Here is a 72,089-nt window from a genome sequence, read left to right as displayed (position 1 = left end):
TTTCTGTTAAAGATTACGATCGTTACGGCCTTGAGAAAACGCCCCAAAGCTTCCCTCGACCGATGTTCTCCTGTAACTTTTTCGCACCATCAACCTCCATTTCAACAAGCTTTTGTAAATACAATAAAGCACCTGAATTCACCATCTGTTTACGACATTTCTTTGAATGGGTTAAGGATGTTAATATCGAAACAGGGTATTTCTTGTCCAAATTAGGTATAGAAGGATCTAATAACTGGACTGCACTCACTATCCCTTTTTGTTCCTTTCGATAAATCCTTCTATTCCCTGAACAAATCAACATCACTGATAAAGCTTTCGATGCGGCAAGTCTTTCATCAATCGCTTTACCATCCAACATTGCAATCAAAGGCGGTATACACCCGAATTCCCCTAATTCCTTTCTCACTTTTGCATTACTACATCCTAATCGATAAACCGCTTTTGCAGACTGAATCCTAACTGCCAAAACCCCACAACTTAACACATTAACAATCCGCTGTATAAAACCATCCGAAATTATGATATCCACTACTCGTTCATCGGAGGCTAGGGTTTTCAAAAACTCAACAGCTACTTCCAAACCCCTAAAATCGATATTCGAATCCCAAAACGTTTTCAAACAATTGATCACACCTCTTTTAACAATCAACAGCTTCAAATTATCATCATCCCTAACTAAATTACTCAAACACGAAATAGAATACTCTTGAGCCAACAAAGTACCCGAACTAGCTAGTGTCAAAAGTACCGAAATCGCGTCTTCTTCCATAAAATTCTCCCCGGTTTCAGCAAAACGAGCGAGATTCCGTAACACGCCGGCTGCAATTGCTTGCGAATTCGGCGTACCAGAATCGCAAATTTCCAGTAACGAACAAATTCCACCTCTAGATCCAATTGCCCTAGCATTTTCCTTAGTATGCGATAAACATAAAAGTGCAATACATGCTTTCTCTTTTGCAAATCCACTACCTGATTCGAGTATTCGAAGTAATTGATGTAACAACATAAGTCCTTCGGCTATTAATACATGTTTACTTGAATCAACATTTGAAACCCTAGCTAAAGCAGTTACCGTTTTCTCTTTAATTTCGGAAGTTGAGGTGGAATCCAGTAAGCGCACGAGCACCGGAACCACTCCCTGCGCCACAGCGATTAACACGTGTTTATCATCTTCTTGTAATAAACCTAATAACGAGTCAAGCGCTGAGTTTCTCGACTCAGTTGAACCGATCTGTAACCGAGTAATTAAATTCCGCGACTCAACTCGTATCGATTCTCTTTTCGAAACGATGTCGTTTTCATTTTCGTTATTTTTATCGAGCGCGCCGTTTTTAATTAAAATATCTAAATCGTGAATGTGAGTAGTTAGTTTAGATGAAATCGAATCGATGTCGTTTTGTGTTTTGAGTTTACCTGAAGGAAGATGAAGACTATGACAAATTAACGATAGAGTTAGGGCTTGTGAAAGCGTGTGTGAAAGTGAACGGAGTATTTCAACGGATAATGAGTTCGCCGGAAAGTCGGTGACGTCTGAAAGTTGTGATTTGAGATCGGAGAGTTTTGCTTCGATGAGTGACCATTTGCCTTTGAAGGAAATTGTGTGTGGAATTGAGGTTAATAGAGATTGAATGTACTGGAGATTTGATGCTTCGACGACGTCGGCTTCGTTTTCCGACAGCTTCATTGCAGGCCGGCGGTGTGAAATGACGGTGAATGTTTGTTGAAGGTGTGTAGGGAAAAAAAAAATATAGATATAGTTGAGTATATGTATATGAGTATGAACTTCAATCATAATGACGGCATTCACGTTAAATACCTTTTCAACATCTTTTTCTTTAGAAATTTTTTTCACTAGTACTCTAGTAGATAAAGCGTATCAAACTCCTGACCTCTCTAAGAATGATAAGTCATTACAGCTATTAATAGTCTCTTTTTCATTTTTAAATTTTTTCTTTACTAATTTTGATTTGAAAAGTCAAACATAAACTATTAAATTAAATTGAAACGAATAAAGTATTATATCATTATAATACTACGTAGTAAATCTAAAAGCATGTTTAATTACAAATATACCCATCTGAAAAGTAGCAATTTTAACTTTGTTCACATGACTATTTTTGTAATTGTACATTTATTATGCATTTCATTTTTTTAGACCACCAATACTTTACCACCACGATCTACCTCTCTAACCACCACCACCATTAATCTCCGGTCACCATCATCGTTGACCTCACCCCCATTAACAACTCCGGCGAAATCACCGGTCACTAACACCGTTAATGTCCGCCGATTTTCGGGCACCGCTGCCGGCAACCTTAACGCCACCAACTTCGTTCACCACCGCCAACTATACAAAAACTGCGGCAAGAATGACCGTCAATCTCCGTTCGACACCATCGCTACAATCGTTTGTATGTCCACCACCACTATCGACCTTCCCCATCAACCATCACCAACAACTGTCGTCAACCACCACCTTTAACATTCGTCCACGACCAAAATCAACCACAAATCGTGAAACTCGGCCAATGACAACAAACCTAAACACAAGCCAAACTACACATTTATCAACTAGAGTCGAAGTTTATAGTTGGAGCTATAACTCATTACTGAAGCTGGTAGCCAGAATTTATAGTTGTAAATTTAGAAAACAGAAAATAGAATTTATGGTATACTCCCTCCGTCCCATATTAATTGTCCAAGACAAAAAATACACAGTTTTGAAAATGTCATTATTACATTATACTGTTTGTTTACTTTTCAATTTTACCCCTTACTTTTTACCCATTTTTTATTTTAAAAGCATAAAGTAAAGGTATAAAAGAACTGTATCTTACTTTTCTTGTCTATTTATAAAAGTTGACAGCTAAGTTAAGACATCCCAAAATAGTATACTTGACAATTAAATAGGGACGGATGGAGTATAATTATATATGAAGAGTAATTATGTAATTTCTTATTTCAAAAGCTATAAGTTTATTTAAGTTTTACAATCAAAAGTTACTTGAAGTTTGTCACTTTAGAGCCTTGCCTTTAAAAAAAAATTACTCGAAGTTTGTTTGCGTGACAAACTTTTAGGAGCTTATGAAATCTTAAACTTATGATTATAATATATTTCAAGCCATAAACTTTGTTTGGCGTGGAATGAAAAGTTGAGCTTTTAGATTTCATACGTTCTAGAAAAATAAAGCGCATGAAACTCGCTTATCAAAATAATAAGCTTCTAGCTTATCAAAATAATAAGCTTCCTATCAAGTATAAAATTACCATGCTACCCTTTAAATAAAATATTTGTAAGTTGCATTCATATGGGCATAAATCAAATAAACTAATTAAAAAGTAAAATTCTAATTTCTAAAATTATACATACATTAATTAATAAAAATAAAACTCTATACTTGTAATATCTAAAAGTTTGAAACTTGCGACTAATTTCGTGCTCCGTCGTGTGTCATACACATGCTCGAAGGTTTGAGACGTAAGTTTTTCGGGGCGGGTTGGGCGATAATACAAAATATCTTGGGTAAAATGGAAAAACATCTTAGTTCCATATGTGGGCGGGGGGTTAAATATTGGTTCCCTTAAAGCCAAAAACTTGGCATTGTTAGGGAATGGTAGTGGAGGTTTCATATTGGAAAAATGCTTTTTGGGTCAAAATTATTACAACTATCTACGGGCGGAATGGATATTTAGGCTCTCAAAATCCAAATGCGGGAATGGGAATGGTGTGGAAAAACATATGTAAAGCTGGTTTTTTCATCAATAGCTTGAATATATCTTTTACTAACTCGTTCGTGAACATGCTTCCAAAGGAAATGACACTCGGTTTTGGCTAGATAAATGGTTGAACAATCAGGTGCTCGGAGAAAAGTTTAGCAGGTTATATTTGCTAGATTCTGAAAAGGAGATAATGTTGAAGGTCGTGCTAGTTAAAGATGGCGCGAGAACATCACTTTCTTAAAACTGGATTCGGCCCCCTACAGGAAGTACTCTTACAGAACTGAACGAGATTGAATCAATGCTAAATAACTTTGTTTTCAAGGAGGGTATTTCAGATACGTGGGCTTGGAACTTTCATACTAATGGTGCTTTCTCCACACAGGTGCTTACCAAATTAATTGATGATAAACTAGTACTGTCCAACACCTCACAATGTGAAACAGTTCGAATTTATGCATTACCTCAAAAAATTAGTGTTTTTGTTTGGTGAGCTAATCAACAAAGAATCTCAGTTCGTGTCGAGTTAGACAAACGTGGTGTAGATTTGGATTCAGTTCGTTGCCCCGTGTGTGACGATGACATTGAAACGATCGACCGTATTTTACTAAATTCTTCGTTTGCAAAAGATCTTTGGTCTCACGTCTTTCGTTGGTGGACTTCAAACAGTCCTATATACCCCTACATGGATGAAATGTTCAAAGCGATACACAACTATTCGCAACCTAATCATTCTTCAAATCTATGGCAAGCTATTAGAGGGGTTTGTGCGTACATCATTTGGATAAACCGTAATCTCACACTATTCCAAAAGAAGAAAAGCAACGGACCTATGGCTCTAATATGACCGAAAAAGATGGTTTTATTCTTGCGGTGTCCTTACAAGACGTCAGAATCAGATGATCAAAGTGGTAAACAAGGGTTTATTTTATTTATATTGTGCGGGGCCTAAATTTACTTTTATCTTTCTAATGTAGAAGGTGTAAGTTAACCTAGGGTCGTGTTTTTGAATGGTTTAATGAATTGAAGATCAAGTGGATAATTGTCTTTTATTTAAATTACCTGGGTAAAGATAGTAGTTAGTTTAAGCTAAAGATCCTAATTGCGAAAAAGTAAATAGGATGGAAGGATATCTGAAGTATGCAGATCAGAAAAATGTTGACAAATATATTAGTTCGAGCTAAGGAAAGGTAATTATGTTGATGTTAAAGCTATGATTGGAATGGTGTAGATATGGTTGGATGAGCCAATTACACATACCTACTTATCTCTAGACTCTCAGAGTTCTCGTTGAGTAGTGAAAAGTATGTCACTTGGTTGTATAATTGAAAGGTAACTATACCTCGGAGGTTATCTTTTAGTAAAGCACTAGGTTTATTAGTGAGTTGAGTTCTAATCCTAACCCTCGTTATCAGTTTAGTTAACTGAATAACAACGTGCCGTGTTGATTGAACACTGATCGCAAACGGAAGGAGCCTGTCGGGTTAATTTGCCAAAACCTTAAATGAAAACTAACAACCATTTCATCATACTAATGAGATCAAACCAAATCAAACATTATACATCATTACAGTTGATATACTGAAAGTAAAGCATATAGAAACCTAGCAGATACCTAAACAGTTGATATGACTTAATCCTAGGGCAACAATCAAACAAGAACATGCAATAGATTTGGATCATACAGTCAAGGCACTAGCTAGATCTTAACAGCTCCTAAGAAGTCTCCTTGGAATATTCAATAAGTATACTAGGTCATTCATGTCTCAATTCCTAAGTTCCGTGTCCTAAAAGCGCATTAGATGCCTCTCGGGAACTCCGGCCATACCGAGTTCATAGAATCTTCAGATACAGTATAACCAGGGGTTTTAATCCTATGAAGTAGCTAAGTTCATATAGGTGGACAAGTCCTAATCACAACCTAGGTTGGTCAATCCTTAAGATGCTAGCATACAAATCTATCAGACTCACTAGTTCAGCATAATAACTGTAACCGTACTAATTTAACATAACTACGCTAACCCAAACTTCTATCATGGCAACATACAGACTAATTAAGCTAACATGGTAATATCGGAACACATTATTAAACATAAAAGGTAAGAATACATGTTTAATACAAAAGACAAGCATTTCGAATAAAAACCTGAAACGGCTGAAGAAATCTGCCCGAGATTGCAGGGACTCGCCGGGATACCCTCCGGAAAATAAAACCTAAGCTAACTACTACTAAAAACTAACTAAAAACTTGAAAATATAAAATGAATTGTAAATTGAGTGTGTGTTGAAATGGATGGAAAGAGCCCTTTAAATAGACTTGAAATTTGCCAGCAAATGGCTGGCTGGCCGTTTGGCAAGCCGTTTGCTGTGCCCATTTGATCAGATCAGCCGTTTGTCCGAGCCTTGAACATCACCATTCATTCAAATCTCAATAGCCAGATCCGAGTAGCCCAAGATGAGGCTCTCAAGGGGGAGAATATATCTCATGAACACTTGAACATTCTCGTCTCTCGATTCAAGGTTAAGGAGACTGGACTCCGATACTTTGCCGGAAGAATTTGGGTGCCTAGTTATGGGGATTTACGAAGCCTCATTCTAGACGAAGCCCACAAGTCACGATATTCGATTCATCCAGGAGCTGGTAAAATGTACCGCGATCTTAAGGAACAGTATTGGTGGCCTAATCTTAAGAAGGATGTTGCAACTTATGTTGGAAAGTGTTTGACTTGCTCGAAGGTTAAGGCCGAACATCAGAGGCCCTCTGGGTTACTTCAGCAACCAAAAATCCCGCAATGGAAGTGGAAAAGGATAACGATGGACTTCATCACGAAACTACCAAAGACGGTGGGCGAATACGATACCATCTGGGTTATCGTTGACCGTCTTACCAAATCTGCACACTTCATAGCCATGAAGGAAACAGATACGATGGAAAAACTCGCTCAACTATACATAAAGGAAATTGTATCTCGTCATGGTGTGCCCTTGTCGATTATTTCAGACCAAGATGCCCATTTTGCTTCCAGATTTTGGCGTTCTTTGCAAGAAGCCTTAGGGACTCGTCTCAACATGAGTACTGTGTATCACCCACAGACCGACGGACAAAGCGAACGCATGATTCAGACTTTGGAGGACATGTTGCATGCTTGTGTTATTGATTTCGGAAAGGCTTGGGAAATGCATTTGCCGCTAGCCGAATTCTCTTACAACAACAGTTATCATTCGAGTATTAATGCTGCACCTTTTGAAGCGTTGTATGGCCGAAAATGCCGATCTCCTATTTGTTGGGCCGAAGTAGGCGAAAAGCAAATCACCAGACCCGAGTTAGTCCACGAAATAACTGAGAAGATTGTCCAAATTCAAGCGAGACTCAAGACGGCCCGTGATCGCCAAAAGAGTTATGCCTACCTTAAACGTAAAGACTTCGAATTCAACGTGGGTGACCGTGTAATGTTGAAGGTCGCGCCTTGGAAGGGTGTGATCCATTTTGGAAAACGTGAGAAGCTTAACCCGCGATACATTGGTCCTTTCAAAATCTTAGAGCGTGTTGGACCCGTTGCTTACCGTTTGGATCTTCCAACTCAATTGAGCTCAGTTCATCCTACTTTTCACGTATCGAATTTGAAGAAGTGTCTTGCTGAACCAGAACTTGTCATACCACTGGAAGAACTTACGATTGATGACAAACTCCACTTCGTGGAAGAACCTGTCAAGATTATGGACCGTGAGGTCAAAACTTTGAAACGCAACAAGATTTTGATCGTCCGAGTACGATGGAATGCCAAACGAGGACCTGAGTTTACCTGGGAACGAGAGGATCAAATGATGCAAAAGTATCCTCACCTTTTCCCAACTCCTCCATCTACCTCAGCTTAAAATTTCGGGACGAAATTTTCTTTAACAGGTGGGTAATGTAACGACCCTGGATTTTCCAACGTATAATTATTAATATTTATTATTAATACTTGCGCTTTATTAAATGTATGCTTATACATTTTACTTGTTACCGTATTTAACTTTCCATGTCCCGACTTGTCTTTGTGACACACGTACTTTTCACGAATAATATTTTGAATATTACTTACATTCATGATTAATTATTATTAATCATTTTCAATTAACTAATGTTAGTAGTTAATTACTTGGGCCTTTTATTTAATTTGTTACTTACTTGGACTTGGGCTATATTTTAATGGACTTGGAAGCCCACCCTACACCACTTAATGGACTAGTAAGCCCACTTTTATTACTAGTAACTTATTAATGTTAAGCATGTATTAATTAAGCTAAGTAGGAGACAAATTATTCAAGCATGATAGCACCTTTCTCCCATGCATTTAACTTGTTTCTTCTTCCTAGCATTCTACATATTCCCACACTTGAAAGTTGGCATTTGACCTCCCCCTTTGAGCACCCTATACCGTCGGCCTTTGTGTAAGTGGGAGGGGATTCAAACTTTTTTTTGTGTTACTTATTTACTTGTATTTTACTTCATTTTCTCACACACAAACTTACACCATCTTTTTCTCTCAACATTTTCTCTCAAACTTTGTAAGTAACAACATTACTTCTTCTTTCTTTTCTTTCTTAAAACCGAAAACTAGCACAAGTATTATCATCATTTGCTTGTTACTTGTTTGTTGTTGTTTGTTGTTGATAAAGATCAAGTTATCTAGCTTGTATCTTCATGTAATCTTGTTACTTTCATCTTTGTTTGATGAAGAAAAAAGAACAAAGATCTAAGTTCTATAACTTATGGTTCCATAATTAAGATGTTACAAAGATCTAAAACTCTTAAGCCTTGAGAGCTTACTTGTGTTCATGTTTTGTAGACTTGAAGTTTATTTCCTTAAGATCCAAACTTTGATTTGAATCTTCTCAAGTATGAAACAAACATGAACATAATACTTGTAACTTTAGTTTATTTCTTCATTTTATTTATTTAAAGTTGTGATGTTGTTAATTTGGTCAAGTATTACTAGTTAAACTTGATCTCATATTTCTTGAAACTAAAGTTAAACTTTGTAAGTTCAAGAACATGGAAGTTTAACTTTTAGTTATAACTTCATATACTTATGATAGATCTAAGTTTCTATAGCTTATGGTCTTCTAATTTTGTTTAAAACAAGAGCTTATAAGCTTACATACATATTACAAGATAAAAATCTAAGTTTCATGACTTATGGTTTCATTAAAGTGAAGATCCAAGTTCTATAACTTAGGATTTAACTTATGAACACTAGATCTAGACTTTTTAGTCTAGAATCTTCAAGATCTAACTAAGAACTAAGTTCTACAACTTAAGATCTTGTTTACTTAGTTTACTTTCAAGTTTGTAGCTTAATATTACTATTAGAACTCATGTATGTGTCGGATCTAAGATCTTGATGTAACTTTGGTTCATCAAACTACTTACAACCCTTAATTGAGTTGTGCTACATATCTTAGACTTACACTAGTGTTATGATGGTCAAAACTTGGTTAAGATGATGCAAACATATCAACGAGTTGTACACTTGAAGCTATAAGCATCAAGGATGAGAACCGTGATGAGCATCAAGCACCAAGAACCCACCGGAGCACCTTACCTACTGTTTTCCGGGTCTGATCAGACAACCTGGGCTACTGGAAAGTTGATTTTCAGTTAGTTCGGTTCGAGTAGATGATTTTCTGTTTAGACCTCGTCTTAATCCGAGTTACGATTTAGGATTTATGGCCTTCCGAAAGTCACTACACCCTTTAACATTGTGCTGAAATTTCTGACCTACTCGCACTTAAACCTTCGCCACGGTCAAACGAAGACGATTTTGGTTCTGGAAATTGGTCAGACTCTAGGGAACTCATATACGGAGCCATGTCCACTGGTCACACCTCATTTCAGTTTGTATAGAGGTCGTGGCGACTGAACGAAGTCAGCCTTTATTTCAAACTCTATTCTTGATTGAAACTTACTTTACACTTTTTGATTAATGATGAATGATGATGATACTTAAGACCTAATTTACATACTTTTAAACCTTTGGGAACGATTTACTGACTTAGTAATTTTTGACTTAGGTTGAGGACCTTTCGGACCAACTACTTGCTTACTTATCTCGTATCCACTTTACTACTTTTCACTGTGAGTTATAGCATCCCTTTTTACTTTAACTATTTTGGGAACTGAGAATACGTGCGCATTTTACGTTTTACATAATAGGCACGAGTACTTAAACTTTATATATGTGTGGGTTATACAACGGCATAAACTTTCCCCTTAGCTCGGTAACATTTAGTCATTGGTCTTTGAACCGGTGAACGCGAATTTAGATATGGATCCATAGGGTTTGACATCCCCATTCAGGCTAGTAGTGCTAGCATTTAACGGGTGTTTAATATTTCGTAAACTTACGCACTCGCCAAGTGTACTTTTAGGGGGTGATATTACGCTAAGTTAGTTACCAAGTGTCCACGGTTGAACATATACTTTTCATATTGTTTTGAAACACTGAAATCTCGTGGCCTACCTTACATTACTGTTATACTTAAACTATAGCTCACCAACATTCGTGTTGACGTTTTTAAGCATGTTTTCTCAGGTGCTTAGAGTTTGGTTGCTTCCGCTGTACTAGTCTTGCTGTAGACTCCCGCTGCTTTTAGAGATGTCTCTGCATGAAACATTTACTTTGCATTCAAACTATGTTACTTTTGAAACAATGAATTTGTAACGACCTTTGGGCCACGTACTATTATTATTGCCTTCTATTCGTAGAAGCACACTATCGTATGTTAAACATTTGATGTTGGTTAAGACATCACTCTTTTTATGAATGCAAACTTCTTTTAAAACAGCATATAGTGTTTGACCTTGTAATGATCATGTTGTTGATGATCCGTACACGTTAATTTTGTACGGGGCATCACACGTTTGGCTTGCCTGGTCAGCTGGAATCACTGGATCGTAATTTGATTTCTTGTCTTGCACCGTTTTCGCTCTAGATTCTTCGTTTTAGCTCCGTTTTACTTGATTTTTTTTGCATCGCCTTCGTAATTACTTAATCTACAAAATCAACCGACAAAGCGATTATTTTTGTGATCAAGTTTGGAACTTTATGAATTTAAGGCCTAATATCGGGGGTAAAAACGTGACTTTTTGGCCGATATCAGGCTCTAAACGAAGTTCAACTCAAGTCATACGAATGGATTTCAACATGAGCAAGTAATATCAATCTAGTATGGAATCAATGGCTCATAAATCCAAATGTTTTCAATGATCATGGATAAGTCGAGTGTATCTTCGAAGGTTGTGTTCGGTCATAGAGTAGGATGATGCTCATGTATGTAAAAAGGGATTGTTAGTTATATTTCCTCCCTGATAAGCATGATCTCAAATGCTTATGCTTGACATTGTACTGGTATTGCATAATCTGTAGTAATAAAATGTTGCTTGCTTTTCAAAAAAAAAAAAAAGAAAAAAAAAGAAAAAGAAAAAAAAAGAAATATTAGAACGCCTTTACACTTTTTTAATAAATCTAATAGATACTTTTTCAAAGAAACTTTATACGAAATAGTTATACGGAATTTTTGACCAAACTCATGTCTCTACAAAACATATTTACCAACTCCATGTCTCTTGTAAAATATATCCCTAACTAATGTATATACTATAAATCTCTAATTTTTTAAAGATAAAATAACAAAATAGTTAATTGCCCCGTCTTCATTATCGAGCACCGGAAAGAAAGTATGGCAAGCGGTTGAATGAGTTTGTGTTTATTTCATTTGGAAGAATCGAAACAACATGGTATTCTGAAACAAATGTTGGAATACAACGGTTGCTCTAACTGAAATACAACTCAAATCCTATGAGTGGATATCTCGAAGGTCGAAAGGAAGAAAGTTTTCTTGGCTAGCATGGTTAAACAATTCTAGCGAATATCTAAGAATTGTGTAATGTTCGTGTATTTGTTTTGTAGTTAATTGGGATTGCTTCCTCTGCAAACCCAATGGATTATCGTGTATTTGTGAACTCGTAATTTGGGATCCATCTCCCGATTAATCATTGTATTTTTGTGCTTTAATAAAATTTTACTTGCTTTTCAAAAAAAAATAAAAAATAAAAAAATACTTAAGATAATGATGGCGACTCTGACATCCTATCATCCCCGTTCTGATTTTCATTTAATTCCGTTCTTCTAGATCCTAGTCCAATGCAAGATATGAATTAAGAGTTCCTGTTTGATGCTATTAATTGTTCTTGTACTGAAACTATGCATTTAACCAGTATTTTCAATCACACAAACCTTGCACCGTAGCTGCCTTTACTCTCTATTTCTAAAATAGAAATAGCCAATAAGAAATGAACTTTTTTTTTTGCTTATACTTTTCTCTTTTATGTTCTCAAATGGAAAGTGATGAACTAACCGTTGCGGTGTGCAACTTCAATTTAATAAAACCATCCATGGATTTATGTAAATGTTCCAAACGAAAGGAAACTTTAATGTTACAGAAAACATACTCAACATTAGTTAACTCATAATTAGTCATGTGGGCATTTTAAGTTAAAAGGAAAAAAGGAACCTTAAAAAAAAAAAAAAAATAAAATAAAATAAAAAATAGAACATGATTGGTGTTGATGCGTTAAGTAAAATATACATACAATTGATTGTCAATTAACATAGATAAAATGGTTAATAATTATTAGTAAATTAAAATATCATCCTTTGGGATATATTTTCTAAAAGACATGGCTTTGGTAAATATGTTTGATAGATACATGGGTTTGGTTATAAACTCCGGAATAGTTATATGCATGATTACAATTTACACAAACAAGGTTAAACTTGCAAGGCAAATGGACTATTTATTTTTAAAAGTTATATGCATTGTAATAGATTACATTTTTCTTCATGGGTTGTCGCGTTACTTTTGTGTTGAAATTGATAATGGGATATTACAATGCCGGGCTATTAAATTAGATGGTGTAAGATGGTGAGAGTTGTTCGGCCTGTATCAATTTAGGTGCACACAAGATTTTTCATTGGTTTGCACATTTTTACATTTATAGCATCTCTTATACAAGGCCCAAACTAAATCATATGATCCAACCCAATTGACCGGTGGCATGGGCCACCAGTCTTCACAAAGGTGGCTCTGCTACTGTCTAGATGTATCGCTGTCTGAGCCTGTCTTATGACAGTTGTTCGGGGGTCCTCTGGAGGGTGACTACACATAAAATTTGTCTTATAACAGTTGTTCGGTGAAACATCTTTGACACGTGAAATTAATATGATCGGGGGGTGGGAACCTATTTGATGATCTCCCGTCAGATTCCAATCTCGATGTTAAAGAAAACTAGGAAGCTTATTTTCAATTGCTCCTGTATTCTAAAATTAAGTAGATAAGTATGTTTGACATGAGCACCATATATTAAGAAAGTTGTATCTTGAAAACACCAAGTTGAGCGCTCAGCATAGTTTCCAACCGACAAGGCCTGAAATACCGGGCCTCTGAAGCCTGAAAAAACTAGAAAATGTCCGGACGATAACTTAGGCCCAACATTAACAGAAAAATATTACGTTAAAAACCTACTACGCATTATTATACCGGCTTGACTATCTGAAGGCCTTAATAGTAAATTTTTTTTCAATAATCACGTTGCCTAACAACTGGAAACGGGTATAGGTAACTATCCTACTATTTTATTTACGTTTTTGTAAGTAAACGGATTTATAATATGTTTGCTTTTTACTTAAATAATTAATAAGTAACTTCAAAAAAAAAAAAAAAAAAAAAAAGGTAATTATCTTGATATTTAGATATATTTTCGGTTACGTCTTGATAAAAATGACATGTCCTATTTTAAGCATGAAAATGTGAATTTTCATATTAAGTCATGACCTTTTTTTTTTTTTTTTTTATTTATTTCAAAACCGGCCCATATACAGGTTTTGAATGAAATTCTAGTACACAAAATAAATATTATTATTTATTTACAAACCTATTCAGAACATAAATTATACATCATACATATGAATTCTCAATTGAGATTTAAGAACTTATCGAGAAAAAACAAACAAACCTTTATTTACAAGATTTTGGATCTTTATTATTCCATGGGAATGGAATTATCATGGAAATGGGGTCCCCAAACTTAATGCACTTTCTAACTCAAGAAGCTTCGAATAATTCTATATTGAACTTGTAAAGTTATTTAGGTCCGATTTTGCTCAGTTCAAATATCATCTTGTGGGTTACATTTATCTAGTTTTAGTATAAGTTTTTAATTTGAATACATTATCATAGCAAGGTTTATCAATTTAATCCTATAACTTGTAATAAACTTGTTTCTTACTTATAGTTGATGTACATATTCTTCACATCCAAAGCACTTTTATGATTTATATTTCTATGCATGATCCCTATACATGGTTATCACTGAAACTCTAGCCTGTAAAATAAAGAAGGAGAAATAGAATAAAAATTAGATATAAACGAATAAAATCTTATTAGTCAGGTCAAAATCACAAAGTCAATGTAGAACAATTTCACGAGGGTTGACTTCAAATAATGTATCGACACTTCACGATTTGAGGACCAATCACCATGTTAACTACTTCTTAAAATACCCTTTATGTGGTTTATTTTTGAACACATGGGAATAGATTAAAGAAATGCTTAAACGAATATGTTGAATTTGGAGGTCAATATTTGTCAATTTCGAATACTAAAAAGTCAACTTTATTAGGTACATAACAAACATAAAAGTAAATCTTTATAAATCACTTAGTATCTATTGGATAATTTTTTGAACATCAGGTGAATAGGTGTATCTAGATTGATGATTAGCATATATTCTTTTATGGGTAAGTTGAATGATTTGAAAAATGTTCTAGAACGAAAAAAAGAAGCTTTTTTTTTTTTTTTTTTCACAAGTAGGAACGATACTTGTTGCAACTTCACAACGCACCACTCTTTACTTCTTTATATATAGATGTCATTCAAGAACTTGAATTATGGCAATGAAGTGAATAGTCTAATTGGGTCATACAAAGAGTTGTCATTTAAGGAGAGTTTGTGTTGTAACTTGTGGTTTCACTTGATGGTTTTTTGTGTTCTTGAGATTTTCATGTTAAATGTTTGAGTGCAATGAGGTAAGGAAGATAGGTCTTATATGAAGATTGAAGAGTTGTTATTTGGATAGCCAAGGATGACTTGCCTAAATCCATGAAACTATAAAGTTGTAAATTGTACTTGTACAAGTAGGCAACTTTTTGTAATGGTTATCTAGGAAGTCGTCCATGGCTCGTCTGAAAAACTCTTATCTTTCATGTTAGACCTTTTCTTCCGTTCTAGTTATCATATATACAAATCCAAAGAACTACTTTATACCTTTTCTTCCGTTTGCAAGTGTAGGTACTTCACGCACTTCTTGATGCACTTACTACTTATATGTCATTGTTTTTCGTCATTTATGTATTATTATCTTCCTAATCTTTAGTGGTATAATGGTTTCACATTATCTAAGTTTTGAGACAGAGTCGGTCACTAGAATTTAAGTACAACGAGGTGAAAAAAAGCCCGTAGCCCTAACGAATTATATAAGCTATTTAAAAAATTTAGGCACTACCGAAAAAGACCCTTAGCTCTTGCTAGAATGCAAGTGGAATTTGATTCCTTTTATTTGAAGCCTTTGGTTGTTGTTTTTGAGTCTATTGGGTTCTCCCCCTTCATTGTGTGCCCATGTTTCTCAAATCTCCTATTGTATCTGTATACATAAAAAAAACTTGGTCCCCTCAAAACCATGGGCCCGAGTAGCCGATCAGGTTATCCCCCTTTGAGCCGACACTGTTTTGAGGTTAGCTAGCTACTCCATACATTAGTGGTGAGAAATCCATACTCGATCACTGAGTTATGACAATAACTGTTTTCTATAGTTGCGTGGATTATAGATGAAATTTATTAGATGGGAAACTGGTCAAAATATCTTATTTTTAAAAGTGTTTAACAATATACTCTCAAAAAATGTAACTGTAAGGAAAAATGTCTCCTGATCACGCTTCATGTTTGTAGCTTGATGCGCGATACGTGTTGCCGAGATAGACCGAGACAAATGGTTGTATCTGTCATTATCTCGGCAACACACATCACGCACCAAGCTACAAGCATGATGTGTGGTCCGTGATGCGGGGGAGTTTTATTGTTAAACACTTTTGAAAGTGGAGGCATTCTGACCAAATTCTCTTATTTGGTTCATAACTTTGAAATTGAAATCTTGCATAAAAAAAGCCAGCACGATTTTTGGATATAACAAGTGAAAGCAAGCTGGGCTGAAAACTTACAATGGGTCATTTATCAATAAGGGTAAAGTTGGCTAATTGGGCTAGACTTGGGCTTGACCTATAAACAACTCTGTAAATCCTTACAAATAATACAACTTTGATGTGTTCTACCGAATTTTTTTGTTCATTCTATGGAGTATAATTTAGTAATCTTGGGAAAATAATGTAACTATTTTTGTCGATTCTCTAACGAAGCTTTTTAGAGATGTTTGAAGAAGAATTGCTAACTGGATTAATATTGGTCTTCCTTTTTTTATTCATGGCAAAAATGAGTGATTGGTTTGATAATTGGAGTGGTCGCATGGGTTAAAAACTCGTCTTTATGTTATTGTTGTTGCATGTCTTTGGATTCTATGGCGATTTCGACATGGCGTGGTCTTCTCAAGCAACAATTGAAGAAAAGTGATTTATATGTTCTAATTCGGTCATATGCATTCTCTTGGTTGTATCATAGATGCAAGGATGTCATAAATTGGAATATGTGGCTTGTAAATCCTATGTAAATTGTTGTTTTCTCTAGTTACTTGCTAGAGGTTTTTAATTAATGAAATTCCACCGCCATTTAAAAAAAAAATGAAGCTTTTAGTTAATAAATGTAACAAGGCATACACATGAATATTATTGAAAAAAGACTTATATTCAATCATCGTTTTATGAATAATACTATTTTATGCATATCTTTTGTCATTCAACACCAATTATTATTTGAAGGTCACAAACAAACATTTTAAATACTAAACTGTTCAACATATAAGCTAATCAATTAAAAAGGCTTTATAAAATATAGAAGTATATGTCCAAGTATAGCTTTTTGGGCTATACTTCAAAAATTAAATTATGGAATTTATTGATGGTACGATAAGTTAGTTAGTGAACTGGTTAGTGGGCGGTTATAAGTAGTAGTATACGACTCTAAATTACATGTCCGAAAACTTTTTAATAATCGAATCCATCAATCCAATCCAATCCAATGCCAATGTAAAATTTCACTATGTCAAAAATAATATAATACGTAGTATTATTTTTAATACATCCAAACACGTCGGAGATCCGAGATTTGACCAGATCAGCGGGTGTTAAAACGGGTTGCAGAAACCCAAACCCGAACCCGGATACGATAAGGTAAGTGTTTTAGGAACCAACAGCAAACTGCAATCATACACAACAAAACAGATAAATTACAATTCAATAAATCTAAAATTCGATTCATTTTTGATCTGCGAACAACATAATAATAATGGCGACAAGATACTGGTTAGTTTCTCTTCCCGTTCAAAGCTCTCCCACTTCATTATGGAGCCGATTACAAGAATCAATCTCCAAAAATTCATTCGACACTCCTCTCTACAGAGTATGTATATATATATATATATATAATCACGATCACAATATATATATATATATATATATATATATATATATATATATATATATATATGATCTAAATCTATATATACACATCTATGTTTACATATTTAACCTATAATAACTTATCAATTTTGCAGTTCAATATCCCTAATTTACGTGTCGGTACTCTCGATTCGCTTTTATCTCTCAGCGATGATCTACTCAAGGTCATTAATTGTTATCATTTATTGCTATTGCTATCATTTTGCCCTAAGTGTGTTATAAATTAGGGATTTGTTGATTTGATATGATGTGTGTGAAATTATGCAGTCGAATGCGTTTATTGAAGGATGTTCGCATAAGATACGACGTCAGATCGAAGATTTGGAGAAGGTGTCTGGAATTATGGCGAGTTCATTGACGGTGGACGGAGTTCCAGTCGATTCATACCTAACGAAGTAATTGATCGTGTGTGTTTTTGTATGATTTGATGAAAGAGAGTGGTTTTGATTTGATTTGAATTTGTGATTTGCAGATTTGTGTGGGATGAAGCTAAGTATCCAACAATGTCTCCTCTTAAGGAGATTGTTGATGGCATTCATGTCCAAGTTGCCAAAATTGATGATGATCTGAAGGTATTGTGTAGTTCCTTTTATTCGGAGTATATGTTGTTAATGTGGCTAATGTTGTATTGGTTTACGATGTTACTAATTTGCGGATTTGAACATGATGAGTTCAGTTTTAGCTATCAAAGATGGCTGATTGTACTTATTATATCATTGAATCGTCTTTATATGATCATGTGTAAATACTCTAGCCATATTGACGAGTGTTGAAATAGACGAGAAATGTTTCGTAGGGAAAAACTGTGTCAGTAACTACTTTATTGTAGTTAGAAAGTAAGTAACGACTTGAATGATGACATCTGAATAATTTACAACCCTGTGCCTGAAAGCTTGGGATATTATGAAATTGTCATTTTTAATTTAAGTCATAAATGTGCTTCTTGATTTGGAAGTTTGTTTCTAGATAGATGAATTGAGTAGCTCTCCTCAAGAAAGAGAATAAGGACTGTGAATTATATTTAATCTTAGTTAACAATACCATTGTACTGATCTTAAGAAGGGAAGCAATGGATTAGGTTATTAATCAAAGCTTGAATAATGTAATAGTCTAATTTTGATGTACTGTAACTTGTTATATATTACAATTACAATGTGCGAGTGACTTCGACCAAAGAAATAAATTTTGGTTAAATGGTGTTTGGGTAAGCTTACCTAATTGCATACTCTAATAGCTGAAAAGTCAATTGAAGTGTTTGGATAGGGCATATGGAAACACTCTTACATTCATCAGTAAGTTTAGGTAGCGGAATAGCTGAAAATCTGATGCCGTTTGGACATAGATTTTGGGGAAGGTTTAGCTGATTTAAATAAGCTTAACCAAATAACCCCCAAAATAGTTTATATTATTAAACTAGTAGCAGTATTTTTGGTTACATTAGTAAATTAACCTACAAAAGTTTCGTTGGGATATGGGTTTGCAAACTATAGACGATACGGACGTGATGTGACACTAGACATGTAATCAATTTATACAAACTGAAGTTCTTAACAAGTGTTTACCCAGTCATATTATCTGGATGATTTTATTTAGTAATTGTTATATTGGATTGGGATGTAAGCATATTAGATCTTGAAATTTCCATCAGGATAGTACTACTTGTATCCCATGAAATTTGTAATACAGATACATATTCCTGTGAAAAACTTGATTTATTAGTCTAGTGCCTTAACATTATCAAATAAAGACCAGCTATGGACTAACTTTGTGGAACAAAGTCAGTAATCTCGGTGAGTTGTACTGACATCAGACAATTTAATATTCTGTCTTTGAAGTTTTCTGAAAACTGAAAAGGGTGTTATCTGAAAAGTTAAAAGGGAATCATAACAATTTTTATTAACATCCCAAACTTAAAGTTTTCGTTTTTTTTCTTTTTTTCATGGGGATGGAGGGAGACAGGAAGTATAGTTTTATTAAATATGAAATTTGATTTATGCAGATATCATTTCCCACTTTAAGGTGTTAGATCATTTATCTTTGTTTGCTGTACCTTTTCTGATGACTTAATAAAAAGATTATTTATGTTCTTGTTATCGTGGAATTCGTCATCAATTAGGTGTATCCTGGAATTATCGCCATATAAATAGTCTGCTTTTTGCTCCGTCTGTGCGTATGAATTTCTTGGAATTTAGATAGCGCACTCACTCTTCTCAAAATCTCATCCACGTTTTACTTAACTGAATTAAGAACGCTTCTGTGGACTGTGTCTAATTAAATTTTAGTTACTAAAAAACTAGAGTCTTCCATGTAAATTTGAATGTTTTGTCTTGACCATTTTTGTTGATTCTGTGTTTATGTTATTTAATACTGAATGCAGCATAAGTACCGTTGGTTACCAAGCTAATGCAGATGCTTGATTTTTTTCATTCTTCTTTCATGGCTATTGAAATTCATATAACTTTTTTCCATGTCTTTTTGAGTTTTTGGTACTTCACACATTATTTTCTTTAATGTTTAATTGCTATGTGTATTTTAGATCTTGACATGTTGAATGGCAGGTTCGTATTGCTGAGTATAACAATGTTCGCAGTCAACTCAATCAAATTAACAGAAAGCAGACTGGAAGGTAACGATATTTACTAATTATTACTTTTCCATACCAATCACTAATAGGGCTCAACTGGTCAACAATACAAGGGACTAAAGTTTAATGATTATATATTCAGCTTAGCTGTTCGTGATTTGTCCAACTTAGTAAAGCCTGATGACATCATCAGTTCAGAACATTTGGTTACACTCATTGCTGTTGTTCCCAAGTATTCCCAGAAGGATTGGCTGTCGTGTTATGAGACACTCACCACTTATGTGGTAATTTATATGATTCAGTACTGCATACGAGTTTCATGATTTATTGAGTACAATTTTTTTTTTCCTGCAAGTTCCTCCTTTTGATTTACTGTAATTCTTATAGGTCCCCAGATCCTCCAAGAATCTACACGAGGACAACGAGTATGCTCTCTATACTGTCACTTTATTTAACCGCGATGCTGATAATTTTCGAATTAAGGCACGCGAAAGAGGATTTCAGGTTAGTTTATTAATGTTTTTTTTTTTAACTTATTTTTATTTTTATTTTTTGTAAGGGAAGTGACTCCGATTCAAGGATGGCGAAGTTTTTGAATAGGATATTGATGCAGACTTTCATTTTAGCAATAGGATCATAACTATAATACATAAAAGCATTTTATATTTGTTAAGGTTGAGTAATGTGTTTTTATAATGTTGATTCAGATTCGCGATTTTGAATATAATTCGGAAACTCAAGAGAGTCGGAAGCAGGAGATTGAAAAACTGACGCAAGACCAGGAATCTCTGAGAAGTTCTCTTTTGCAATGGTGCTACACCAGTTATGGAGAGGTACTTCCATCTCTTTTAGATTACTTTATAAATGTATTACTAAGTATATAAGGGACTGAATTCACTGGATATTACATGCCATGGAATATCATTTCCCAAAACAGTTTAACTTTTAACTTTGAAAACGGTGTGCTTATCTCAAACTAATTAGAAATTTTATAAATCATAAAGTATCTATACATTTATATAGGATTATGGTCCTTAAAACCATAAGATGTAACTTAATGAATTGAGAACAATCCACATGCTTGATATTGATTTTGTTTTTGTTTAATTTAGAAAAGTCATAACGTACTTGAAAATCTACAGAGGCGTTAAATGAATGATCTTGGTTTTATTTTGTTTAACATCCTGGATTTATTTGAATAGTGATATTTCTTTTGCTTATTTTAAAGTTTTTATGTCTGTGAACTTCGTTAGCTAGAACATTTCATTCCTAGAACATCACTTGTGCTTATGGCTGTCTTAATAACCGAGAGGATAGTTCTTGTTAAAAGGATATATGGTTGTTCAGAACACCTTGGATAGGCCAGTTTGAAAATTTTTTTTAGTTCACTTTATTAGAATTTAAACAAGTTTGAATTTTATTGAAGCTAACATTTATTAAAGCTAATAATGTTTTGTACATCCGAATGCATGGAATGATGTATGAATTGTCCTGATCTGCAATGACAATTAAGAAGTGTTCAGTTTTGCTACGTATGTATGTTTTTCACACGTATATAGCGTGGTGAATTTGCCACTTATCATGCATGTTAAGATATCTGTGTCGTATTTATCAAATGGAAAAGTGGAATCCCGCTCACATGTTTATAGTTGCGTACAAAGACTTCCCTCTCCGGTTCATACCTAGATGAGGACCATTTGGTGGGCCCAATCATCTTTTTGTTTGAATTCTCCTAATAGTGTTTGTGGCAAAAAAGTAAAAAGGATATTATCTACACTACTTAGATTATGAGAGCATCTGTGTGCTCTTGCAGTTGAACGGAAGGTTAATTAGGAAAGATTGTTCATTTGAGCAATAAGATGTTATTTATGGAAGATTATGTCGTAGGTGGTAATGTAAACCCATCTGTAGGTAATGGGTTGAATTGGGTTATAGTTTATGTCAAATAGGTCAAATGTTTAGAAGTAAAAAGGCAATTGCCTCTAATTGTCAATCTTTGTTAATGGGTTGAAATAAAATTCAGCTAAAATTCGAACATATTGAACGTTCATTCTGGGTTATACTATATCTTAAAGGGTCAGTTTGGGCTAAGAGACTTGGGTAAAAGTAAAATTCAGCTAATTGGAAACGGGTCAAATAGGTCAAAAGGTTCGAAAAATTTCCCCAAGTGTATTCATTACGTATAAATCCTCTTAAGTTGATCAATTCATAATACCTGGAATATTTTTGTGATCTATGGTTTTGGTAATCATATTTAACATGTTATTATATAACTTTCAAAAATAAATAGATCAACCTGATCCGACCTGTACTATAATTATCTTTTTTCACCATAACCCATTTTAATTTTTATCTGACTCTTGCCCGATCCATTTGCAACATCTATTTTAATCTTTATCTTGTACTTGTATAGCATTTTCCAATATCAACTGTAGTACACTCGTCCTGCAGGTTTTCACTTCCTGGATGCACTTTTGTGCCGTTCGCTTATTTGCTGAGAGCATTTTGAGATACGGGTTACCGCCCTCCTTTTTGGTATTGAATTATTATACCATTAATATTACATGTTTTTTTAACTGTATATATAAATATAAATATAAATATAAAACGTTGGCTCAAAAATATATGCATAAATATCTACTACTCTGATTTGTTTCAGTCTGCTGTATTGTCACCATCTGTGAAAAGTGAGAAGAAAGTTCGTACGATCCTTGAAGGCCTCTGCGGCAGTTCTAACAAGTAATTTTTATACAGCTCTCTTATGCATTCTCATATTTTTCATTGATTGAATTTAGAAAGGTAAATTTTATAAATCATAATGAATATGATAAAAAATGCACAAAAATTACCCTTTTTAAGGTAATTTTGCTCAGCAAAAAAGATAGCCAGTTGCACAGTACAGAAAATGACATTCTATATAAAATGTACGAGACAACGGGTATATAAGTCTTTTTAAATAATCTTTCTAAAAAATTAGTGTTTTTTTCTTTCTTTTATGGGTTATAAATCGGTACCTCCTAATCTAGATTATAAATTGATTAACTATTAATGAACAAATACTGGATTTGGCACGTTGTACACACACCATAAGGATGACCAAGTGGTCCAAAAACCTTAAGAGGGCTACAAAAGCATGATAAGGAAGGCCGTACTCAATCATTTAATTGCTTATGAATATTGTGATAATAACGTAGGTTCTTCATAGGTTACTGTCTAGGACCACCTGATCAATATGTTTTTATCTCATGATAAATCTAATTAGGTAACAGTTTTATAGTCTAGGACCACATAATAACAGTTGGTTGTTACAATTTATGTTGAAAATATGGGTTCTGCTTACTATTAATTAATGCAGCACGTTCTGGAAAACTGAGGATGAAGGAAACATGGCCAGCTTGGGTGGTGAAGCCGATACCCACCCTTACGTCTCCTTTACCATTAACCTTATATGATGAACATAATGTTGCAGTGAGCGAGTGGTGGTATCAATTCTTGATTAGAACCCAATAATGTGATGTTTACGAATCCGTGTATTTATATATAGGGTTAATTTACCCATGTTTTAGCTGCGAGTCTATGTATTACTTATGTTTGATTCTGAAAACCTGTTCTTTTGTTTGATTCATTGTACTACAACCTTAAGATATGTATTCATCTACTTCGACGAACATGCTTTCATTACTTTGAGTAATGATGATGTTATACTAGGGTCGAACTCGAACCCAATATTTATTTATTATCGGATTTCGATTAAGTAAATTTTGTGACAGTTGTGTTTGATTCCTGTTCTGAAAAGGTAGTACTTTTCACCATGTGTTTTCTACAATAAATCCACAAAGTACAATGTTTTCCTTATTTGAAATGTGCTAGTCATATCAATCGAGCCAAATCTATAATCTTTGGTTCACATGTGTTATAATGAACTTATGATATAAGAACAAATCAGTGTGAAGTTTGAAATTTTTTGAGAAGCACAAAATTGTATTTGAAAAGAGATGGTACAAGTATATTCTATCACTACATAAAATGGTATACTTTGGAAAACTAATTAAAAAAGTATTATATAAATAAATCAACGTTTTTTAATCTGTGTATAGATAGACTGAAAGAGTTTAGTCTAGTAGATCAAAATAGCAACAATTTAATTCTAAAGCGAATCAGGTGGACCAGTGTCATCTATTCGTCTAATTTAGGGTAACAAACTGATACATACATATATGTATTAGTAGTCAAATGACCCGTGAAATTACGAGTTTGTTTAAACGAAACAGTTTAATGATATGTTTAAGTATTAATTGAATGTAAATGCTAGTCATTTAGTTTAATGATCCGTAGAACCACGGATTCCGACTAAAAAACTTGTCGTTGATTTTACAAATATATTAATGTACTTAACTTTGTGAGAATAAATGAAATACATTTATTCTCCAACCACTTTCTTCCAATTTTCACCACAATTACTATTTTTTTTTGTTATAAAAGCCTACATTACAATCTTTTATTGGGACATGTATTTCGCATACATATGTAATATGTAACGTAATTAATCTCGTAAAGAAACCCATATTTGAATAATAATACTAATAATATATAATAGTAATAATTATAGTTATAATTATAATTATAATAAATAATAATAATAAAATTTATTTAAAAATTGAGTATTTATATTTTTAATAATAATTATTAATAATAACAAATGTCTTTTTAACATTTTTTAAAAGTTAAAATACAAGTATTATATGAATCTTATACAATATGCTTTAAAGTTTATACATGTGTTCATGGGTGATTTGTAAAAGATTGTACAATTTGTTTTAAAGTTTGAACAAATAGTTATGGGGGTGTTTTATCATAACGTTATACATAATGCTTCAAATATTGTACATATGGTCATGAGAGTATTTTACCATAAGGTTGTACATAATGTATGTATGATCATGAGGGGTGTTTTATTATAAGGTTGTACATAATACTTCATATTATACAATTTTTTTTTTTTGAACAGCCAAGTAATTATTATATTAAACACGAATCATGTACAATAATCAGCCCATTTGTGAGCCAATGAAACACGAAATGGAATTTACATACTATCACAACTAACAGTTGCTTATGAACCTAGAAATACTGCACGAAAATAACACATTTATTCACGACATGTTGAGATAAATATTTGGACTTGTAATCCATGTTAGCCACTCGAAATTTCTTCCTTTTCCTCTAGACTTGATCCACTCGAACGTCAAAGCTTGTATCTCATTTAGTGCCATCAGAATGTTCCAAGACTTGCCTTGAAACACCAATTTGTTACGATTTTTCCAAATGATATACAACGTTGCCCATCTAATAGCTTGCCATAATACACAACCGAAATCCGACATCATATTGATACCTTTGTCACTCAGCAGGTCCGCTAGATTTGAGGTTGAGTAATTTCGAAACCATCCCCCCTCCCCCCAAGTTATGCACCCAACACCATAAATCTTTCGCTTGCTTACACGATACCAACGAGTGTTCAACCGACTAAAGATCCTCATCACATAAACTACACCTTACACTATGCAAATCAATTCTCCTTTTGTCTAATTCCAATTTAACTACCAATCGTTTTTTTTGAGCTTGCCATATAAAAATTTCAACTTTTTTTTTGGTATTAAACAGTTTCGCATAGTATGGCAAGGAGCAGAATACGATCCGAGGATCTTTGAATCAATTAAAACAGAAAGCTTCTTAACCGTAAACATACCATTTGGTGCAAGATTCCATTTCCATGTATCATTGCCGTTGACGCTTAGGCTGAATGTTGAGAGCAGATTCATTAACTCGGTCAATTCAGATTCTGTTCTCCCTCTTGGTAGCCGCAACCAGTCCCAAGTAAATACATGCTGCTGCCCGACGATCTTGACTCTGTCTTTAATACACACGTTTTCAACTCTATCTAACCTGTAAATACGCGGAAATATGTTGCATAGCTTGTCATTTCCAATCCAATGCTCTTGCCAAAACAATGTAGAACTGCCATCATCGATTGATTTGATAAAGGAGTGCTTGAAACCAATCTCTAATTCTTCGATTGCAGAACCTGTCAAAATAATATTATGCCAAACACTAGAAGTAGAATAATGATTTGCATCATTATCTACCAATAAACCGCCGTTAAGCCCATATAAACTTCGAATAATCTTGACCCATAGGGAGTCGGTTTCGGTTTTAAACCTCCACCACCATTTCCCTAATAGGGCAAGATTTTTGCTTTTAAGTGACCCAATATTTAACCCCCCCGTTCCCGAAAGTGTGTAAAACCGTTTCTCATTTACCCAAGAAATTTTGTGACCCGAACCCGACCCACCCCAAAAAAATTTCTCTTCACACTCTCAAGTAATTTAATGACACTCGTCGGAGCACTAAAGAGCGAGAAATAATACAACGGGAGACTATTTAGAACCGATTTAAGTAGAACCAATCTTCCCCCAAAAGACAACGAACGCATTTTTCAACTTGAAAGCCTTGAATTGAATTTATCAATGATCGGGTTCCAATCCTTCAATTTGTTCATTTTCGACCCGATAGGCAACCCGAGATAAATAAAAGGTAGGGTCCCAACTTGACAACCAATATACCGAGCCAAACACGTAGCATCCAACGAATCAACACCAATCCCATACAAGTAGCTTTTTTGAAAATTGACTTTCAAACCCGAAGCCCGTTCGAAACATCTAAGAATATTTCTCAAGTTAATAGCATTTATTCGATTCCATTCCCTGAAAAATATGGTATCATCCGCATATTGTAAATGTGATACCAATACCTTGTCTTCACAAACTTCAATACCCCTAAAGATTCCTTTTTCAATAGCCGATTTTGCAAGTATATTAAGACCTTCCGCCGTGATGATAAAAAGAAAGGGGGACAATGGATCACCTTGTCGAACCCCTCTTTTGATCCCAAATTCATTTGTAGGTGACCCGTTGACTAATATCGAAATTGAGGCCGATTTAAGACAAGCCTCAATCCAATTAATCCACTTCTCACCAAATCCCATGCTTTTCATAACCTCAAAAAGGAAGTTCCAATTGAGACTATCAAAAACTTTCTCAAAGTCAACTTTAAAAACAATACCTTTTTTTCTATTATTTTTAAAAAAATCAATTGTCTCCGTTCACAATTAGAGCACCGTCCCAAATAAACCCTCCTTTTAAAAACGCACTTTGTTCCGACCCCACTAAAGAAGGAAGAGTTATTCTTAACTGGTTAGAAAGGATTTTCGCGACAATCTTATAATAACTACCAATCAAACTAATTAGTCTAAAATCCCCGATTTCAACCGGATCCGATTTATTTCGGGATAAGAGTGACGAAAGATGCTACATCTTCTTGAAAATTCAGCCCGTTCCCAAAACCACGAAATAGCCGCCGCAAGGTCATTCTTGATCACATCCCAAATTTTTTTATAGAATCTCAAATTGAACTCATCGGAACCGGGCGCTTTTGTACTTCCACAATCTTTAATTGCTTCAAGTATTTCATCTTTAAGAATGGGTCTTTCAAGGTCATTTGCTTCTCTACTAGAAATTGATGGGTATACTAAATCTACCATTGAGGGCCGCATGACATCAGGTTCTTCTAAACGACATTTAAAGTGGTTAAAAGCTTCATTTTTTTTATTACTTCCGGTTGAATGTACTTTCCGATCAACGTTTACAGCATTTTCAGGAAGTTCTTCTTCACATTCAAGATTTAAAAATTCATCTTCATCACCCGAGTCTTCAAAAGTGTCATTAACACATTCATCATCAGAAACTTCTTTATCTGGGAACACGTAATCACCTTTTTCAGATGGATTATCAAAGACGAATTGAACCATTCTATTTGGATCTTCCTTTACACTAACATAAACCATCTCTTTATCGCCATCTAACCTGACCCACCCATCAATATGAGTTGTATTACTTCTAACACGGACCAACACATTCCCGATATTCAAATTCTGATTACCATCTTCAATGGAAGAGTTTTCCATTGCATGAATATTACCCCACCAACCAACAATTGATCTGAAAGTTTCTTCGTTCCAGTGAATTATAGGGACTCCGTTGACATTAACCCAAACCAATCTGCCTGATGCACGATAATAATTCATATTAAATATTTTTATAAAATATAATTAATTATTTTAATAACATGGGCTTATAATTTTTCTCTTTATTTTTGATTTTTTTAAGCTTTAATAATCCTTATTTATGAAATCATCATTTTAGAGATTTATTAGATAATATAGATAGATATGTATATATATGTGTAGGCAGACACATTTCACACCTTCAAACCACAACTTTTACCATTTGTCCCCCAGTGTCATATTTCATTTTAAAATCCTATGTTATTATACTTCACGTAAAATTGGTCATAAGTATGTACCCACCCCAATATCACCATACGTTTGGTCTAGCATGAATGACTCATTTATCTAACGCTCGTGGGTTAAACAATACTATAACTATAATAGTAGTTGCTGTCTTGGTAGTGTCTCAATGGGTAAACTAAGAGGTATCCACGTCACTACGTCAGTGTTGTAACCGGCAGTGATCTCAGCTGACTAGTTGCGGTAACTTGACAATCTCGTTTCACCAAAAATTGTATAATTATAGTGAGTCAATGTTAAAAAGTCATGTCAAAGTCCGTCAAAGCCGGTTAGAATCGGTCATAGTCAAATTTGATAAAATTTTTAATATTTCTACTTATATTTGAAATATTTACTTTAATATATTTATGTGTAACGTGTGTGTGTGTGTGTGTCTATATATATATATATATATATATATATATATATATATATATATATATATATATATTCGAAAAGCAAGCAAAATGATATATATAACAGAAAACTGTACAATACATATGTACACCCCTGAATAGGGCAGACCGAAATTTACATGCCCCGAAGAAAACATTACATGAAACGATAATCTAACTAAAACTACACTATGCAACAGAAAAATAGTAAGTTAGCCGACCCCCGTTCGATTATTTGTTCCTGAAATGAAGAATCCTGGGTTGAGGATCTATTGGTGACACTTCAAGGATAACTTCTTTTTTCGCTTTGATATCCATCCGAAACTTGTATTTTGAACCTCGGATATAACAGTAGAGGGGTTCCACTCCTTATTTTTTTAATACTTTAGCATTCCTCGACTTTCATATGATGTAACAACTTACTCATTTCACCCCTTCCCATATTGCCTTCCCATCTTTAGATATACTACTATTATTATTATTATTATTATTATTATTATTATTATTATTATTATTATTATTATTATTATTATTATTATTATTATTATTATATATATATATATATATATATATATATATATATATATATATATATATATATATATATATATATATATGCGTGTGTGTGTGTGTGTGTATGTATATATATATATAGCGCGTGAATTAAATCTTACGTGTCATTTTCTCACTTAATCTGATTAAATGATCCTACGTGTAAAATTATCAATTAAACTAATTGTACGTATAATTTTATTATTAAATCAAATTATATATTAAATATTAGATATATAATAATCATTATTATAAAAGAATAGAGATTGTATTTAATTATGCTTACTAGGAAAAAAAATAAATTATCCATGTATGGCAACACAAATCACAAATTATCTACGGATAAATTTTATTCTTCAAAATTTAATGGCTGTTTATTTCCACTATCTAATTTCATTAAATGTTTGATATCAACATTATACTCCGAAGAGATATGAGGAGAGAGAGTGTGAGGAGAGAGAGATTTTCAGGCAATGGTGGCACGAGTGGAATGCGAGATCGGTACAGCGGTGGGCTTCATGATTGGTTAACAAGGCTCTTCGGAATTCAACTAACGTCTTTCATGTTCTTCAACTTTCCTGAAAGCTGGGTGACTACGGATCTGTGGCGTGCGTTCAAACCCTATGGTGATATTAGGGATATCTATGTAGATGGTAAAAGGTTGAAAGGTGGAAACCGATTTACCTTTGCAAGATTTGCGAATGTAAGAAACACTGATTTACTGCTATCTGAATTGGAAAAAATCAGATTCAATGGGGGTACCAATTAAAATCTTCAAAGCAAAAGAGAGAGAAGGTCCGACCATGAACAAGCAATTTGGCTACAAATATTTTCAGGAGAAAACTCATCACCATTCCAATGCGTTCAGGGATGGACGTAATTTTTGGGATGTAGCCAAGGAGTCAGAGGAATATTTGAGAAGCAAACTCAACAAGATTAATGAGGAAAAGGAAGACTTAAGGGCCAAGTTAAATAAGTTAAGGGATAATAAGTTAATGGATGATAATCACTCACGTCCGGCTGCTAAGGAAGACGAGATGACCTACAATGACGGCAGAACCATCAACATCAAAGGGCAACAAAAAAAACTAGACCTCATGAGTAGGTCAATCATCTGTGAACTTAAAAGTAAAGAACTATTTTATCAGTTGCAGGGCCATCTCAACAATTTGATGGCCTTAGGCGAAAATAAAAATGGGCCCTCATACTCGTTAAATTTTTTAACTCGAATAAATTTTTTAATACTTAACATTTTCTATTTATTACTTACAATGTATTTAACTATTTAAAATTACAGTATTATAACTTTGATTGACAATTTTTATTAAATATAATTGAAAATTTTGAGAAATGTATACACATATTCTAAATTTTGGGCCCTCAAAATTTTTGGGCCCTAGGCGATTGCCTACCTTGCCTTTTATCCAAAGACGCCTCTGATCAGTTGGATGAATTATGCAAAGCTGAAGGCATGTTTAACTTCTCCCTTAAGTATACAACAACAACAACAACAACAACAACAACAAACCCAATCCCATTTTGTGGGGTATGGGGGAGGTGAGACGTAGACAATCCTTCCTCTACCCTAGAATAAAGAGAAGTCATTTCTCCACTCCGAGTGAAACACTCCAAGAGTAGAGAAAGTCATCCCTCTCTATGTTCGACGAATAGAGAGATTGCTTCTAAGAGGACCTCCGGCCAATAGGTAAAAAAAAAAAAAAAAAGACGTCATGAAAATGGTAGGATCAAATTTTCATGGGTTTTAAATAATGGCTGGTATTCAATCTAGGCTCTAAAGATAAGTCAAGTCGCCAATAAATTGACGCTTGCTGATAAATCACTTAATAGAGCCGGATGCATATATATATATATATATATATATATATATATATATATATATATATATATATATATATATATATATATATATAAAACAAACGTACATTGAAAAAAAAAATAGAAAGGAAATAAAAACGTACCTTAGAGTGTAGTGCGGGGCGCAAGGCATATGATAGCTAAAATGTCAAAGAACATGAAAATCCACAAACAAACAAACAAGCAACCATACAAAAATGACAAACATACATGACATACACCCAAAAAGCATACATACATAACAACATACCAACAAGGTACATACCTACGAAAAAACATACAAACAAATATACATACATAAAAACGCACCTAAACATACGAAAACAAATCAACAAGGGACAAACCTACAAACAAACATATCTACAAACTAACAAACCTACACACACATACGTACATAAAAACAAAACATACCTAACCATACACACATACAAACAAAACACAGATACCTAAATCCAAAACAAGCATACCATAGGAACAGAGCAGGGCAAAGAAAGAACTAACAACATATACATACAAACCAGCATAAAACAACTCAAGTCAAACACAGACCTAAAAACCTACACAAACCTACCAAAAAAAAAAAAAAAGCACCCATGCCAACAACCATACCAACGCGAGCAAACAAACAAAAACAAACAAAACCAAAACCAAACACAGACACCAAAAACCTACTCGTCTATTCTAATTCTAGTCCTCTACGCAATCCTATCAGAAGTCATGTCCTCGGTCAATAAAAGCTCCTTCAAGTCCACCTTTATTCTATACTCCCATCTACGAGTAGGTCTACCCTTTCTCCTTACACCGTCGACCGTAAGTGCCTCGACTCTCCTAACAGGGGCAGTAAGAGGTCGCCTCCTCACATGCCTAAACCAACGAAGCTGTTCTTCCCTTAGCTTATCTGAGATGCTTCTAACTTCCAGGTTCTCCCTGAAAGCACTATTTGAAATCATATCCAACCTGGTTTTACCGCAAGTCCACCTAAGCATCCTCATCTCTGCCACCTCCATCCTTCTCTCTTGCGCCTTCGTCATGGGCCAACACTCTGATCCATATAACATGGCCGGTCTAATTGCCACCTTGAAGAATTTCCCTTTCAACTTAAGGGGGATTGTAACAACCCAAACCAATAACCAACCAAATACGCGAAACAAATTTTTTTTATATATAATAGTGGAGTGCGCCACGCGCACAGGTCAGTTTTCAGTTCTGTCCGGTTTTGCAATTTTTCAAATAAATATCTCCCACTTCCCGACATATTTAGACGAAACGCTTTTCACAACATGTTATAATAGTTAAAACTCACACGATTCAATAATAAAATGAGTTTTACAAAACGGGGCCCACATCGGCCGTTTTTACGAGTTTCATACAAAACATGAGTTTCGACCACATTAGTTTAACTTCCAAACGACACTACGAGCATGGTGTTTGGGGGTTAAACTACCCGAATCTCGGTCAAACTCCAAAAGCTATCACATCCCAAAAGCGTCCCCTATCAAACAAGCGGGATCTCTAATCCAATCGCACGCACTTACCCAGGTCAACGCCCGAGCCTATAAAAAGGTAAACAACGAAAGGGTAAGCTAACGCTTAGTGAATGCAATAATTATACATATACATATATAACTTACCTACTTGCAAACACTTACAACAAACCGCATACATACGCAACATAATTAGCATACATTTATAATGTATAACGCTAAAATCCTCGATAACATAAGCTAGTGTACAATATCATATAACGCAAACAATACAATATGTTTCAACACAATACATACGCATTGATGTTCACAACATCCATTAGTATTCAAATCCCAAGGCTAGCCCAACGAATGGTATCGTCAACATCGGACTTAATTCCCATTCGTCCCAATAAATGTGGTATCGTCAACATCGAACTTAAACCCACATATGAGGTATCGTCAACATCGAACTTAAACCCTCATCGAATTTCACTACAATAGCGGTATGGCTTCGTCAACATCGAACTTTAAATCCATACATGAGGTATCGTCAACATCGAACTTAACCCTCATCAAAACGAACCAACAATACATTCTAGGATATGGTATCGTCAACATCGAACTTTAACCCATACCCCACAAGTAAATAAATCATATACATACATATATAATTATTCCACTCACCTTGGTGCCTTGAACAATGCAATACCAAAATCCATAATCGTCAATGGAAAGTACATATTCCATAAATCACACAACAACAATACAATTAGGGTGGATTTACAAACCAACCCAATTTAACACTTAGTGCCATTTCGACCCATTAGCACTTACTTCCAATTTGACCAAGTCAAATCTCGCCCAAAACACCCATAATCCAATCAACTAGTGATTATGTTCTAACACCACATTTTACTCAAAACAAATTACTTGCATCATTTGACACAAAACCCAATTTTGACCTAATCTCAAGTCAAAACACCAATTTGCAAGTTTACACCTCTAATCACTTATAACCTAACCTAAGTTAACTAGTGATTTTAACACCCGAACATGATTATCAACTAATCAAATTCAAAACCCACCAACAATGGTCATCAACACCATTTACTAGCTTATTTACCCATTTATCAACTAGTGGGTTTTACAATTAAATCAAACTCAAACCCTAACTTGAATATCAAATCTAACAATTGAAATTCAGAGTTTGAACTTACCAATACTACCAAAAAGTAGCTAGGAGCGAAATGAACAACTTTAACACTCGAGCTTTTGATCGATTCAAGCTCCTTCTTCCCCAAATAACCAAATCTCTCACTAGAAATCTCTCTCTCTAGGAATGAAATGAGAGAGTTTGTGGACTTGAAATATGATCCAAAATTGGATCCCAAACTGATAATATGGCCACACATCCGGACTCAAGTGAAAAGACCAAAATACCCTTCATTTAACTCAAATTAGAAAAAAAAAACAGAAATCTGTCGCCAGGTCAAGTGCGCGGCGCGCACACTTGACCGTGCGCGGCGCGCACACAGGTCTGATCAGTTTCCAAGCTTTTCTTTTGCACCACAGTTCACACACCTTATGTACATCATATATACTCCATGTACAATAAATAATCGGGTCTTACAACTCTCATCCACTTAGATTGGATCACGTCCTCGTGATCCGCACCAAATACTAGAAGTTAAGCACTTCTACCTTTAACATTTCCGTCTCCAATGCGGAATTACACATGTAGCAATCACCCGTCCGGGTTCTCACTTCGAACACCAACGCATCATATTACAACATCCGTAGTTCACACTTCTATTCGATCAAAATTTCCACTACTCACACGGAAGTGTACCGTGAAAACTTCATAATATTTTTCCAAAAGCCATATCATTCCATCATTTCAATGATATCGGGTAATCAACCCACGAGACAAAACAACCACAACCGTTTGCTCCTACGCCGAGTATCCAAACTCGTACCATACACCCCACAATCGTCCTAAAAGTAGCACAATTCACCGACAATCATCGTCGTTACGCCTTTCAATCGTGGAATATTCGGGAATCATCCAGACACTTTCTGAGAATCTCTCGTATCCCTCTATCGGGAACCTCGCCATTCCGACTCACGTCGCTAACTACCTTCGCAATTCATTCCAAAGTCCAACTTGGGACTTTTTTGAAGATCACCAAAGCTTTCCTTTCCTAAATAAGCAACACCCGTTCGCTCATCACGTCTATTAAATAGGAACTTTTCCCACATTCTCCGGTACTTAACTCCCCCATTTAGGGTTTTAACCCCTTACTTTCACCGTCGAGATAATAACACCCCGCGAAATTTCGACTTTCCACAACGCACATTACCCTTCCGGCGTTGGTCATACTCAATAGTCCTTCCAAGGACTCGCTATAAGATATTCGAACCTCGTGATCCTCGTCACTTAACCACCCAGAACCGCACTCTATGGTCCTCAACAAACGTTACGATCCGATTTCCACCACATTACACATTAACCCGAAGATTAATCCAAAAACTAAATACACATTTGCACGCATTCCGAAACGTGCAATACACACAATATTCGAAGTCTATAACGATCACTCAGAATAGGCGAGACCGCCATGTACTCTTCCAACTCCTCTAGGCAATCCTTCTCTAAGAGTCACCATTAATAACCAAATCGTCACCCGCGATTTATTAAAATCCCCCGCACAAGAACTTGCTCAATCCCCTACATCGAGAAAAACTCAACTGATCTCGTACCGAGATATCAATCCCTTAGCGTACCCTTACCAAGTACAATGCTAAAAACAACCAAGTCTCAACGTAAAGTCAACAACCCAAATGATGAAGACCGGACAAAAGCGAATCCTTACGGATAACACTTATTACCTAACATCTTTAGTAGTGCGCAACCACGGCTAGTACGCAACTATCGTAACATCGTAAGCAAGCGACCTAAAACCGCTAACGTCCAAATTGACTATGACGACGCTAAACCCAAGGGGTACAAAATGGCTATTGTCATACTTTCAAAATCATGTGAGCGAAACACGGCTAACGCATCACTAATCACGGAACATGGTCCTCCCGAACCCACCATTGGCGTATAAAACAACCGATAGTTCTCAATACTAAACGCATGAAGGTTATTTCACACAAAACTCAGGGTGTACAAAAATGGCTATTGTCACACCCTCGAGTACACGAAAAACGGCTAACGTGATATATCCTTAGTGTGCAGAAAAGGCTATTGCAACACTATTACCAATATGTGAGTAAATAAAAAAAATCGGCTATTACTCACCATCATGTGCACAAAATGGCTATGTGCACAATTCAAACGGGCAATTAACATCATAATCCTACAAGTAATGGTTCTTTTCGAAAACCGCTCACCATCAATCACAACCAAGAGTGGTTAATCGAAGAGCTATTCCTTTCGGATATCACTCATCACCTATCACTAGTCAAACGCAGTCAACCTAGAGATAACCCCAAATAAACACACACGTAATCACCTCGTAGTACACAAAATGGCTATTGTGTAACTACCACCCAAAGTATACGACAATGAGGCATCATACCCTTCCTCAAAGTCCCATTAATCTATTCCCAAAGGTAACTAAATGGCTACCACAATCGAGCCAAGAACCACCCATTTTGCGCATAGACACAACAATAATTCCCTAGAAGAGAATCTGGCACGCACATCCCTTAACCGAGGGATCTTACTTCGCTCGTCGAACACGTCCATTATCTCACAATGAGACTTACCACATTACCACCTCGGTGATAATTTAAATCCAAAAACCACAAGTACAATTTATTCCAAACCGTACTTTTACCAAAATCGACCAACGTAGGTCTCAACACTAGCTTCGAATCCATATGAGCATCGTCCAAATATCACCACACTAGAACACCTTCGTGCGAGAGTACAACTCCCCCACTTAGAACTCCGTTCCGTAACACGTCGTCGAATACTAGCATCCCGTAGAATGACCACTTATCAACATACACAACCAATATCCTCATTGGTCATAGTCCTCGAATTCTTACGAATTCGTCTTCAACAATAAATCCCGACGATAAACACATGCTCACTCTCACGAAAGAGTGACAACTAAATCAACAATTAATGCGCCAAGTCGCATTATCCTAACTCCTACAAGAGGGACGAGGTTCACCCGTCTTGCATTTCTTAATATGCACGTCACCCAACCTTGTTCATACTAAGGATTTTAGCCTATACTTAAACACTTCGAACGAAGAGTTTACCACGATTACCCAAACTTAAAACTTGCAATTCTCTGATTGCTCTAGCTTGTCGAATTTCATCTAATCACTCATGTACATAAGGGTTTCTCCCCGGTACCCTAAGTACAATGTAACCGCAACACCATCGGAGTCGAATACCACGCTAGTAGGTATGAAAGAGGCACCTAACGTTGCATCCCATAGACTCTATTACCAACATTCATCTAGGCCAAACGCTTGATCTCAAGGGTTTCATTCACTCGACGAACCTCATGGCTCATCAACTTCAACACAACAGCAACACGCGCTCCCAACCTAACACCAAAGTCCGTTCTCATGGCTTAGTAGAATCATTTACCCCATCGCTAAGAAATGCTTGGTTGCACCAAGTCCTACGCCCTCGTCCGTAAATACAACGTCATCATAGGGTGTTTCCATTAGGAATGTCACCCATATCAATACTACGTATTACCGGCATGCATTTGAAATGTCCCGTTCTTATTGATTAAAAACGTTCCATATTAATTGATTTCGTTGCGAGGTTTTGACCTCTATATGAGACGTTTTTCAAAGACTGCATTCATTTTAAAACAAACCATAACCTTTATTTCATCAATAAAGGTTTAAAAAGCTTTACGTAGATTATCAAATAATGATAATCTAAAATATCCTGTTTACACACGACCATTACATAATGGTTTACAATACAAATATGTTACAACAAAATAAGTTTCTTGAATGCAGTTTTTACACAATATCATACAAGCATGGACTCCAAATCTCGTCCTTATTTAAGTATGCGATAGCGGAAGCTCTTAATAATCACCTGAGAATAAACATGCTTAAAACGTCAACAAAAATGTTGGTGAGTTATAGGTTTAACCTATATATATCAAATCATAATAATAGATCACAAGATTTCATATTTCAATACACATCCCATACATAGAGATAAAAATCATTCATATGGTGAACACCTGGTAACCGACATTAACAAGATGCATATATAAGAATATCCCCATCATTCCGGGACACCCTTCGGATATGATATAAATTTCGAAGTACTAAAGCATCCGGTACTTTGGATGGGGTTTGTTAGGCCCAATAGATCTATCTTTAGGATTCGCGTCAATTAGGGTGTCTGTTCCCTAATTCTTAGATTACCAGACTTAATAAAAAGGGGCATATTCGATTTCGATAATTCAACCATAGAATGTAGTTTCACGTACTTGTGTCTATTTTGTAAATCATTTATAAAACCTGCATGTATTCTCATCCCAAAAATATTAGATTTTAAAAGTGGGACTATAACTCACTTTCACAGATTTTTACTTCGTCGGGAAGTAAGACTTGGCCACTGGTTGATTCACGAACCTATAACAATATATACATATATATCAAAGTATGTTCAAAATATATTTACAACACTTTTAATATATTTTGATGTTTTAAGTTTATTAAGTCAGCTATCCTCGTTAGTAACCTACAACTAGTTGTCCACAGTTAGATGTACAGAAATAAATCGATAAATATTATCTTGAATCAATCCACGACCCAGTGTATATGTATCTCAGTATTGATCACAACTCAAACTATATATATTTTGGAATCAACCTCAACCCTGTATAGCTAACTCCAACATTCACATATAGAGTGTCTATGGTTGTTCCGAAATATATATAGATGTGTCGACATGATAGGTCGAAACATTATATACGTGTCTATAGTATCTCAAGATTACATAATATACAATACAAGTTGATTAAGTTATGGTTGGAATAGATTTGTTACCAATTTTCACGTAGCTAAAATGAGAAAAATTATCCAATCTTGTTTTACCCATAACTTCTTCATTTTAAATCCGTTTTGAGTGAATCAAATTGCTATGGTTTCATATTGAACTATATTTTATGAATCTAAACAGAAAAAGTATAGGTTTATAGTCGGAAAGATAAGTTACAAGTCGTTTTTGTAAAGGTAGTCATTTCAGTCGAAAGAACGACGTCTAGATGACCATTTTAGAAAACATACTTCCACTTTGAGTTTAACCATAATTTTTGGATATAATTTCATGTTCATAATAAAAATTATTTTCTCAGAATAACAACTTTTAAATCAAAGTTTATCATAGTTTTTAATTAACTAACCCAAAACAGCCCGCGGTGTTACTACGACGGCGTAAATCCGGTTTTACGGTGTTTTTCGTGTCTCCAGGTTTTAAATCATTAAGTTAGCATATAATATAGATATAGAACATGTGTTTAGTTGATTTTAAAAGTCAAGTTAGAAGGATTAACTTTTGTTTGCGAATAAGTTTAGAATTAACTAAACTATGTTCTAGTGATTACAAGTTTAAACCTTCGAATAAGATAGCTTTATATGTATGAATCGAATGATGTTATGAAAATCATTACTACCTTAAGTTCCTTGGATAAACCTACTGGAAAAGAGAAAAATGGATCTAGCTTCAACGGATCCTTGGATGGCTCGAAGTTCTTGAAGCAGAATCATGACACGAAAACAAGTTCAAGTAAGATCATCACTTGAAATAAGATTGTTATAGTTATAGAAATTGAATCAAAGTTTGAATATGATTATTACCTTCTATTAGAATTATAACCTACTGTAAGAAACAAAGATTTCTTGAGGTTGGATGATCACCTTACAAGATTGGAAGTGAGCTAGCAAACTTGAAAGTATTCTTGATTTTATGTAACTAGAACTTGTAGAATATATGAAGAACACTTAGAACTTGAAGATAGAACTTGAGAGAGATCAATTAGATGAAGAAAATTGAAGAATGAAAGTGTTTGTAGGTGTTTTTGGTCGTTGGTGTATGGATTAGATATAAAGGATATGTAATTTTGTTTTCATGTAAATAAGTCATGAATGATTACTCATATTTTTATAATTTTATGAGATATTTCATGCTAGTTGCCAAATGATGGTTCCCACATGTGTTAGGTGACTCACATGGGCTGCTAAGAGCTGATCATTGGAGTGTATATACCAATAGTACATACATCTAAAAGCTGTGTATTGTACGAGTACGAATACGGGTGCATACGAGTAGAATTGTTGATGAAACTGAACGAGGATGTAATTGTAAGCATTTTTGTTAAGTAGAAGTATTTTGATAAGTGTATTGAAGTCTTTCAAAAGTGTATAAATACATATTAAAACACTACATGTATATACATTTTAACTGAGTCGTTAAGTCATCGTTAGTCGTTACATGTAAGTGTTGTTTTGAAACCTTTAGGTTAACGATCTTGTTAAATGTTGTTAACCCAATGTTTATAATGTCAAATGAGATTTTAAATTATTATATTATCATGATATTATCATGTATGAATATCTCTTAATATGATATATATACATTAAATGTCTTTACAACGATAATCGTTACATATATGTCTCGTTTAAAAATCATTAAGTTAGTAGTCTTGTTTTTACATATGTAGTTCATTGTTAATATACTTAATGATATGTTTACTTATCATAATATCATGTTAACTATATATATATATATATCCATATATATGTCATCATATAGTTTTTACAAGTTTTAACGTTCGTGAATCACCGGTCAACTTGGGTGGTCAATTGTCTATATGAAACATATTTCAATTAATCAAGTCTTAACAAGTTTGATTGCTTAACATGTTGGAAACACTTAATCATGTAAATAACAATTTCATTTAATATATATATAAATATGGAAAAGTTCGGGTCACTACAGCATTCGTCCCCAGGGCGCATTTCCACGAGTCAACGATTCAAGCGCTACCCCGGTGCACTATCATCAAAACCACCAACAAACCGAATCTTCACCGAGTTCACTAACCCCGCACACTTGTGAGTACCTTCGAAAAATACGTTCCCTTGAGACTAATTAGATCTCGAAACAAAGTCTAAGTCTCTAATACATACACGAATCCATCAGCACACAGTAAACAATAATAAGGCATATTCGTACCAAAGACGAAAAATACCTGAAACATCATCGTTGGACCCTTGCACTTCATTGATCATCAGGTAGTCACTTTCTAACCTCCTAACCCGATCGACAAATGATTCGGAACACTCCGACTTTCGGTGTTCCTTCTTTTGGTAAATAAAGCACTTAATCGTGCTTAAAGGTACACTGGTATAATCCCGTGCCAAATGACCTCGTCCTCCACACCTAAAGCACGTAGGCCCATAACCTCCCTTACTCCTCTTCTTTACTTTTTCAACACCTTCGGGCGTACTTCTCGCCCTTTTACTAGGAGCACCTCTTGATTCGAACTTTTTCTTACCCAAAGAGTGATCAGCAAATTTTGGAGCACGAGATTCAATCCCCATAGTTGCTCCTTGTCACCGTCACCTTGAGGTTTAGGAAACCTCTTTTCTAACTCTTCCTTCACGACCTTAGGCACTTGGTCTCGGACCATCTCGGTCACTATTCCCTAGAATGACTCTTGGAGAACTTGCTTAACCTTGTCGGCGAAAACCAAGATATAGCGTTCGAACTCCGCCTCAATCCTTAATGTTAACTCATCCTTCCTCTCATGAATAGGCGCGCCCATTCCGGTTCCATCTTCCGTCTTCATTCTAAAGAATGCATATAGATTAAACAACGAAATGAAATGGAACGACATACATATACCACACCGTCCCATCTTGCTTGATACTCGTCGTACATTGCTTGTTTGACACGACTTGAACCCGTAACAATGGTAGCTAATCATTGTTACGCGAGCACGTCGCATTAACTTGCTAGTACAATGTCTATCTCGCTTGATGATTGCTAAAACAACACAAAGCAATTAGTGCAAGGTTAGTTCACATAAACCTAAGCGCTAATCAAATCCCCGGTCTGACCCGTCTCCTACAAGTCCCACATAAAGCGTATACACAATAAGGTCTAAGTCTAGGCACCTATCTCAAGTCGCCTAAATCCCTTAGACCATGCTCTGATACCACTTGTAACAACCCAAACCAATAACCAACCGAATACGCGAAACAATTTTTTTTATATAACAGTGGAGTGCGCTACGCGCACCTCCTCATGGTGCGCGGCGCGCACAGGTCAGTTTTCAGTTCTGTCCGGTTTTGCAATTTTTCAAATAAATATCTCCCACTTCCCGACATATTTAGACGAAACGCTTTTCACAACATGTTATAATAGTTAAAACTCACACGATTCAATAATAAAATAAGTTTTACAAAATGGGGCCCACATCGGCTGTTTTTACGAGTTTCATACAAAACATGAGTTTCGACCACATTAGTTTAATTTCCAAACGACACTATGAGCATGGTGTTTGGGGGTTAAACTACCCGAATCTCGGTCAAACTCCAAAAGCTATCACATCCCAAAAGCGTCCCCTATCAAACAAGTGGAATCTCTAATCCAATCGCACGCCCTTACCCTTGTCAACGCCCGAGCCTATAAAAAGGTAAACAACGAGAGGGTAAGCTAACGCTTAGTGAATACAATAATTATACATATACATATATAACTTACCTACTTGCAAACAATTACAACAAACCGCATACATACGCAACATAATTAGCATACCTTTATAATGTATAACGCTAAAATCCTCGATAACATAAGCTAGTGTACAATATCATATAACGCAAACAATACAATATGTTTCAACACAATACATACGCATTGATGTTCACAACATCCATTAGTATTCAAATCCCAAGGCTAGCCCAACGAATGGTATCGTCAACATCGAACTTAATTCCCATTCGTCCCAATAAATGTGGTATCGTCAACATCGAACTTAAACCCACATATGAGGTATCGTCAACATCGAACTTAAACCCTCATCGAATTTCACTACAATAGCGGTACTTTAAATCCATACATGAGGTATCATCAACATCGAACTTAACCCTCATCAAAACGAACCAACAATACATTCTAGGATATGGTATCGTCAACATCGAACTTTAACCCATACCCCACAAGTAAATAAATCATATACATACATATATAATTATTCCACTCACCTTGGTGCCTTGAACAATGCAATACCAAAATCCGCAATCGTTAATGGAAAGTACCTATTCCATAAATCACACAACAACAATACAATTAGGGTGGATTTACAAACCAATCCAATTTAACACTTAGTGCCATTTCGACCCATTAGCACTTACTTCCAATTTGACCAAGTCAAATCTCGCCCAAAACACCCATAATCGCTCTAACACCCGCGTTTTGGGCCTAGATGAAATGACCATTGTACCCTTGGGTATGGTGTAATTAGTGATTTTAATAATTATATGTTTATAATTATTTGGTTGTTTAGTTGAGACCAGTTTGTGACAAGGGTCACAGAACAGGTTTGTTTGTTGAATTTGGACTCCGTTAGGGCCTTCTAACGATGTACGAAAGATATTAGATAACTGATAAATACCCGTGTGTCATGGGGTATGGGTTTTAAACCCCTTAAGTGTATGTATCTGCTTCTTTCACCCATTTTCTAGACTTTTCCTAATTAAGAACGTACCTAACTCCTTCATCCTCTCAAACCCTAAAGATCAAAGCTTGTTAGTTTGTTAAATTCGAGCTAGTAATATGTTACTTGTGTGTTGGTGATTATCACAAGGTAAGTGCTTCGTCGATTCATGCTTTGATTCTTGTTGAAATTGGGTTTTTTTGTGTTCTTGACTAAAAGTGTGAAATTGGGCTTGGATCTTCATGTTTGATGTTTGTTATGCTTAATTGATGTTAGAAATAGTTGTTATATAGTTTATATGATGTTTTTCAAGTGGTTTTGATGTTAGAACTTGCAAAAATCATGATTTTGGGTCAAAAAACGCGAAAACAGCGTGCTGAAACTGATTTTCAGCACCCACACTTTTGACAGATCAACCGTACGTGTGACCACACTTTTGATGGTCAACCACGCGGTTGAGGAGTCACTCGTACATGTGATGTCTCAGCCACACGTGTGACAGCTGGTCAGATTTTGTGGAAACTTGTTTTGGTCATAACTTTCAAACCGTAGCTCCATTTTTGATGAATCAAGTATCGTTGGAATCGTAATGAAAAATCCTTTCCAATGTTAAACTTTTAAGAAACTGGATCAAAATTTATTTTGGTCATAAAAAGGGGTTTTAGGGTTTATGCCTTGTTTTGCACGCATTTGAGTGTCGTTATGGGTTGAAGTTATGATGTAGACTTATCCTATAGTGATTACATGTTTGTAGGTGTTGATTTAGTGTATGTATTGATGTTTGATGTTGTGATTTTGGGTTGAAACCCATATAAATAGCTGTTGCTACTGTTCTTCATCACTCGCACGAGTGAGCTTTCACTCGTACGGTTGAGGTAGTCAACCGTGTGGTGAACCGTGCGAGTGAGTGGTGATGGGAACTTATGTTTTGATTGTGATGATATGTACGATTGAGATGTGACTCGTACGAGTCACTGGTCACTTGTGTAGTGAACCGTACGGATCAGGTGAGTCATTGTTGGATGTTTGGTCATAGACCAAACGTACGAGTGAGTTGTCAACCGCACGGTTGAGTGTTCTCAAACGTGCGTGTGATGGTGTTACTCGTACGGTTGACAGACCAATTGTAAAGTGATTAAGTGTTAGTTTTAGTATTGGTGTTGTTGTCATGTTGTTGAGTTGTTATCAAGACATGATTACTGACTGTGTTATGTCTATTCTCAGGTGATAAGGACGAAGAGAAGGCTCAGTAAGATTAGAATTCTGAGTGCCTTCTGTTGCTGGTAATCGGTGAGTGGGATTATCTCCGGGTGCAGTATAGAGTAGCAAGTTGTGCTACTATGTTATACTGTTTTAGTTGCTATGCTTAGTAGATTTGTTGTAATAATGATCATTGTAGAGTTGCCATGCTAGTCGTAGGGACAGTTGTTCATAGTGGTAGTTGCTTAACGGTTGTGTGCACAAATTGTAGTTGCCTGTTGGAACCTATTGTTGTTAGGTTCAGCTTAGGGAGGTCAACCTTGTTGTGGTTGGGTCCAGTTGGCTACTGTTTTTTGAGTATAGTGCTGAATGACGCATCACCTGTGTGTGGAATTACTATACTGGGGATTCGGTAGTAAGGACTTTCGGTAGATGCTAGACTGATCAGCTAGTGGTCGTGTGCTCGTACAAGCCACCGAGTCTCTAGTTGGAGCATAGTTGCTAGTTGCTAGTTGATAGTTGCCAGTTGATAGTTGCCAGTTGTTAGTTGCCGGTTGCCTGTTATTGATTGTTGTAGCTGCTGTAGTTGTACAAGTTGGTACTGTATGCTAGATCTGTTAGATGATTCCATTCACTTAGCCTTGTGCTAACCCCCCTCACCTCCTCCCTTGCAGGTTTTGGATGTTAGCGGGTTTCGGGATAGAAGTGGTTGTTTGAAGATATGTTTGACAAGGCGAACTCTGATGTCTTAACTTTTTTAAATATGTAACTAGTTGTTTAACGTAACACCGGTGGTTTTCAATAAGTAACTAGCTAATGATTTGTGATAATCATGTTTGTAATTAACTAAGGGTATTTATGCTAATTAAGACTTCCGCTGTGATTTAAAAAAAAAAATCAGGGTGTTACAATCGCAATCAACTAGTGATTATGTTCTAACACCACATTTTACTCAAAGTATCATCATCAAAACACATTACTTGCATCATTTGACACAAAACCCAATTTTGACCTAATCTCAAGTCAAAACACCAATTTGCAAGTTTACACCTCTAATCACTTATAACCTAACCTATGTTAACTAGTGATTTTAACATCCGAACATGATTATCAACTAATCAAATTCAAAACCCACCAACAATGGTCATCAACACCATTTACTAGCTTATTTACCCATTTATCAACTAGTGGGTTTTACAATTAAATCAAACTCAAACCCTAACTTGAATATCAAACCTAACAATTGAAATTCGGAGTTTGAACTTACCAATACTACCAAAAAGTAGCTAGGAGCGAAATGAATAACTTTAACACTCGAGCTTTTGTTCGATTCAAGCTCCTTCTTCCCCAAATAACCAAATCTCTCACTAGAAATCTCTCTCTCTAGGAATGAAATGAGAGAGTTTGTGGACTTGAAATATGATCCAAAATTGGATCCCAAACCGATAATATGGCCACAAATCTGGCCTCAAGTGAAAAGACCAAAATACCCTTCATTTAACTCAAATTAGAAAAAAAAAGAAATCTGTCGCCAGGTCAAGTGCGCGGCGCGCACACTTGACCGTGCGCAGCGCCCACACAGGTCTGATCAGTTTCCAAGCTTTTCTTTTGCACCACAAGTTCACACACCTTATGTACATCATATATACTCCATGTACAATAAATAATCGGGTCTTACAGGGATCTTCTTGTCGCATAAGACCCCAGTCGCTGCTCTCCACTTCAGCCACCATACCTTAATACGGTGCGAAACGTCTTCGTCAATCCTCCCTGATTTGTGGAGCACCGAGCCTAGGTATCTAAACGAAGTTTGTGGATGCAAGATCTGGTCTCCAATGCAGATGTTCACTCCATCATCTTGTACATCGTCGTTCCTATCAAAAACACACCTAAGATATTCCGTGTTTTGTCTACTAATTTTTAGACCATTACTTTCTAAGGCCACCCTCCATTGCTCTAATCTTCTTTTAAGCTCCTCCTTAGATTCTGAAACAAGCACAATATCATCGGCAAAAATCAAGCACCAAGGGATGCACTATTGTATCCCTCGAGAAAGCTCGTCAAGGATCAAAGCAAAAAGAAAAGGGCTAAGGGCCGATCCCTGGTGAAGACCCACTTCTATTGGGAAAACTTCAGTATTTGCCACAGGCATTCGAACACAGGATTTAGCCCCTTCGTACATATCCCTAATAACATAGATATATCTACTCGGGATACTTCTACCATTAAGGGTCTTCCAAATCAAGTTTCGTGGAACGAAATCATATGCCTTTTCCAAGTCTAAGAAAATCATCTCTAGGTTCTTTTGTTTTTCTCTATACTTCTCCATAAGGCTCCTAATAATATGAATTGCCTCTATCGAAGAGCGCCCATGCATGAAACCAAATTGGTTCTCCGACACATTCATTACGCGTCAAAGTCTAGTCTCAATCACTCTCTCCCAAAGCTTCATAGTATGACTAAGTAATTTTATGCCTATATAGTTACTGCAAATTTGAGCATCCCCTTTATTCTTATAGATGGGGATAGTCTCGCTCAGTCTCCATTCCATAGACATTTTAGAGCTTCGAAACGTCTTGTTGAAAAGGCAAGTCAGCCACCTAATACCATCATCGTCAAGGCACCGCCACGCCTCGATAGGGATCTGGTCTGGTCCCACAGCTTTATTTCTCCCCATCTTACGTAGTGCCAATCTTACTTCCTCTTGATTGATTTCCTCACAATCCCTATTGATCTGGAATTGTTCTATATCTGCGTCTTGCAGATCTTCGTGACGCTCGGGTCTGCCCCCAACGAAGAGAGATGAGAAATACCCTTCCCATCTTTTCCTAATTCCGTGTTCCTTTACTAAAGTTTGACTAGCTTCATTTTTGATAAACTTGATGTTATCAAGATCCCTGCGCCTTCGCTCCCTAGCTTTGGCTATCCTGTATATATCATTTGCTCCCTCTTTGGAGTCAAGCTTCCTATACAGATCTTCATATGCCTTTTCTTTTGCCCAGGCTACAGCCTTCTTAGCTTCTCTTTTTGCTTCTTAATATCTCTCTTCAACCCTAGTTCTGTCCGTCGAAGTCCCTTCCTGGCAAGTGATGAGCTCCCTGAACCTTAGTTGCTTAAGCGCGACTTTGCTTTGAACCTCATCACTAAACCACCATGATTCTCTATCAGTCTTATGTACCCTCGATGTTCCTACTACCACACCTAAGGCTTCCTTGGCTACCTCTCTAATGGTGGACGCCAGACAAATCCACATCTGATCCGCATCATCGTTAGGTGCCATTTCTACTGATGCACCAATTCTTTCTACAACCGATGTTTTAAAAGTCTCCGCCTTCTCTCCGTTTAGCTTTTTCCACATGATCTTAGGGTGGATGGGCCTCACACTCTCGGTAACTCGTCTCTGAAGAGCCAAATCCATGACCAACAATCTGTGCTGGGAGGAGCATGTCAAGTCAGTCAGGACCTTACAGTCTCTACAAGTCCTAAGAGCCCCTTTGCGAAGTAGCAAGTAGTCAATCTGGGTACTATGACCCCCGCTTTGGAAAGTCGCTAACTGAGCATCCGTCTTCTTGAAAAATGAATTTGCAACAACCAAATCGTGTGCAACAGCAAATTCAAGAATAGAGATCCCTTCCTCATTTCTAATTCCGAACCCAAAGCCCCCATGGGCTCTCGCATATCCCTCGACATCCGTTCCTATATGACCATTGAGGTCTCCACCAATAAGTAATCGATGTTCCTGAGGGTACATCCTCACAACCTCGTCTAGCGATTCCCAGAAGTGTCTCTTTTCAGCTTCTCCAAGGCCCGCATGAGGCGCGTAAGCACTAATGACAGTGTAGGTCACCTCCTGGATAACTAACCTAACCGACATAATCCTATCGCTCCGTCGGTCTATATCCACAACATTCTCATTATAGGGTGGTCCTATAATGATTCCTACTCCGTTTCTAGCTACTCTTGATCTCGAGAACCATAACTTGTAGCCATTGGTCTTGACCGCCCCTCGACCCTTCCATCTAGTCTCTTGGACACACAAAATGTCCACTTTACGTTTACGTAAAGTCTCAACAAGTTCATATCATTTTCCGGTCAAAGTACCCACATTCCAACTACCCACTCTAATTCTAACCGACTTCGCTAGCCTATTGCCACTTCTAGGCCCTATAAACCTACCCGCCCCAAAACTAGGAGGACATGACCTCAAGTAACCATGATACTGTCTAGTGTCAATCTTATCTAAAAAACAAAAATAAATAAATACACTATAGATAATACAAAAAAAAATATATAAATATAAAGCCCCGTAAAAAGGATAGGATTAAGCTAAAAAACAAGTAGAAAAAGAAGATACAGACATAAAGTAGCAAGTAGAATCCAAAGGGCGGCTACGGGGTCTAGCCTCGAAGAAGCACGACACAAAGATAAAAATGAAAATAAATAACAGTAACCAAAGCAACTCAAAATATAAGCACAAAAAAGGGACAGACCCGTTACAACAGTAGAAATAAGTATAAGATAATAATAGAAGGAAAAAACTAAAAAAATAAATAAAAAGATATAGAACCAAAAGAAATATGGGTCGTATATATGAGAAACAAATAAAGTAGTAAATAAAGAGCAGGTCACCAGAAAGCAGATAACCCAAAGAGAAAAAGGGTGGGGTACAGTTCTAATAAAAGTTCAATAATAAAGATAATTAATACTCCGTATTAATTAATATATAATAATACACAATAGGTTATAATATAGTTGAAGTAATAATAAAAAAAGGCAGTTGAAACAACAAAACACGGTAAGTTAGATGAAATGTCCCGTTCATATTGATTATAAACGTTCCATATTAATTGATTTCGTCGCGAGGTTTTGACCTCTATATGAGACATTTATAATCAATATGAACGGGACATTTCAGTTCGTATCAGAGCGTTGGTCTTAGAGAGCCAGAAATTTGCATTTGTGTGTCTTATCGAGTTTGTTAGGATACATTAGTGAGTCTGGACTTCGGCCGTTTTTCTTTAAAAACGATTGCTTAACACTTTTGTTGAAAATTATATATTATTAACATGTAAATATTATGTGATATATTAACCTCTTAATGTGTTTGATATTGTGTGATAGATGTCTATCACTAGTACAAATCCCATCGACTCACCTAATAATAATGAAGAGTCGAATATAATTTAGGAAGATTCACAAATTCCCGAAGAGGAACCGGAAGAAGAGGAACCGGAAGAAGAGGAATCAAAAGAGGAGGAATCGGAAGAAGAAGAAGAGGTTCCGGAAGAAGAAATATTGATACCTATAGTAAATCGATTAAATAAAAGAAAATCCTCAACCAACGGACCAAAGTTAATAATGGTCAATAGTGTTTCCACCGAGGAAGCAAAATATTGGGAAGATTATCAATTTTCCGATGAATCGGAGCCCGATGAGGATTCCGATGATGTTATAGAAATTACCTCGACCCAATTTAATAAAGCGAAAGAAAATAATAAGGGAAAAGGTATAAAAATAGAGAAACCCGATTCCAACCCCGATGAACTTTATATGTATCGGCAACATTCGTATTTCCTAAAATGTAACAATGACCCGGGAACCTCTAAACCACCAGGTTTTTCTAAACTATTGTGGAAAACGACAGCTCGTATTAGGGGAGCATCATATATCCCTAGGAAATTAGCAAAACGAACCAAGTCCGAAGAAGAAGAAACGAGTGAGTCTGATTAAAGAGTTGTAATCATGTTGTGTAATATATGTAATATAGTGTGCTTGTACTTTTATGTTCTATGTAAAAATTGCTTGTATTGTTTGTTAATTATCTTTTACGAATCTAATCCTTGTCAATTTTACAGTATAAAAACAAAATGGACGTTAAGGGTAGACAACCGAATATTTTAAAAGACCTACCAGAGGATATGATTGAGGAAATCTTGTCTAAAGTCGGTCAGAATTCATCAGCATATTTAGTTATGGCAAAATTAACTTGTCAAACATTTGAAAAACTTTCCAGAAATGCCTTAGTTTATAAAAGACTTTCCTTTGATAGGTGGGGTATATCACATTGGGGAGACCGTAAGTTACGCCGTGTTTTCTTTAAAGTGTTAAATGCGAGGAACCCAAATGCAATTTTACGCTACGGGTTAAGAACCAATTTTGACTCAACATATCCCAACATAGGATTTCGTGAGTTAGAAAGAGCTTCTAACATGCAACATAAAGAAGCATGTTATGCTTACGGGTTAATAATGTTCGCTTCTCATCAAATTGAGAAAAAGAACATTGGGTTGCAACTTTTAAATAAAACATTCCCACAAGTGATGGACTCTGTAGTTGAGATGAGAAACAAGGTTTTTAGATTATTACGGGGCTGTTGGACATTACAAAACCCTCGTCCTTTTGACGACATTACAACATGCTGTCTTGTCAACGGTCACAACGATTATGTTTCACAAGACCAAGGATGGGAAGTAGTCATAGTAAAACCAGAATGCATGACTTGTTTCTGGACGTATGAATTACATGTCTTTATTGCCTTTGTTGAACGACTTGCGTATTAACTAGAATTGTCTTCGCAAATGTTTTGTATCAGAGTTTTTATGTGCTATATTTCATGCTATATGTAAAATAGCGGTATTGTAAGTTTGCAAAATATTGAATAAAAGTTTGAATGTGAAATATTATTATAATCAATTTTCATATAGAATTGTAGTAGTTGAATTGTATGTTAGCTACTAAGTATGAACTTAACAGGTAGGTATTACCCGAATTAAAACTTATAAAACGCTAATATGAAGAAAAAGCTTTTATAAATGAGTTCATATTATGCTACGGAATACTATTGACTACTCTTAATATTCTATATGATTAACTTAATTCTTTTGGCTATTTTTGAAGGAAATGGCACCGACTACTCGTCAGAACTTGAACATGAGTGAGGAGGACTTCCGTGTTTTCCTTGCAGCAAATATAGCCACAGTACAGGCTGCAATGCAAAACAACAATAACTCAGGGTCTAGCAGTGGATTTAACTCCACAGGAAACCGTGTAGGATGCTCCTACAAGGCTTTCACTGCCTGTAAACCTCTGGAATTCGATGGAACTGAAGGACCAGTCAGACTGAAACGATGGACCAAAAAGGTCGAATCTGTGTTTGCTATAAGCAAATGTGCTGAGGAAGATAAGGTAAAGTATGCCACGCATACCTTCACAGGTACTGCGTTAACATGGTGGAATACCTATCTCGAACAAGTGGGACAAGATGCTGCTTACGCACTACCGTGGTCAGCATTCAAACACTTAATGAATGAGCAATACCGTCCCAGAAACGAGGTCAATAAGCTCAAGGTAGAGCTTAGAGGGTTACGAACACAAGGGTTTGATATTACCACGTACGAACGACGATTCACAGAGTTGTGCCTATTGTGTCCGGGAGCGTTCGAAGATGAAGAAGAGAAAATCGACGCATTTGTAAAAGGGTTACCGGAAAGGATCCAAGAGGATATAAGTTCACACGAGCCCGCCTCCATACAAAAGTCAAGTCAAATGACTCATAAACTTATAAATCAAATTGAGGAAAGGATTAAAGAACAGGCGGCCGAAGAAGCCAATACGAAACAAGTTAAGAGGAAATGGGAAGAAACCAGTGACAAGGGTCACAATTTCAATAATCAACCCAACAATCATAACTACAATCGCACCAATTTTCGCAACAACAAACGCAACAACAACAACCACCCCAGCAACAACTGCAACAACCGTTTCAACAACAATAACAACCGCAGCAACAACAATCCCAACAATAACAACAAGAGGCAGAAATTCTACCAGAGATGTGAAGGATACCATCCAACTGGGCTCTGTACAGCTATGTGTACTAAGTGTAATAGAAAGGGCCATGGTGCGACAAAGTGCGAAATCTACGGATCAATGGCTAAGGGAACAAATAATGCCGGAACAAGTTATGCAGACATTACCTGTTTCGGATGCGGAAAGAAGGACCATTACAAAAATATGTGTCCAAATCAGGGGGATAATAATGAGCAAGGCCGAGGAAGAGTCTTCGACATTAATGTGGTTGAAGCGCAGGAAGACCCGGAGCTTGTTTCGGGTACGTTTCTTATTAACAATACATCTGCTTATGTTTTATTTGATTCGGGTGCGGATAGAAGCTATATGAGTAAGGATTTCTGTGCTAAATTAAGTTGTCCATTGACGCCTTTAGATAATAAGTTTATACTAGAATTAGCAAACGGTAAATTAATTGCAGCAGATAATATATGTCGGAATCGAGAAATTAAACTGGTTAGCGAAACATTTAAGATTGATTTGATACCAGTAGAGTTAGGGAGTTTTGATGTGATAATCGGCATGGACTGGTTGAAAGAGGTGAAAGCAGAGATCGTATGTTACAAAAATGCAATTTGCATTGTACGAGAAGAAGGAAAACCCTTAATGGTGTACGGAGAAAAGAGCAACGCGAAGCTAAATCTTATTAGTAATTTGAAGGCGCAAAAGTTAATAAGAAAGGGTTTTTATGCTGTTCTAGCACACGTCGAGAAAGTACAAACTGAAGAAAAGAGCATCAATGATGTTCCCGTCGCAAAAGAATTTCCCGATGTATTTTCGAAAGAATTACCAGGATTACCTCCACACCGATCCGTTGAATTTCAAATAGATCTTGTACCAGGAGCTGCACCAATAGCTCGTGCTCTATACGGACTCGCACCCAGTGAAATGAAGGAACTACAAAGCCAATTACAAGAACTTCTAGAGCTTGGTTTCATACGACCAAGTACATCACCATGGGGAGCTCCTGTTTTGTTTGTCAAAAAGAAGGATGGTACATTCAGGTTGTGTATCGACTACCAAGAGTTGAACAAACTTACCATCAAGAACCGTTACCCACTACCGAGAATCGACGACTTATTCGATCAATTACAAGGCTCGTCAGTTTATTCGAAGATTGATTTACGTTCTGGGTATCATCAAATGCGGGTGAAGGAGGACGATATTCCGAAGACTGCTTTCAGAATGCGTTACGGTCATTACGAGTTTATGGTGATGCCGTTTGGATTGACTAACGCACCAGCTGTATTCATGGACCTCATGAACCGTGTGTGTGGGCCATATCTCGACAAGTTTGTCATTGTTTTCATTGATGACATACTTATCTACTCAAAGAATGATCAAGAGCACGAAGAACATTTGAGAAAAGTGCTAGAGTTGTTGAGGAAAGAAAAACTGTACGCTAAGTTTTCAAAGTGTGCATTTTGGTTGGAAGAAGTTCAATTCCTCGGTCACATAGTGACCAAAGAAGGTATTCAGGTGGATCCGGCAAAGATTGAGACAGTTGAAAAGTCAAAAACCCCTAAAACTCCGAAGCATATACGTCAATTTTTAGGACTGGCTGGTTACTACAGAAGATTCATCCAAGATTTTTCCAAAATAGCAAAACCCTTGACTGCATTAGCGCATAAAGGGAAGAAATTTGAATGGAAGGATGAACAAGAAAAAGCGTTTCGTTGTTAAAGAAAAAGTTAACTACGGCACCTATATTGTCATTGCCTGAAGGAAATGATGATTTTGTGATATATTGTGACGCCTCAAAGCAAGGCCTCGGTTGTGTATTAATGCAACGAACGAAGGTAATTGCTTATGCGTCTAGACAATTGAAGATTTACGAGCAAAATTATACGACACACGATTTGGAATTAGGCGCTGTTGTTTTTGCATTAAAGACTTGGAGGCACTACTTATATGGGGTCAAAAGTATTATATTTACCGACCACAAAAGTCTTCAACATATATTTAATCAGAAACAACTGAACATGAGGCAGCGCAGGTGGATTGAATTGTTGAATGATTACGACTTTGAGATTCGTTACCACCCGGGGAAGGCGAATGTGGTAGCCGATGCTTTGAGTAGAAAGGATAGAGAACCCATTCGAGTAAAAGCTATGAATATAATGATTCACAATAACCTTAATACTCAAATAAAGGAGGCGCAACAAGGAGTTTTAAAAGAGGAAAATTTAAAGGATGAAATACCCAAAGGATCGGAGAAGCATCTTAATATTCGGGAAGACCGAACCCGGTATAGGGCTGAAAGAATTTGGGTACCAAAATTTGGAGATATGAGAGAAATGGTACTTAGAGAAGCTCATAAAACCAGATACTCAATACATCTTGGAACGGGGAAGATGTACAAAGATCTCAAGAAACATTTTTGGTGGCCAGGTATGAAAGCTGATGTTGCTAAATACGTAGGGGAATGTTTGACTTGTTCTAAGGTCAAAGCTGAGCATCAGAAACCATCAGGTCTACTTCAACAACCCGAAATCCCGGAATGGAAATGGGAAAACATTACCATGGATTTCATCACTAAATTGCCAAGGACTGCAAGTGGTTTTGATACTATTTGGGTAATAGTTGATCATCTCACCAAATCAGCACACTTCCTGCCAATAAGAAAAGATGACAAGATGGAGAAGTTAGCACGACTGTATTTGAAGAAAGTCGTCTCCAGACATGGAATACCAATCTCTATTATCTCTGATAGAGATGGCAGATTTGTTTCAAGGTTTTGGCAGACATTACAACAAGCATTGGGAACTCGTCTAGACATGAGTACTGCCTATCATCCACAAACCGATGGGCAGAGCGAAAGGATGATACAGACTCTTGAAGACATGCTACGAACATGTGTTATTGATTTTGGAAACGGTTGGGATCGACATCTACCATTAGCAGAATTTTCCTACAACGACAGTTACCACTCGAGTATCGAAATGGCACCGTTCGAAGCACTTTATGGTAGAAAGTGCAGATCTCCAATTTGTTGGAATGAATTGGGGGATAGATAGATTACGGGTCCGGAGATAATCCAATAAACTACAGAGAAAATCATCCAAATTCAACAACGGTTGAAAACCGCTCAGAGTCGACAAAAGAGCTACGCGGACCTTAAAAGGAAAGATATATAATTTGAAATTGGAGAGATGGTCATGCTTAAGGTTTCGCCTTGGAAAGGCGTTGTTCAATTTGGTAAAAGGGGGAAACTAAATCCAAGATACATTGGACCATTCAAGATTTTAGATCGTGTCGGACCAGTAGCCTACTGACTTGAATTACCTCAACAACTCACCAATGCACATAATACCTTTCACGTCTCGAATCTGAAGAAGTGCTTAGCTAAAGAAGATCTCACTATTCCTTTAGACGAAATTAAAATCAATGAAAAACTACAATTCATTGAAGAACCCGTCGAGATAATGGATCGTGAGGTTAAAAGGCTCAAGCAAAACAAGATACCAATTGTTAAGGTTCGATGGAATGCTCGTAGAGGACCCGAGTTCACCTGGGAACGAGAAGATCAGATGAAGAAGAAATACCCGCATTTATTTCCAGAAGATACGTCAACACCTCCAACTGCTTAAAATTTCAGGACGAAATTTATTTAACGGGTAGGTACTGTAGTGACCCGAACTTTTCCATGTTTATATATATTAAATGAAATTGATATTTATATGATTAAGTGTTTCCAACATGTTAAGCAATAAAACTTGTTAAGACTTGACTAATTGAAATAGGTTTTATATAGACAATTGACCACCCAAGTTGACCGGTGATTCACGAACGTTAAAACTTGTAAAAACTATATGATGTCATATATATATGGATATATATATATATAGTTAACATGGTATAATGATAAGTTAACATATCATTAAGTATAATAACAATGAACTACATATGTAAAAACAAGACTACTAACTTAATGATTTCGAAACGAGACATATATGTAACGATTATCGTTGTAACGGCATTTAATTGTATATATATCATATTAAGATATATTAATATATCATAATATCATGATAATGTAATAATTTAACATATCATTTGATATAATAAACAATGGGTTAACAACACTTAACAGGATCGTTAACCTAAAGGCTTCAAAACAACATTTACATGTAACAACTAACGATGACTTAACGACACAGTTAAAATGTATATACATGTAGTGTTTTAATGTGTATTTATACACTTTTGAAAGACTTCAAGACACTTATCAAAATACTTCTACTTAACAAAAATTCTTACAATTACATCCTAATTCAGTTTCATCAACAATTCTACTCGTATGCACCCGTATTCGTACTCGTACAATACACAGCTTTTAGATGTATGTACTATTGGTATATATACTCCAATGATCAGCTCTTAGCAGCCCATGTGAGTCACCTAACACATGTGGGAACCATCATTTGGCAACTAGCATGAAATATCTCATAAAATTACAAAAATATTAGTAATCATTCATGACTTATTTACATGTAAACAAAATTACACATCCTTTATATCTAATCCATATACCAACGACCAAAATGTAACGTCCTCCTAATAGGGTCTGGAAGGAACGTCACTAATATCAAAACATACCAACATATTATAAATAACGAGAACAATACTAAATGATGAATTTAACTTTAATGAGTACGCAGCGGAAAATGAAATGTCGTTACAATGACAGGAATAACAATAACGTAAATGTTCACATGCAGAAGTAATAAATGCGATATCTCTTGACCCTATGTCCAAGTAGCATCACATAAGTAGTAAGTATAAGAGCTTGAATCAAACAGCACCTGAGACAAAACATGCTAAAGTGTCAACCAAAAAGGTTGAGTGAAGTTCATAGGTTTAACAAAAAGTTTGACCGTTGTTTTAGACCACAAGATTTAATTTGTAAAGTTGATCTCCTGCAGGATTAAAAAGTTATGCCAATGCGTGATATTTAGACTAAACGTTCAAGTTTGTCCCATGACAAGTTGTGCCTGTCCTTGTCGGTTTAATTTCATTATCAAGTAATACAAAGACTTAGTCAAATGTATCGAGGACGTTACTCCCGATAGGCCTACCCCCAATAATTAAGCATGCAGCAGCAATTAAAAATATCACTGTAGGGACTTAGTCGGACATAGCCGGGTATAGCATAGTTTAACAGTTTGGTACTTGTGTCTAAATTGTAAAAAGTAAAAACAGCATGTGTCTCACCCCAAGTAAAGTAAGTAAGTTTGCTAGCAATAAAGAGGGGCTATGAATTCACCTTAGTAAGTAGAGAGAGAGTTATTCTTCGGAATAAAGAGTTGAACGAGTGAGCAGGAAAGTCAACCTATTGACATTTAAGAGTAGTTAAGTGTTTTGCCCATGTTTAAGTTTAAGTATGTGTTTAAGTATAGTTTGTTTTACTAAGTTTCTATTCCTAGTAAGTTACTATTTTTATAAAGTTTCCATTTTTAGAAAGTTTCTTATTTTACTAAGTTTCTATGACTAGAGAGTTTTTACTTTTATCAGTGTTTTTCATTTTAGGATACTTGCCGTATTAGATAAGCTTCCAATCACCCCTTTCCCTTCGAATGGCTAATTTAGATCTAGGGGCTTGAGCCATAGGACCCTTTAAATCGGAAATCCAAACCCTCTGCCTAGAATCTCATAGAAACCATTCGTCAAGAAAGTTCGAAGATCTATACATCTCTAATACATATCCCAAAATTTTTTTATGTTCCAATATAAGTAGTAGGTTTTAGGTGCTAGTAATAGTAATAGTAATAGTGTATACATGTTATTTATTTTATTTTTAATTGCATATAATTTATAACATTATTTACATGTTTCGGTAAAAATAATAACCGAAGTAAAAAGTAAAAAGTAAAAAGTAAAAAGTAAAAAAAAATAAAAAGTAAGAAAAGAATACTTACTAGTAGTAATTCTTCAAAGAGAGAATGAGAGAAATTTTGGTGTGAGTTTGAATGAGAAATGAGGGGTATTTATACTTGAAAAAATTAGGTAAAAAGAATAAAATAATTAAAAGAAAAAGAAATATTTTAATTCTTAATGGGATTTTAAAATTAAAAAGTATTAAATGTTAGGTCATGGGATAATGCATAAAATAAAATAATAAAAGTAGCTTTTTCATTACAATTTTTAATTAAAAAGTAATTTATTTATTTATTTATTTTTTTCATTTATTTTAAGGATTTTTTTATATAAATAAACAAATTGATTTAATGCTTTTCCAAGAATATTTGTCAATAATATTTTATTTTATTTTTTTATTTTATTTTATTTAATTAATAAATACAAATTTTGCATAAAAATAATAAATAATTCGGTATTTTGCATTTTTAATAATAATTATGATTTTAATTATTAAACTATAGTTTTAGTAAGTTTGTAAATATTATTACATTTATATATAATTAGATTTATTATATAGTTAAATATATAATACATTAACTAAATAATAAAAGTGATACAAAGTTTATATACTTAGTTAAATTATGTCAAATTATATAAATTAATAATATATTATTTATTTAAGCATACATTATTGACTAAAAATTACTATTCGGTCAATATTTAATTGTATATAACAACCCTTAATACATATAGTCAGACATATAACTCTAGGGTTAATTCTGTAATTTAGAAGTCGAAAAGTGAGGGTTGTCACAGTACCTCCCCGTTAATAAAAACTTCGTCCCGAAGTTTTAGGTAGACTTCTCGGATGCATCAGCGGTTGAGAAGAGATGGGGATATTTATGTTTCATTTGGTCTTCACGTTCCCAGGTATACTCGGGGCCACATCATGAATTCCAACGGATCTTAACAATAGGTATGGTGCTTTGTTTTAAGCGTTTAGCAGATCGGTCCATGACTTCTACGGGTTCCTCTATGAAGTGCATTTTATCATCAATGCGAATGTCATCTAAAGGAATAACGAGAGTGTCATCAGCGAGACACTTTTTAAGATTCGAGACATGAAATACGTCGTGTACGCTGCTAAGTTCAGCAGGTAATTCTAATCGATAAGCCACGGGTCCGATCCTTTCAGTAATCTTGAAGGGTCCAACAAAACGCGGACTTAGTTTGCTTCGTTTACCAAAACGAACTATGCCTTTCCAAGGGGATACTTTCAACATGACTTTGTCACCAACTTGGAATTCCAAATCTTTCCGACCTTTATTAGCATAGCTCTTCTGTCGGCTGCGGGCAGTTTCTATTCGTTTCTTAATCTGAACTATCTTTTCAGTTGTCTCGTGTATGATTTCATGACCAGTTAACTGTCTGTCCTCTAATTCATCCCAGCACAGTGGGGATCTACATTTTCGTCCGTATAAGGCCTCAAAAGGTGCAGCCTTAATACATGAGTGGTAACTATTATTGTAAGAGAATTCAACCAAAGGCAAATGTCTATCCCAGCCTTTGCCGAAGTCGATAACACAAGCGCGAAGCATATCTTCCAATGTTTGAATGGTTCATTCACTTTGACCATCGGTTTGCGGATGATAAGCAGTACTCATGTCGAGTTGAGTTCCAAGAGCAGTTTGTAAGGATTTTCAGAATCTGGAAGTGAATCTACTGTCGCGATCGGATATGATTGATATAGGAACACCATGACGAGAGACAATTTCTTTGATATACAGTTGTGACAATCTCTCCATCTTGTCGGTCTCCTTGATCGGTAAGAAATGTGCAGATTTAGTAAGACGATCTACTATGACCCATATAGTATCATTGCCACTAGAAGTCTTGGGCAATTTAGTAATAAAGTCCATAGCGATACATTCCCACTTCCACTGCGGAATATCGGGTTGTGTCAACAGACCAGAAGGCTTTTGATGTTCAGCCTTGACTTTCAAACAAGTGAGACACTTACTAACATAAGTAGCAATGTCGGCTTTCATATTAGGCCACCAGTAGAATTCCTTCACATCGTGGTACGTCTTACTGGAAACCGGATGAATAGAATACCTAGTCTTATGCGCTTCATCCAAGACTAGTTCACGGAGATTACCGAAGCGAGGAACCCAAATTCTGTTGCCAAAGTACCGTGTACCATTAGCTTTCACTTGGAGTTGGTTCTCGAAACCGATAGGTCCTTCACCTTCGATAAGTGTTGGTTTAATAGCTTCCAGTTGAGCTTCGCAGATTCGTGATATAAGATTTGATTTGATTTTCAGGTTTAAGGCATGAACACGTTTAACATCGTCTTTTCGACTGAGGGCATCGGTAACTACGTTTGCCTTGCCAGGATGATATTCCATCTTACAGTCATAATCGTTCAATAACTCGAGCCATCGACTTTGCCTCATATTCAGCTGTTTTTGATCAAAGATGTGTCGAAGACTTTTATGGTCACTGTACACCATAAACTGGGTACCATATAGATAATGTCTCCATATCTTTAATGCAAATACCACGGCACCTAACTCAAGGTCGTGTGTGGTATAGTTCTCCTCGTGTTTCTTCAACTGTCTAGATGCGTAGGCAATAACCTTTTCACGTTGCATTAAAACACAACCAAAGCCTTGCTTTGAGTCATCGCAGTAAACAACAAAATCGTCAGTACCTTCAGGTAAAGATAGAATCAGGGCTGTGGTCAACTTCTCTTTCAGAATCTTGAAAGCAGATTCCTGTTCTTCGAACCACTCAAACTTCTTCCCTTTTTGAGTTAGCTTCGTAAGAGGTTTGGCAAGAAGGGAAAAATCCTTTATGAATCTCCGATAATAACCGGCAAGTCCCAAAAATTGACGAATATGCTTCGCAGTCTTTGGTATCTCCCAGTTCTGGATAGCGGTAATCTTAGCTGGATCGACACGTATTCCATTACTATCAACAACGTGTCTGAGGAATTGTACGGTTTTGAGCCAAAACTCGCACTTAGAAAACTTAGCGTAGAGTTGTTTCTTTCGTAAGAGTTCAAGAATCACGCACAGATGTTGCTCATGTTCCTTCTCACTCTTGGAGTAGATCAAAATGTCATCAATGAAAACAATGACGAATTTATCGAGATAAGGTTTGCAGACACGGTTCATGAGATCCATGAAAATGGTAGGAGCATTGGTCAAACCAAAAAGCATGACACAGAATTCATAGTGCCCATAACGAGTGCGAAAAGCAGTCTTAGGAATATCAGATTCCTTGACTCTAAGTTGGTGATATCCGGACCTCAAATCAATCTTTGAATAAACAATTGACCCTTGAAGTTGGTCGAATAGATCATCAATACGTGGCAACGGATAACGGTTCTTGATAGTAAGCTTGTTAAGTTCGCGGTAATCAATGCACATCCTTAATGTACCATCCTTCTTTTTAACAAATAGAATAGGAGCTCCCCATGGGGATGAGCTTGGACGAATGAAACCTTTATCCAATAGTTCTTGGAGCTGGTTGGAAAGTTCCTTCATTTCGGAAGGTGCTAAACGGTATGGTGCTTTAGCAATAGGAGCAGCACCGGGAGCTAAATCAATTTGAAATTCAACTTGTCGAGGAGGTGGAAGACCAGGAAGATCTTCGAGAAACACATCAGGAAAGTCTTTAACCACTGGTACATCTTCAATACACTTCTCTTTCGATTCGATCATCTTAACGTGGGCTAGAATAGCTGGATAACCTTTCATAAGGTGTTTGCGTGTTTTAATACAGGAGATAATATTGAGATTAGAACCACTCTTTTCACCTTGGATGATAAGAGTCTCTCCATTTCCCAATGGAACATGAATGGTTTTATCGTAACACATGATGGCAGCTCTCAATGGACGTAACTAGTCCATTCCAACTACGACGTCAAAACTTTCGAGCTCGACCGGCAAAAGGTCTTTCTTAAATTCTTAATCGGCTAAGATTAGGTTGCAGTTTTTATAGATTTTATCGACTTGCATGACCTTTCCATTGGCTACTTCTACTAATCTTTTAGTTTCTAAGGGTTGAGGCTTTTCAGCAAATAGGGTACAAAAATCACTAGACACGTAACTTCTGTCGGCACCAGTATCGAATAAAATAGTTGCATAGAAATTATTGACAAGATACGTACCCGTGATAACTTCATCTTCATCTCGGGCTTCAGCAGCAGTAATAACAAACGCACGACCCTTCGCAGCAGTAGCATTAGCTCCAGTAGCGGGATTATTTTTCTTCTTAGGACAATTCGGACTAATGTGTCCCTTCTCTCCACAAGTATAGCATGTAGGTGGAGCTTTGGCCGGAACAATAGCCTTATCCTTCGGAGGAGTCTTACACGTCTTAGCAACGTGTCCCACTTTCTTACACAACGCACAAACCGCAGTACACTTTCCCGGGTGATGCCTCTCACAACGAATACAGAAAGGATAAGTACCCTTATAATTCGACCTTGTACCATCCGCAGGCTTCTTATTATCATTCTGAGCCGAACCTTGAGATGGCTCAAACTTCCTCTTACCATCATTACCCTTGGTTTCAACTTGCTTATTGGTCGACGCCGTTCTTCTCTTGGCCAACATGAGATTTTGTGCCATGAGAATCACAGCATCCAAAGTAACCTTCTCAGCAGCAATAACATTCCCTTGAACATCCTCGGGAAGACCTTCAATATACCGCTCAATTCTTCTAGCTTCAGTAGGAAACATTTCAGGACATAGAGTAGAAAGCTCCAAATAACGATTGGTATAGTTCTCAATGTCAGTACCCTTGACCTTGAGTTCCCAGAACTCAGCTTCAAGTTTCTGAACTTGACTTCGAGGACAAAATTTGTTGACCATCATGCTTTTGAGTTCATCCCATGGAATTGCATTAGCATTATCAATTCCTACGGACTTGGCATGAGCAGTCCACCAAGTTAAAGCATTAGCACCCCAATGAGCTAGTGGCATACTTTACTCGATCGTTATCACCACCGTTGCAAATACGGAAAATAGATTCCATCTTCTCGAACCAACGGACTAGTTTGACAGCTTCTTCAGTCCCCTTAAATGCAGGAGGATGACAGTTTGAAAAATCCTTGTAGGAACAAGGTTTCGGTTGAGTATTAGCATGATTAGCTTGGGCGTTGCCTTGGGTGGCAGCGAGTAACTGTTGGAATTGTTCAGTAGTTAACACAACGTTGTTAACGGTAGGTGCAGCTGAACGAACCATGATGTCACTACATAAAAGTGAACATATGTTTGATAAGTTTAACAAGTTATAAGTTTGAGCAATCACAAGTATGAATAAAATAAAGTATTGATATCGCATGATATTAATAAAACACTTTATATTATTAGAACGAGGCATTAAATAAGCCTTTATTACACGATTCGGAAATAGAAATAGTTTAAGGCATAGCCTTTACATAGACAAGGAATTGGAAAAATAATCTAGGAAATATTAAGATTGAAGTAATCTTCATATTTCTTCTTCTCATCCTCCACCTTCTTCATAAACTCATCAACTTTCTCGTTCCTCGCCTTTTGTTTCTCATGCAGGAACTCGAGATTATCATAAAGGTTAGAAACTTCATTGTTGATTACATGGTACTTGTGGTCCCTTATAGAAAGTTGATTATTCACGCGGTTTTCCTCCATCTTCAATCTAAGGTCAACATCTTCTCTTAGGTAGGAGAGAGAAGCAGATTGCTTCCCCCATCGGATATTTCTATCACCTTCATACTTCACCAACTTTATCTCTTTCTTTAGTTCAGCATTTTCCTCCATGAGCTTCTTGATCGCTAGGTCTTTTTCCTTCATTTGAAAATCGATCCTTGCAATATGGCGAATTAGGTCATCGGTAGTTTTTCGCAGATTCATGAGCTCGTACTTGGCATCAACTTCATTGTAGAAAGGAGATCGGGATCTTTTCTTTGACAGCTCAGTTTCTTCAAGACATTTCCTCTTGTCTTTATTCCTCGGTGTTGGATAGTATTCAGGAGACCCATGTAACTTTAGAGTAGTATTTGGGCTATAATTTGGTGAGGGAGGACCACCAAAGCCATAAGGTGGACTTTGGACTGGTCTTTCTGTGGAAGACCTTTCAGTATCTTTTTCGGTTGGCTTGAAAAGATTCATTTTGGTCGTTTGATGATAATTAGACATCCTAACATTAGGAAGGATATTTTGATTAGAATCTTTAAGTCAAGTTTATTAAAGCATAATCGTTAAGATTATGGGGCAATCCTAAGTGCTTTAATTCTAAGGCAGGAAAGGTTATAGTTTTCTAGATTGCTAAGGCACCCTAGCTAACAAGTAAGGCACACATAAAAATGCAATCCTGGTTCTCTATAACAGCCTGGTTAAGCTCTGATACCAATCTGTAACGTCCTCCCAATAGGGTCTGGAAGGAACGTCACTAGTATCAAAACATACCAACATATTATAAATAACGAGAACAATACTAAATGATGAATTTAACTTTGATGAGTACGCAGCGGAAAATGAAATGTCGTTACAATGACAGGAATAACAATAACGTAAATGTTCACATGCAGAAGTAATAAATGCGATATCTCTTGATCCTATGTCCAAGTAGCATCACATAAGCAGTAAGTATAAGAGCTTGAATCAAACAGCACCTGAGACAAAACATGCTAAAGTGTCAACCAAAAAGGTTGAGTGAAGTTCATAGGTTTAAAACAAAAAGTTTGACCGTTGTTTTAGACCACAAGATTTAATTTGTAAAGTTGATCTCCTGCAGGATCAAAAAGTTATGTCAATGCGTGATATTTAGACTAAACGTTCAAGTTTGCCCCATGACAAGTTGTGTCTGTCCTTGTCGGTTTAATTTCATTATCAAGTAATACAAAGACTTAGTTAAATGTATCGGGGACGTTACTCCCGAAGGCCTACCCCCAATAATTAAGCATGCAGCAGCAATTAAAAATATCACTGTAGGGACTTAGTCGGACATAGCCGGGTATAGCATAGTTTAACAGTTTGGTACTTGTGTCTAAATTGTAAAAAGTAAAAACAACATGTGTCTCACCCCAAGTAAAGTAAGTAAGTTTGCTAGCAATAAAGAGGGGCTATGAATTCACCTTAGTAAGTAGAGAGAGAGTTATTCCTCAGAATAAAGAGTTGAACGAGTGAGCAGGAAAGTCAACCTATTGACATTTAAGAGTAGTTAAGTGTTTTGCCCATGTATAAGTTTAAGTATGTGTTTAAGTATAGTTTAGTTTACTAAGTCTCTATTCCTAGTAAGTTACTATTTTTATAAAGTTTCCATTTTTAGAAAGTTTTTTATTTTACTAAGTTTCTATGACTAGAGAGTTTTTTACTTTTATCAGTGTTTTCCATTTTAGGATACTTGTCGTATTAGATAAGCTTCCAATCACCCCTTTCCCTTCGAATGGCTAATTTAGATCTAGGGGCTTGAGCCATAGGACCCTTTAAATCGGAAATCCAAACCCTCTGCCTAGAATCTCATAGAAACTATTCGTCAAGAAAGTTCGAAGATCTATACATCTCTAATACATATCCCAAAATGTTTTTATGTTACAATATAAGTAGTAGGTTTTAGGTGCTAGTAATAGTAATAGTGTATACATGTTATTTATTTTATTTTTAATTGCATATAATTTATAACATTATTTACATGTTTCTGCAAAAATAATAACCAAAGTAAAAAGTAAAAAGTAAAAAGGTAAAAAGTAAAAAGTAAAAAAAAAAGTAAGAAAAGAATAGTTACTAGTAGTAATTCTTCAAAGAGAGAATGAGAGAAATTTTGGTGTGAGTTTGAATGAGAAATGAGGGGTATTTATACTTGAAAAAATTAGGTAAAAAGAATAAAATAATTAAAAGAAAAAGAAATATTTTAATTCTTAATGGGATTTTAAAATTAAAAAGTATTAAATGTTAGGTCATGGGATAATGCACAAAATAAAATAATAAAAGTAGCTTTTTCATTACAATTTTTAATTAAAAAGTAATTTATTTATTTATTTATTTTTTCATTTATTTTAAGGATTTTTTTATATAAATAAACAAATTGATTTAATGCTTTTCCAAGAATATTTGTCAATAATATTTTATTTTATTTTATTTTTTTATTTAATTAATAAATACAAATTTTGCATAAAAATAATAAATAATTCGGTATTTTGCATTTTTAATAATAATTATGATTTTAATTATTAAACCATAGTTTTAGTAAGTTTGTAAATATTATTACATTTATATATAATTGGATTTATTATATAGTTAAATATATAATACATTAACTAAATAATAAAAGTGATACAAAGTTTATATACTTAGTTAAATTATGTCAAATTATATAAATTAATAATATATTATTTATTTAAGCATACATTGTTGACTGAAAATTACTATTCGGTCAATATTTAATTGTATATAACAACCCTTAATACATATAGTCAGACATATAACCCTAGGGTTAATTCAGTAGTTTAAAAGTTGAAAAGTGAGGGTTGTTACACAAAAACACCTACAAACACTTTCATTCATCAATTTTCTTCATCAAATTGATCTCTCTCAAGTTCTATCTTCAAGTTCTAAGTGTTCTTCATAAATTCTATAAGTTATAGTTTCATAAAATCAAGAATACTTCCAAGTTTGCTAGCTTACTTCCAATCTTGTAAAGTGATCATCCAACTTCAAGAAATCTTTCTTATTTACAGTAAGATATCTTTCTAATACAAGGTAATACTCATATTCAAACTTTGATTCAATTTCTATAACTCTAACAATCTTATTTCGAGTGGAAATCTTACTTGAACTTGTTTTCGTGTCATGATTCTGCTTCAAGAACTTTCAAGCCATCCAAGGATCCTTTGAAGATAGATATATTTTTCTCATTTCCAGTGGGTTTATCCATAAAACCTAAGGTAGTAATGATGTTCATAACATCATTCGATTCATATATATAAAACTACCTTATTCTAAGGTTTAAACTTGTAATCACTAGAACATAGTTTAGTTAATTCTAAACTTGTTCGCAAACAAAAGTTAATTCTTCTAACTTGACTTTTAAAATCAACTAAACACATGTTCTATATCTATATGATATGCTAACTTAATGATTTAAAACCTGAAAACATGAAAAACACCGTAAAACTGGATATACGCCGTCGTAGTAACACCGCGGGCTGTTTTGGGTAAGTTAATTAAAAACTATGATAAACTTTGATTTAAAAGTTGTTCTTCTGGGAAAATGATTTTTCTTATGAACATGAAACTATATCCAAAAATTATGATTAAACTCAAAATGGAAGTATGTTTTCCAAAATGGTCATCTAGACGTCGTTCTTTCGACTGAAATGAATACCTTTACAAAAACGACTTGTAACCTGTATTTCCGAATATAAACTTATACTTTTTATGTATATATTCATAAACTTAAGTTTAATATGAAACCATAGCAATTGGATTCACTCAAAATGGATTTAAAACGAAGAAGTTATGGGTAAAACAAGATTGGATATTTTTACTTGTTGTAGCTACGTGAAAATTGGTAACAAATCTATACAAATCATATCCTAGTTAACTTATATTGTATTATACATGTATTCTAATATATTATGTAATCTTGGGATACCATAGACACGTATGCAAATGTTTTGACATATCATATCGACCCATATATATATATTATTTGGAACAACCATAGACACTCTATATGCAGTAATGTTGGAGTTACCTATACAGGGTTGAGGTTGATTCCAAAAATATATATACTTTGAGTTGTGATCTAGCTCGAGACATGTATACACTGGGTCGTGAATTGGGTCAAGATAATATATATCAATTTATTTCTGTACATCTAACTATGGACAACTAGTTGTAGGTTACTAACGAGGACAGCTGACTGAAAATATTTAAAACATTAAAACGTATTAAAAATATTGTAAATATATTTTGAACATACTTTGATATATATATATATATATATACATATTTGTTATAGGTTCGTGAATCGACCAGTGGCCAAGTCTTACTTCCCGACGAAGCAAAAATCTGTGAAAGTGAGTTATAGTCCCACTTTTAAAATCTAATATTTTGGGATGAGAATACATGTAGATTTATAAATGTTTTACAAAATAGACACAAGTACGCAAAACTACATTCTATAGTTGGATTATTAAACCGAATATCGCCCTTCAAGTCTGGTAGCCTAAGAATTAGGGAAATGGCCCCTAATTGACGCGAATCCTAAAGATAGATCTATTGGGCTTAACAACTCCCATTCAGGTTATGGATGGTTTAGTACTTCGAGATTATTATACAGACGAGAGGTTCTGTTTTGGGGATATTCTATGCATTAAGTTAACGTCGGTTACCAGGTGTTCAACATATGAATGATTTTTATCTCTATGCAGTTTGCGAAATGCCTGATAAGAGATGTGTTATAAAAATGAAATCTTGTGGACTATTATTATGATTTAATAATATGTAGGTTAAACCTATAACTCACCAACAATTTTGTTGACGTTTTAAGCATATTTATTCTCAGGTGATTATTAAGAGCTTCCGCTGTTGCATACTAAATTAAGGACAAGATTTGGAGTCCACGCTTGTATAATATTGTTTAAAAACTGTATTCGAAGACTTATGTTGATGTGTAATATTATTGTAAACCATTATGTAATGGTCGTGTGAAAAACGCTATATTTTAGATTATCATTATTTGATAATCTTCGTAATATTTTAAAGGTTATGGTTTGTTTTAAAATCGAATGCAGTCTTTGAAAAACGTCTCATATAGAGGTCAAAACCTCGCGACGAAATCAATTAATATGGAACGTTTATAATCAATATGAATGGGACATTTCATTAGAGCTAGAAAACAAACACTAGCGGCGGTACTTGACGGCAGGGGCGATACACGGTGGCAGTAAGCGGCGGCAGAGGAGTTGCTGTTGTAGTTCAGATTTAAGTATCCCTGCGCTGCTTAAGTCCCAGTGGCATTGACAGCACCCTCTTAATGGAAAGACCTGAAAAAAGCAAAAAAGTAGACCGAAAAAATATTCCGGTGAGTTAACCGTGGCGGCGTGTTGATGCGCGTGGTGCGCGTGTGCCAACAATCACCGGAAAAAAGAATAAAGAAGAATAAAGAAAAAAGAAAAAATAAAAAAGAAAAAAGAATGAGAATACGAAAAGATTCTGCTAGTTAATATGAGTTTAATGGATTAGGTCTCTGCTTCTAGTTCGGTTTGAATTAGGAGCAATCGTCAAATTTAGTTTTGGGTTCTTTTGGTTTTGGGATGCAAGATTACAGAGAAAATAAAACGTCGGGAGGAGAGAGAGCCAAAGATTACAGAGAAAATAATACTCCCTTAAGTATATAGGAGGATTGAGTGTTTTCATAGTCTGCGAATCTTCATTGGAAGCATCTGCCATCATGAACAATAAAAACCACTCCATCTATAAATGGAGTAATAGTATTTCGTAAACTTGGGACCAACCATTGGTCACCTGGCAGATTGGCATGGCTTGATGTCCGAGGTGTTCCCATCACGCAATGTTATGGAGAAACATTTAGATCTATTGCTGGATGGTGGGGAAAATATTAAAGATGGAGAACTATGGTATTGAAAGTGGTAACCAAAACCTCACCTATAGAAGTGTCTTACTACGTATTCGTAGCAACACCAATACATAAAGGGATGGGTAAATCTGAAGGATGACGATGAAGTGGTTATTGTAAGCATCAAAGAAGATAGTAGTAGAAAAATAAATGTTCTATTTGATCATCAGGAGGAGATAGAAGAAGACAAGTCTGTTAAGTCGAATGAAGAGTTCGATGACGAGGAAGAATTCATTGATGATACATTCAATGGTTCGGATGATGATAATAGTGTAGTTAATCTAGATCCAGATGATGTGGAAACAAACTTTAATATGGAAGCAGATGATGAGAAAATGGAAGATAATTCGGTAGAAAACCAAAACTCCGGTGAACATTCCGGCAGTAAGTCAGGCAATGGTGACCGGAACCCTAAACGTTGGAATGAAGGATATGAAGAATCAGGCTGTTGGAATTTAGGTGGTCTTTTCCAAGATAATATTAATGATGATGTTGGCTCTACAAAACGTGTCTACACTGTACCCAAAACACCAATTAATGGGGAGAATATTTCTCTAACGGTTTCGTTCACTGAACAGTCGCTTGATGACCGAGAAGAATCCCTAAAATGATCGAAGAATGTGGATCCAATGGGGCCCAACCCAATAGATGTAGATTCGATGTGGGCCAAAAGTAATAAAGCCCAAGACAATTCAAGCCACAACCAAAAAATTACCTCTACAATACCAGGGATCAAATTTAACTCATCTGGGCCTATACCAGCCAAATCATCCACTGAACCCAATAAACTTTAGCACAATGGACTGGACTTGGTCTGTTGGGCAAGGCGTAAGAGATGATAATAAGGATAGAGTTAGCAAGAGATCTGATAAGGGGTTGAAATTGACAGATAAGTGGTTGAAATCAACAGATGTAGGCAGGAGGAATTGCTGTTGGTCAAGCATCAGGAGGTGGAAAACATCTTCCAGGATGATGAATTTGAATGTTACAAGGAAAGAAAGAAGTGACAATCAATTGCTGTGGTCCAGATGTTCCAATTGTGCAGCTTAAAGCCAACCTACCAACTTAAATTTGCACGAAGATGTAGTCAAGGAAATCAACCCAAATCGTAAATCGAAGCGATTTTAGCAAAGGCACATCCAATTTTTTCACTTCTATAAATACGGAGGGACTTCATGAGTTTGGAAGTCGGCTAGGGCTGAAGTGGCAGAAGGTTACAACTCCTTCTGTTCTGTAAGTTATGATGTTGTTGTTTCGTCTCTTTAATTTACTTCTGAAGATCATAGCTTACAATATAAGATGTTTTGGATTCAGGAAGCAAAGTAAATTCGGGCAAATCAAGAACCTAATCTCTAAGGATAAACCATCATTTATTGTATTAAAGGAGATTAAATTACACCCGTTAATGACTCATGGATTCATTCTTTATGGGGTTCACCGAAGTGTAATTTTATCCAACAAGAAATGATCGGTAAGTCGGAGGGACAACTTTTGATTTGGGACTCCAATGTATTCGAGGCCTCTGATTGCATTAGAGTCGATATAATTATTGGGGTTCGGGGTAAATGGAAAGCTAACGGGTGCATTCTTAATATACTAAACGTCTATGGTGTAGTGACCCGAACTTTTCCATGTTTATATATATATATTAAATTAAATTGTTATTTACATGATTAAGTGTTTCCAACATGTTAAGCAATCAAACTTGTTAAGACTTGATTAATTGAAATAGGTTTCATATAGACAATTGACCACCCAAGTTGACCGGTGATTCACGAACGTTAAAACTTGTAAAAACTATACGATGACATATATATGGTTATATATATAGTTAACATGATTTTATTATAAGTATGTATCTCATTAGGTATTTTAACAATGAGTTATATACATAAAAATGAGACTATTAATTTAAGAAACTCGAAAACGATATATATAACGATTATCGTTATAACAACGTCTTACTAGGTACATATGAATCATATTAATATATTGATACACTTAGTTAATTATGTTAAATGATAAGTAAATATATTATTAAGTGTATTAACAATGAAATACATATGTAAAAATAAGACTACTAACTTAATGATTT

At 35.6% G+C, this 72,089-nt stretch overlaps 4 protein-coding genes across 4 annotated transcripts in view; 1 reads left to right on the top strand and 3 right to left on the bottom strand.

The window, feature by feature from the left end:
- LOC139867284 (uncharacterized) overlaps nucleotides 1-1,717 on the bottom strand; it is a 1,797-nt gene extending 80 nt beyond the window's left edge. The window contains exon 1 of the mRNA XM_071855633.1: nucleotides 1-1,717. This exon is cut by the window's left edge and continues 80 nt beyond it. Within this exon, the coding sequence (XP_071711734.1) occupies nucleotides 23-1,687 (1,665 nt within the window). The 5' untranslated portion in view covers nucleotides 1,688-1,717 and the 3' untranslated portion in view covers nucleotides 1-22.
- A 15,494-nt stretch (nucleotides 1,718-17,211) lies between these two features.
- LOC139865821 (V-type proton ATPase subunit C-like) lies at nucleotides 17,212-23,796 on the top strand. The gene is made up of 11 exons (XM_071853927.1): nucleotides 17,212-17,394; nucleotides 17,549-17,617; nucleotides 17,721-17,848; nucleotides 17,926-18,025; nucleotides 20,012-20,079; nucleotides 20,180-20,321; nucleotides 20,425-20,541; nucleotides 20,745-20,870; nucleotides 22,489-22,572; nucleotides 22,697-22,776; nucleotides 23,393-23,796. Exons 1-11 carry the CDS (start codon nucleotides 17,281-17,283, stop codon nucleotides 23,487-23,489), a joined length of 1,125 nt encoding a protein of 374 aa, XP_071710028.1. The 5' UTR covers nucleotides 17,212-17,280; the 3' UTR covers nucleotides 23,490-23,796.
- A 1,841-nt stretch (nucleotides 23,797-25,637) lies between these two features.
- LOC139867958 (uncharacterized) lies at nucleotides 25,638-27,082 on the bottom strand. Its single transcript, XM_071856301.1, has 2 exons — nucleotides 26,539-27,082; nucleotides 25,638-26,122 (listed from the first exon to the last, which is right to left on the bottom strand). The coding sequence occupies exons 1-2, from the start codon at nucleotides 27,080-27,082 to the stop codon at nucleotides 25,638-25,640; spliced, it is 1,029 nt and encodes a 342-aa protein (XP_071712402.1).
- Nucleotides 27,083-37,256: 10,174 nt separating this feature from the next.
- Nucleotides 37,257-69,831, bottom strand: LOC139867957 (uncharacterized). The gene is made up of 6 exons (XM_071856299.1): nucleotides 69,726-69,831; nucleotides 48,767-48,889; nucleotides 47,755-48,676; nucleotides 47,138-47,616; nucleotides 46,386-46,636; nucleotides 37,257-37,301 (listed from the first exon to the last, which is right to left on the bottom strand). Exons 1-6 carry the CDS (start codon nucleotides 69,829-69,831, stop codon nucleotides 37,257-37,259), a joined length of 1,926 nt encoding a protein of 641 aa, XP_071712400.1.
- Nucleotides 69,832-72,089: the final 2,258 nt, after the last annotated feature.

This window comes from Rutidosis leptorrhynchoides, chromosome 9, assembly GCF_046630445.1.
Source record: "Rutidosis leptorrhynchoides isolate AG116_Rl617_1_P2 chromosome 9, CSIRO_AGI_Rlap_v1, whole genome shotgun sequence".
In the NCBI taxonomy this organism is placed as follows: Eukaryota; Viridiplantae; Streptophyta; class Magnoliopsida; order Asterales; family Asteraceae; genus Rutidosis; species Rutidosis leptorrhynchoides.
This window is presented reverse-complemented; position numbering and strand designations above follow the sequence as displayed.

What these genes read in the sequence shown, in the direction of transcription:
- LOC139865821 (XM_071853927.1), top strand. Translation starts at nt 17,281, where the DNA reads ATGGCGACAAGATACTGGTTAGTTTCTCTTCCCGTTCAAAGCTCTCCC. An exon ending in AAATTGATGATGATCTGAAG is followed by an intron (nt 18,026 to 20,011) that starts GTATTGTGTAGT and finishes GTTGAATGGCAG; the next exon opens with GTTCGTATTGCTGAGTATAA. An exon ending in CTCTGCGGCAGTTCTAACAA is followed by an intron (nt 22,777 to 23,392) that starts GTAATTTTTATA and finishes TAATTAATGCAG; the next exon opens with CACGTTCTGGAAAACTGAGG.
- LOC139867957 (XM_071856299.1), bottom strand. Translation starts at nt 69,831, where the DNA reads ATGGAGTGGTTTTTATTGTTCATGATGGCAGATGCTTCCAATGAAGAT. An exon ending in GTCGGTTAGAATTAGAGTGG is followed by an intron (nt 48,677 to 48,766) that starts GTAGTTGGAATG and finishes TGTGTGTCCAAG; the next exon opens with AGACTAGATGGAAGGGTCGA. An exon ending in AGGGGATGCTCAAATTTGCA is followed by an intron (nt 46,637 to 47,137) that starts GTAACTATATAG and finishes TGCTTGTTTCAG; the next exon opens with AATCTAAGGAGGAGCTTAAA.
- LOC139867958 (XM_071856301.1), bottom strand. Translation starts at nt 27,082, where the DNA reads ATGGGATTTGGTGAGAAGTGGATTAATTGGATTGAGGCTTGTCTTAAA. An exon ending in ATTCAATTCAAGGCTTTCAA is followed by an intron (nt 26,123 to 26,538) that starts GTTGAAAAATGC and finishes TTATTTTGACAG; the next exon opens with GTTCTGCAATCGAAGAATTA.